The sequence below is a fragment of the Lindgomyces ingoldianus genome (genome assembly GCF_010093535.1).
Source record: "Lindgomyces ingoldianus strain ATCC 200398 unplaced genomic scaffold BDR25scaffold_51, whole genome shotgun sequence".
Lineage (NCBI taxonomy): Eukaryota > Fungi > Ascomycota > Dothideomycetes > Pleosporales > Lindgomycetaceae > Lindgomyces > Lindgomyces ingoldianus.
In genome coordinates this window covers 98152-169491 of record NW_022985212.1, presented here as the reverse complement: position 1 = coordinate 169491, position 71340 = coordinate 98152, and the positions used below count along the sequence as shown (strand labels likewise).

Sequence of the window (71340 nt, the reverse complement as noted above, 5' to 3'; positions counted from 1 at the left end):
ACAAGTCGCAAGGTCAGTCGCTTGAGATTGTTGGTGTTGACCTATGACATCCTGTCTTTACCCATAGCCAGTTATATGTAGCCCTTTTATGTGTTACCACTGTATCTGGCATCTCTATTCTGATTCTGCCTGGTTTGATGGGCAAGGTAGTTAATATTGTGTATCCTGAGGTTATTTTGTAGACTGCTCTGTACAGTGCATGTACATTTCTGCCCTGCTACTATATATTTGCCCTATTAGTAACGTCTGCTTTTATTACAATCGTATCGGTCCTGCGCTATCCTATTTTGGGCGGTGCCCCTGGAAATCCGGTTTTAGCTTCGTGTAATGACAGATCCGGCCTTGGCCCCCTTAAATCAGGTTCAATCCCCTTCGATCTGCTATGATACTTTCTCCTCGCTTCTTACCCACCACATTATACTTCCTGTTATTTTGCCTTCTATCTGCTTGCCATGTCACTCTTCATGTACACATCTGCTAGGGCCATTTCGCCTTCTGACCCTCCTGTACACAAAGAGCCCATTAGGCCTGTAGCTGTTATGCCAAGTATTAAGTGGCAAACGTTTGTTCAAGAGATGCTTGATTGGCATCACGTTGCAACTACCTACCTTGCCTGCATCAATTATGGTCTGACCGGACGAGAGGAGAGGAGTATTAGCTACACCCACCTTAACGTAAGCTGCTTTTGTGCTACTTTGTTATATGGGCTAATTTTCTCATAGGACTGGAACCTTTGTTATTCTTCTGCTATCCTGCCTAAGTACGATATTCCCTCTTTTGACTTCGACTACGACCTGGACTGGCCTTTTGTTGATGATGGGGGTGCAATAAATTGGCGTTGGTGGGGCTGTTACCGCGGCCTCTACCCGCCCTATCTAGGGCGGCTTTGGTCCCAGATGTGGTTCCCCTCTACTGTTGTCCAGGAGTGGCCGCTCCGGGATGGACCAGTTCATGGTCGGGTAGTAGGTGATCTACTAGATGCTACCCGATTCTATCCGCCTTATATGTGGAACCACAACATGAAGCTTCTGAGGCTTATGTTTCATAATACTGAGGTGGTTGAACTAGAAGACCCATATTCTAAGCCTGACTTCTATTTCCGGCATACTCTTCGGCCAAGGCATAGGCGTGCAAGGTCAGAAGAATGGTACACATCGGAGAACTCTCCCTGTTGGGTTCGGCCTAATGCTCATTAGGTATGTTATCTTGACCAGTCTTTAATTTTTTCTGATTATACTCTAGATTTGTCATGATCTTAAATGCTCTACGTGTTATCCATTAGCACAACGTCTTTGGTTATTGCTAGAAGATTATAAGCTGGAGTATAGGGATACCCCTTCACCTTCAACAGAGTCAATATCCAGTCCTGCTCCTCTTTCTCCTACAAGCTACTACAATAGTAGCATGTTACAGGATCTCTAATTAGTGTGGATCCGTCATTAGGCAATTGGGCGCATGGATTGGGCTCATCAGCACTGGTCTAGTCGGAAAAGGAAGGCAGATAATTAATATTGGAAGCGGAAAAGACATTTTACTGATTGGATTAACAAAGATACTACTCGCCCTGAGAAGTTAAGAAAGTTCGTAGGTGTTTGGGGTCTCGAGCTTTGGCATCATTTCTTTGAAGGTCTTGACAATGTATAGCTACTAATTCACTTCATATCTATTGCAGGAATAGTCATGTGCAGCCCATGATCCAATTATATTAGCTACCTATTGTGAGATCGTAAACGCTGTCCTTCATGCAGTGGGTATATTGTTACAAGGTCAATCCGTTAACTCCGGCAGGGAAAGCGTTAGTGGGTGTGGTGCTAGAGCAAACCGCTGCCACACTAACTCACATCTATCCAGAAAATGAACTAACCATCCAAACCCAGCAAACCAAAAGCAACCCCGCTGACTCTGCCTAATGCTTTTAGGGTCCACTCTGATTAGTCTAGAAGAGATACTGATGATTATTAGGCCTGTGCTTGCGCTCTTTGAAGAATTTCCTCTTCTTTGGCGTGCCTTTCGCGGGGACGGTTATATTAGTGCGGCCTAGATTGTTTGCTGCAGTCTTAACCTTTTTTTTCCTGATATTGCCTAACTCTGACTGGATCAAGTGTTTATCGCGGGATCGTTTCGTGGCTGATTGGGTCTTGACTTTTTCAACGAATGGAGGGTCGGAACTTGAAGAAGTGTTAGCAGAAACCTCTGCGTCATCAGCGGCTACGAACTCTCTGTCGTCGGTATCTTCCGGGTCCTCATCTTCTTTAGATTGACCCTCGGCCATGTTGGTGTTGTCCACGGGCCCTTCCGCCTCTTCCTCATCACCATCAGCCAGGCCCTCTTCAGCATTGAAAGCCATGCCAACGTCCACTACCATGTTGAACTGGGATGACAGGGACTGCATCACCTTGCTAAGTTCCATGCACTTATCTGTCGCGAGTTCCATCGTATCTTCAATCTGGTCCTGGACCTGACCAAACCAGGACCGCAGTGATTTATTGTCCATAGAGATTACTTCTTGGAATGACTTAATCACGATTGGTGGGGCTGTGTACATATTTTGCCGTATAGGCTGGGCCCTGGTCCTTGGAACTTGGTGACCGAACGAGTCAATCATGGAGGCCATGACCGGATTGCGAGGAACGGTGGGTTTGTTATGGATCAGAACTGAAGTGGCTTTTTGGGGGCTTGGATCCGCCTTGGTCGAAGCCGATCTAGGCCCTTTTGGTGTTGGGGTGGATGTTGGCACGGCCAGACCCTTCCACGGAGTGGGGATGCTCTTTGGGGAGGTGGTGATATCTTTAGGCATTGCCTTCTCCTTCTTTGGCTGATAGACTTCGTTCCATTTAATGAATTTAGTTTGATCTGCCGATATATGTTAGTATCTGGGTATATCCTATTTAGAAAGAGAATGACTTACTTTGGAGATCGCAACCTTTGCCTTCCGCACCGTAGTGACAATTCGCACAACTATGGCCGAAATGGTCGGGGACATATACACAGTAGACGAACTTGCCGTTTTTCTTCAGGCATTTCTGGCAGGGATCCCGTAAGATCCGACCCACCATGAAGGCCACCAGTGCCTCGGCTGCTTCGGGGCGTGTGACTTTGATTGGAACTGGGTTGAAGCCGTTCTGAAGAGGATCAACCTGTGTACGCACTATGACAATCCGATTCGTTTGCATCTTAACCAACCCTAAATAGGCTGTTGTGACCTTTATGTTTAGATCCTTTATGAACTTGGGGTCCATTAGGCGCCTAGAGAGTCCTATCATCTTCGCAGCAGTCTGGACCCCTTTGTATGGCGGCTTTAGATCAACGATTTCATATGAATCGGTGTCCTCCATAGAAGAGTCGGACTGCTCAGATTCGCTGCTTGAAGGTTCGGGCTGAGGTATGATCTTTCCCTTCTTTTTGCCTTTGGTCGGCTTCGACCCAGCTTCGGCCGGATCCATCTGATAGGGCGAAACGATTGGGGTTGGAGCGGGCAGGGCCTGACCCATGCCATATCCGTAATGTCCATACTGGGAATATGGTGGCATGAACTGCTGCTGGAAAGGGTACGGTCCGCCTGGAGCAAACGGAGGTGCTTCATGTTGAGGCCACTGGGTGTTCTGGTACGGACCCTGAGCCTGCGGATATTGACCCTGGGCCTGCGGATATAGACCTTGCGGTGGCGGATATGGTCCGCGACTTAGCTGACGGGCAAATTGCTGCTGATGTTCTCCATGGCCAGATACGGGTTGGATATGAGCGGGGGCAGGCTGCGAAAAGATATTGTTAGTCTAATTCCTTCCCAAGTTGTATTAATCTAGATTGATCTAGATTTACTTACGCTTCCACTATACTGTCGCCAGCTCTGATCTTGGCCGCCCTGCAAGCTGTCTGGTCTAGTCTGGCCAAAGGCGCGGGCGGGCACTGTCTGGTTTGGTCCTGCCTGCGATGCCATTGGACTCGGGCGAGACTGCGTGTCTTCTGGTCGGGACGTATTGGGCACGGAAGGCGAAGAGGTAGGTCCTGACGACGTGTTGTCTGATGGGGTGGGTTTGTTGTTGTCTAGCGCCTCTATTTTTCCTGATTAGCCCTAGATTATGACACGCGTAAGGTAAAACTTACTATCGCCATTAGCACCAGCCTCTTTGGCCAAGAGGTCCTGGCTTCCGGTCAGGCCTTTACCTTGGGAATTGATAATGACCTTGGTATTGATCTTTGGCGATGGAGGCTTATTATTAGGTTGCGACTGGTTGTTATCTGGCGTTGTCATGGCGTTATTGGACGCGATCCGCCGCGTCAGAAGTGAGCAGAGGGTGTTAGAGGCTGTTCTAATTAGATTTTAACCTGAAACGTGCGGATAGGGTAAGATGTGTACCTGTAGCGTCCTTGGCGGTTTGGGATTGGCTGGTAAGGTCGCACTGCCCTGGTTGGGTGGGTTGGTGGGCGTGGCAGGAGGAGATGTGAAGCTGGGTTGGTTAGATTGGTTATTGTGGCGGCCGTGCGCGTAAGCGAGCTGTTACGTAATCATTCCTAATTAGGACTAGCCCCCTTCTTCCTGGAAAGGAAGGCTAATCTGCTCGTATAGACTATTTAAGTACTTAGTAATGCCCTTTAGCTTAGCTAACACGCCTAGTACTTTTTAACATTTTATAAACAACTTGCTCTAACCCTACCTAGACGTGTTCTATACTGTATATATTAATAATATTTTAATTTATAGTAATAGCCTTTTAAAGCATAAACAGCATGTACGCCTAGTGCTAAAAGCTATAGAAGAAGCAGGTCTATAACTTAATGTAGATAAATGCAAGTTCTACTAATTAAAGGTTACATATTTAGAATATGTAATCTCTATAAATAGCATCTAAATAGACCCTATTAAAGTTTAAACTGTGCTAGATTAGTAATACCTAAAAAATATAAAAGATGTTTAAGCTTTTATAGAATTTGCTAACTTTTACTAATAATTTATTAACAACTTTTTACAGCTAGTAAGCTTTATAATTACACTTACTAAAAAAAAAGTTTAATTTAACTTTAACTTAAATTACTAATAGTTTTTTAACTAGCTAAAGAAAGCCTTTACTAAAGCCTTAATACTCTGCTACTTTAACTTTAAACTACTAATACTTGTAAAAGCTAATGCTTTAGACTACATAGTAGCAAAAGTTCTTTTCTAGACTAAGCTAGACAGAACTATTAGGCCTATTACATACTTCTTAAAAAGAATAAGTCCTGTAGAAGGTAATTATAAAATCTATAATAAAAAATTACTTGCTATAGTACACTACTTTAAACAATAGCAACCTAAACTAGAAGGTGCAGCGCATCTAATATAGGTTCTATCTAACTATAAGAACTTACAGTACTTTGCAACTATAAAATAACTTAGCTACTAATAAGCCTGTTAGTCTAAATACCTATCTTATTTTAATTTTAAAATTACTTATTATCTTAGTTAAGATAAAGGGAAACTAGATGCTTTTATAAGGCAATCTTAAAACATCTTTACTTAGAAAGAAGCATAAAAGGCTTAACACTAAACTCTACTTTAACTTAAGCTATTTTTAGACCTTAACTTAAATAAAATAGATTAAATAATTAATTAAATTATTACTAATAAGTATTTAAATAATAAATTTATTTAAAAAACTTTAGACCTACTTTAAAATAGCGCTAGTTAGTTAAAGAAGGTAACACTAGCTAACTATAAAAACTAAAATAGTAAGCTATATTACTGTAACTAACTTATAATCTTTAATTCTAATAAACTAAGAATTAAACTACTCTAAATTATACATAACTTACTTATTAAAGGACACTTAGGTAGAGGAAAGACTCATAACCTACTGTAGAGAGAGTACTACTAGCCCCGCATGTTCTATACTGTACGCTAATATGTATTATGTTGCTATACTTACTGTAAAGTAAAAGCCTCTTAAAAAAAGTATAATAGCCTACTTAAACTACTTCTAATTCTTAAATAAGCTTAAAAAGACATATTAATTAATTTTATTATAAACCTACTTCTATCTAAAGAGTATATAAATATTATAGTAGTTATTAATTACTTAACTAAGTATTAACACTTAATACTATGTTCCTTTATAACTGCCTCTAATATAGCCTAGTTATTCTACTAATACATATAAGTTTACTATAACCTGCCTAACATAATTATATTAAATAGAGGTACGCAGTTTGTCTTAGCCTTCTAGGACAAACTCTATAAATAGCTCTAAATTATCCTCTATCTATCTACAGCTTTTTACCTAGAAACTAATAGCTAGACTAAAAACATAAACACTGTAATAAAATAAGTCTTATAAGTGTACATAAACTACTAGTAAAATAACTAGGTAAAATAGTTAGCTATAGCATAGTTTAAAGCTAATAATATAATATTTAAATTAACATAAGTATCTTTGTTTTTAGTAAACTATAGATACTACCTCTAAATAAGATTTAAACTACTTATAAATACCCCCTAACTAACTTATTAATCTATATAAGTAATAGATGTAAATAAACTTATTAATAAAATTTAAAACATATCTAAATATGTTTATAAAAAGCTTACATAAGCTTAAGCTTTTTAATAAAAGTATGTAAACTAATTCTAAACCTCTACCTCTATGTATGCAGCTAGCAAGAAGGTCTAGCTAGACACTAGAAATATCTAAATAAACTAATAATTAAAAAAACTTAATTAAAAAAACCTTAGCCCCTTTACAGTAGCCTATATAGTCTTATTACACACTTACTAATTAATCTTACCTAATAGCATAAAGATACACCCTGTGTTCTACGTATTGTTGCTGCGCTAAGCAGCCTTTAAATCTAACTATCTACCTAGACAGCTAAACCTGCTACCTAAACTTATTATTATAAATAATAAACTAAAATATGTTATAAAAGACATTAAATAAATCTAGTTTAATAAAAAAAACATATCTATAAATACCTTATAAAATAGACTAGATACAACAAACTGTTGTAGAAACCTGCAGAAGCTCTGCAAGAAAACTCTGCAGTAACCTAATTCTACGCCTAATACTTATCTAAACTAAACCTGTACCCTAACAAAGACAACCTAATGCTAGAACTACTAATGTAAAGAATTCCCTTTCTAATAAGAGGGGGGGTACTGTCACAGTATCCTCCCTAGATCCTAGACATAACTGTATTAGACGTGTACTAGAGTATTATTAGTGCACGTCTAACATAAATATAACATAACATAGACATAAACTTAAGCATAAACTACTTTAACACTAACTAAACTTAGAATAGGCTTAATTTATACCTAAAGCGCTTAGACTTCTAAGATAAGTATTTAATTACTAATTTCCTTCTAAACCTTCCTGTTCCTCACACAACGTCTTGTACCTACCATAATACCTCACGTAGTAATTAAACTAGACCTCCGTGAAGCTCTATAACCTTACTCGTGCACAATCGTGACACACTAACATAATATAGGCACCTTGTGCACGCTGTTTAATGTACTTCTGCATAGCGTCTTCTACGTTTAGGTCTACTATATAGAGGTTCTTAGCTTATGTTTTCTAAGTTTATAAAATTATAGTTTTATTTTATATAAGCTAAATTTTTTTTAAATTTTACAAGCTATTTATGTAATAATATTATTTTAGGCTTTATATAGAACTTAGCTTTTTACAGCTTTTCTTTTTATGTTGCGTAAAATTAGTTGTAATAATACTAAAAGTGTTATCTATTTATAGCCCTGTAATTCTAAATGTTTTAATGCCTTTATACATAATTAATAAGCATAGATTATTGTTACAATTTCTACTTGCTAGTCACGTGCTAATCAGGACGTGTTGCAAGTACACGGGCCAAGGACGTAGTAGGGTGGTACAGGTGGAAGGTAGATCTTGTTCGGGGTGTACAGTCCTGTTCTAAATCTATGGGGCTTTAGAGAGAAGTAGGCTAATTATAGTTTATCCCTTAAACGCTGTATAAGAAGCAGGGAAACAATCTCTTTTAAGATAATAATTAGAGTGTATATGTGCGCAAGTATATAAAATAAGAATAATCTTTATAAATTACTCTAGTTACTTAGTCTTATAATAAAGATAAAACTAAACTTTAATTATAACCTTTTAAGCTTAGTTATAGTTAAAACTATATACTTAGAGTTTGCCCGCAGTGCCTGTAGTGCCTGCAGACCTCTTCCTACAGTTGTTGCAGTTGCTGCAGTTAACTATTCCTATCTAGGATATTATTGCCTAACTGCTAGTACTTGTTGTCTGTGCTTTCTTAGGAAGAATGATTAGGTAATAGCTACTAATCTTGTGTAAGCTTAACCTCTATTATCTAACACTTACTTATAATTTTACTTAAATTATAACATAGCCTTTTCTTTATAGCAGCGTCTTTACTGCTTTCTAAAGCTTGCTAAGAGTGTTAGAGGTTTTCCTTTATCTAGTAGGTTTTTGTACTAGAATACTTTCTTTATGTCTACCTTTTTTAGTCTTAACTATGCCTCTAGTTCTCTATTCTTACTATTAAATTTGTACTGCAGATTGTCTTAACCCTCTGTGTTATAGGAAGATGCGGCTATGTAGTTCTTATTGTAAGGCGTTAGTTTCTTACGTCTTATCACGCTTATTTAATAGTTGTGTAGAGTGTCTTTAAAAGAGCAGTTGCTGTAATGCTTTTATTTTAAACTAGGTGTAAGATTATCTTGCGTAGGATTATAAAAAAAATTAGCAAAGATAGAACTGTCAGATTTGCGCACCTACTGTCAAGACAGGAGGAACGCTTGACGAAAGCTGCTACATAGTACGAGCAATAAGCTCGAACAGTATGTTGCTGCAAATTGCAGCATTTTGCAGCATGTTGCAGCAAATTGCAGCATTTTGCAGCAGTTTGCAGCATGTTGCAGCAGTTTGCAGCAAATTGCAGCAAATTGCAGCAAATTGCAGAAAATTGCAGCATTTTGCAAGCTGGTCGCGCATAGGGCAAGTGCGCGAGGGACTCGGATCGGCAAAACAAAAAGCCGAGCAACACGAGTAGAGCAGAAAAAGGATCGATAAATGAACACAATCAATACAATTAATCAATCATCCCATACATCATATCCAAACCCATCATTCATCTCAGGAAGCCCAGAAACAGTGCTTCAATCTGACAAGAACAGGCTAAGAAGACTTATATAAAAGCTCTTAATAAATTATTAAAGGCCGCTAAAAAGTAGCTAAGATTATAGTAAGAAAGGTTTACTTTATAAAACAGCTTTACCTTCTTTAAGATTGTTAGAAAAAGTATATAAAGGGGGATCTTTTATCTCTTAATAAACTTAAGGCTATAGATGTAGAGGCTGTAAAGCTTCTAGCCTCTTAGGGTTTATTACTAGAGTCTTTTTAATCTACATTGCTGCTAGCTAGTAATAAGTTAGCTTTTATAAGCTTTAGCGCTTTATTACCTTTCTAGTTTACTTTATTTAGGTTTTCTAAAAGTAAGCTAGCAGTTTAGAGGTGTTCTTTAAATGTTTAAGAGGTTTCTAGGTATTCTTACTAGTAGGCTAATTCTTTTATTTTACTAGAAACTCCTTTCTATTATTTTAAAAGGCTATGATGTGCTTAACTTTATATTTATTTTCTATTTGTCTTTATTCTTATGTAGCTAATAAAACATTTAGATGTGCCTTTTCTATTTTTAACATGTAGAACTAGGGGTGGATTTTTATTATAGAAGGAAGAGCTAAGAAGACATTTACTTCTTCTATAGCTATAACCTGATTTAGTCTTATTCTCTTTTCTAAAAGTTTTCTTAAGGGTTATAGACACTTTAGATCTTTAGTAGAAAAGTACACGCTGTCTTCTAGTTAGATATTTAGTATACCTATTCTGTGTTAGTTAGCATTTTAAACTATTTTTCTTTCTACTTATTTAGCTTATGTGGCTAACTGCTTATATAGGTTTTTTAGTGTTCTTATTCTTTCTTATGCTTCTATAGGCGTAGGTTGTAGAAGGTCCTGTGTCTTAAACCTAGGTAGGTATCTAAAATTAGCTATAAATAGTGTTTCCTTAGTTATAGTAAACTTAGTAGTGTTAATAGCTAGCTGTGCTAACAAGAGCTAACTAGCCTAGTTATCTTAATCTAGTAAGACGTACTTTTAGAGATAATGTTCTAGGGTCTAGTTTGTCTACTCTATCTGCCTATCTATTTAGGGGTAGTAGGCTGTAGACAGCTTATGTTCTATAGCTATAGTCTTTATAACTGTTTGCTAGAATTAACTTATAAATAATTTATCTTTATCTATTACTATAATCTCTAGACAGCTATGTATAGCTAGGACATTTTTTTCTAGCTTATAAAGAAACTTTTTTGCAGTTATAGTTTTTTCTAAAGGCTATAAATGTAACGATCCTCATGAATCGTTCCATCTCGAGTCGCCCGGAACCTCCGGAAGGCCTTTGTATCGGCCACGACCTCGACCTGGCCCCGACCCCTGCTGTTACCCCTATTCCCTCATGTATTTAGTCGCACCTCGCCCCCGTAGCTAGCTCGGTAGTTTTCTGATATCCTTTCGTACAAGGCCTATAGGTGTCAATGGCATTCCCAGGTTCAGAGTCCCCACGCACTCCCATATGCCTCTGAGTGGATTCCCACCGCATTCAGACCCATTGTCTTGCCTGCGCCGTTACAATAAATGTATAAACTTTATAGTTTTACACTATGCTACTATAATTATGTTGCAATTTTGTTCTAATTTTAGTTCTCTAGACTAAGAGATCTTAGTAATAAAGTCTATAGTTATTATAGTCTATAGTTGTTCTAGAGCTTTTATAGGTTAAAGGAGCTTATATAGTTTATAGTGTGTTGCGTTGTTTCTATTATATATGTTGCATTTTTTTAGAACTTCTGTATAGATAGTCTTTAGTTAGTTAAGTGTTTAAAGATATATTTTTTTAATTCTTTTTACTAGGGAACTAATGCCTAGGTGTCTAAGTATAGGTAATTTATAGTGCTTCTTTATAAGGTGTTTCTATCCCTATTGTAGAATTATTAAAGTGGCAAGTAGTTCCTCTAGCAATAGTCTATTATATACTAGGCTATTGTTTTTTTTTAAATATAGCAAAGTTCTTTATAGGCTAGTAGTCTTTATCTATGTAGTCTAGTTGTTATCTTATAGCGTTAGCTTAATAACTTTTGTGCTCTAATATATATTTAATAACAAAGTTGTACTAGCTAAGTTCTATTGCCTATTTAACATGCTTTATTAGTAGGTCTTTTATAGTTATAAACATAGTTAAGTTTTTATAATCTAACTACACTTTAAACTTTTTTTATGCTTATTAACTATACTTGCTATGCTTTTAAAGCGTCTACTATTACTTTTAATTCTTTGTTAAGGATATTAGCTTTAGCTTCTTTAGCTAAGAATTTTTTAAAGTAGTAAGTAATAAAGTGCTATCTTCTATTTTCTTGCTTCTAATATAGGGTAGCTTCTTTTGCTCTATTACAGGCGTCTGTATTAACTTTAGTATTAAAGTTTAAGTTATACATCTTTATAACTATCTTACTAGTTACTGCCTTCTTTAGCTTTTAGAAGGCTTTTTTTATTTTAAGTGTCTATGTAAACTTTCTTTGTAATTTTTCTTTTATAGTTATGTTAGTTAACGGAAGGGCTATCTTAGAGTAGTCTTTTATTATCTGTTATACATATCTAGTTAGGCCTAGGAATTCTCTAATTTCTTTAACATTTATAGGTTCTAGCTATTATATTATAGCTTTATTTTCTTTAAGTTAATTTTTACTTCTTACTTATTTATAATAAATGTAAGGTATTTTGTTTCTTGTAGATTAAATTTGCATTTGCTTAATTATAAGTAAAGTCTGTATTTATAAAGTCTTTTAAGTACTACCTTTATTTTCTAAACGTAGTCTAGCTTATCTTTTTTTATATAAATTATTATATTATCTAGGTATACTAGTGCAAAGATTTCTAGGTATTTATTAAGCGCTATGTTTATAACTTGTTAGAATGTTGCTAAGGCGTTAGTTAATCTAAAGGGTATAACTATTATTTTATATAGTCTCTATAGTGTTCTAAAGGCTGTAAGTAGTTGTGCCCTGCTTTTATTTAGATCTTATTAAAGCTAACTTATACATTAAACTTAGTAAAGTGTTTAGTTCTTTAAAGTTAATCTATTATATTTTATATTATAGAAAAGAGATGTTAGTTTTAAATTATATTTTTGTTTAGGTTTTTAAAGTTTTAGTAGACTTTTAGTTTCTTATTTTTCTTTAGCGTAAATACTAGAGTAGTTGTGTAGTTAGCTTTACTAGGTTGTATGTGTCCTTTTAATAACATTATTTTAATGTAAAGTTTTAAGGCTTTCTTTTATATTCTTGTTAAAGCTCTTGCTTTATAAGTTTTTAAATGTGCTTCTAGTTTTAAGTTTATTATATAGTCCTAAGGTTAATGCAGGGGCAGTTCTTCTAGATCTTCTAGAGTTTTAAACATGTTCTTATCTTCTAGTATTTAGCTGGAAGTTCTCTAGTTTCTAGAGCAGGGTGGATTATACTTATCTATTAAGTGTGCTTGTCTTGCAGAATTTCTTTTAAAGTAGCTTTTTTTATACTTTTTTACATAACTTTTATAGCTGTTACTTTTTATATTTATAGTGCAGGTTTTTTTTCTTTCTTTTCCTAAGACAATCTTTCTTAAGAATAGGCATAAAATGCGCATTCTAGTTTGTTGCACTATGTCTATGTTTTTAGGTTTAATAGTCCTATAGTTATGTTATTCTAGTCTATAACAGAGTTATGTTACTGTAGCTAATTAAAGCCTATTGTTGCATTATACTTGTCTTTAAGAGGTAGTATGCTTATTAAGCGCTAGTCTGTAGCTATTCTTGTGCTAAAGTCTACTTTTTTAGTTTTAAGCTTAATCTATTCTTCTCTAAACTCTATAGAGGAGGCGTCTACTAAGGATACTTTAAACAGGTCTTTCTTAGCTTAGAAAGGTATATTATTTCTTTTAATTTAAGTAAAATTAGTAGTAGTAAATGTGCATCTACTATTTATTAGGGCTATTTTTTATTATTATAAAGTCTGTAGTTAGACTTTTTCCTAAGCCTTATCCTACTGCTATAAGAACTTGCATGTTATAATATATTTTGTTGTGTTCTAGCACGTCCTTCTTTACATATTCTATAAGATATATGTTTATTAAGTTAGTCTCTAATAGCTTGTTTTCCTATCTTAATCACCAATATTTTAGTATTACATAGTTATTATTAGTGCAGTCTTTATGTTCTATTCTTACATAAAATAGTAGTTAATTATTTTGTTAGTAGGCCTTTTATTAGAAGTAATAAAAGGCACATTTATGCCTATGTTTACACTCTGTCTAGGGTGTAAGTTTGTGCGTTAGAGCTTCTTTACAGTAAGTGCAGTCTAGGTTTTTATAGGTTGTTGCCTATTCTTCTATAACATCTGTTGTAATGCCCTAGAGAATGCTTCTAATAGGCTACTACTTACTTTAATGCTTTATAGTCTAATAACTCTAGCAGTATTTATTAGTACATAAGTACTACGTTGCTAGGCATTCTATAGTGTTAGTTCTTACTACTATTAGCTATTATTATGCCCACCTTAGATATTTACAGGTTTTTATTATTTATAAGAGGTATTTTTTATATTAGCAGTTACTTTGTAGGTGACGTTTACTTCTACATAGAATGCATTTTTTTGTTGTTTTATAGAACTAGCTGTTTTCTAGAAATTACTATAGCTAGTTAGTAGAGTATTACTTATTTCTAGCTTAGTTATAGAACTTTAAATTAGTTAGATACATATTTAAATCTTTATTTTTAGTGTAGTATGTTTTAGAAGAACTTCTATTATTCCTTCTCTATTACTAGACCCTAGCTATTATAGAGATAACTGTATATGTTTCTATGTTATTTTCTATTGTTGCCTAGTAATAAGAGATGCTGCGGTTTCTTAGATTATGTTCTTCTAAACATATCTAGTAGGTTCCTTGTAGAAATCTCTACGCTAATTCTTAACCCAGCGTTTTATATATTTAGTTATCTTTAAAGTTAAAATACATATTTTATTTTTTAAAAAGAGATATAAGACTAGTAAACATGCTAAAAATATAAGCTATATTATTTAAGATTACCTTAGTAAGTTCTCTAAAACTTTTAATAGTAAGCATAACAGTGCCTTGTGCTAGTATAAGAAGATGTCAGCTGCTAGCCCTAAGTTAGTCTAATGAAGATAAGCTCTAAGTCTGCTCTAGAATCTAAAATCTATAAGTGCTAAAAAAAAAAATTGTTATTTACCTTTAGAGCATATTTTTTATTTATAGAGTTTATTATAAAGTTTATTAAAGTAGCTGCTAATTACCTAGTGCTAGCTAAATGTTACGGTCTTAACTTCGGATAAATGGTGTCCGAAGAACTCTAGGCCTATGGGAGAGAATTAGGGGTGCAGAAGGGAGAGAACTTAACCTTAGCGGGTGTACAGTCTGTTAAGGCGTGGTTACTAGGACAAGGAGGGGCAGCTGACTGTAGTTTCTCCCTACAACAGCAGTATAAGGCGCTTAGGTAAAACAGTTCCTTAGGTAAAACAAGAAAGAAGGTATATATAGTGCAAGATATATAATTAGATTACTTTTTATTAAAAAGTAGTAATGCTACTTAGTCTATGTAAAGAATAAACTAACTGTTAATTACAGCTTCTAAATAAAGTTAGGATTCTAAACTATATACATAAGGCTGCATGCACTTGCATGCTGTTGTGAGTTGTTGCATGCATCATTCTACAGCACGCCCCGCGCGCGGTTGCTTGTATCAGCATGCAAACGTCTCCCTCTTATTAGACAACACACTCCACCGCGCATTAGTCTAGGAGCTTGGTCCATTCCTCGTCCGTTAAGTCTCGTGACCTGTCAGGCAGGGAATCGAGGACCTTCCATCCTTGATTGTTTAAACAGTGGGGCACAGCTGACTAGTCGCTTACAGTCTAATCGTAGGTCGTAACACTAAAGCATTAAGTAGATTCTAGTTATTAAAATTATATTTAGATTTAAGCTAAGTTAAGACTATAAGCTTTAGTTAGATAATTAAGTTATATAACTAAATACTTACGTTAGCTAATAATAGTTACTATTATTACTACCTCTTCTATGTTTTTTTTTATCTACTGTATTCTCTTTCTTAGTTTAGTTAGTTTTTTAATAGTAAAAAAAGTTTTTATTATTAAGCTACTTAGCTTCTACTTTAAGCTAAAAATTACTACTTATATGCTTATTATATTTATACTAAAAAAAAGTAGAAATATAAACGTTTTAAGTCTTAGTTAAGAATTATTAATTTTAATGTTTTAGATTTATAGTAACGCCTATAGAAGTTACATATAAACTACTGTTACTGCTGTTGTAGTGTAAATAAGTGTTCTTAGTATATAGCAAAATTACTATAAGTAATGCTAGGTTACTAAGTTAGCTGTAATTATTACTAATTTTTAAAAAACTCTAAATAGCTAGTAAGAAAATTAAGTAGATTTTTATTAGTCTATTTATATTAAACTAAAATAAATTAGATAACTGCTGCGCATCTAGAGTTTATATCTAAAATTGCTAATATAAAGTTATAGTGTAGTTAATATTCTGTTACATTTAGCAAGTAAACTAATTTAGTATTAATATATATATTTTTATACACTATAATCTATTAGTTTTATTTTATTTTTAATAACTACTTTCTAACGCAGTTATATGCAGTTTATGCACTTTGCTTAAGCTGCTTATTAAAAGGCTTTAGAATTACTCTTAAGACTTTTAGCTTTTTATAAATAGTTTTTTAATTCTTAATAATAAAGTAGTTTGTTGTGTTAATAGTGCTTTTAATTAGCATATAAAAGTTTAATAAAGCTTTATGTTATTTTTAAATAACTTTAAATTATTATAGTAGTTTTTATAAGCTATTATATAGCATTACTAATTATTAAGGTTTAGGTTAGAGACTATAGTGTTAGAACTAAGCTAGGTGCTGCCTATATAAAACTTTATAACCTTAGGCCTCTAGAGTATAGTGTTAACTAGAAGATTTTCTAGTAAAAGATCTAGGTTAATATACTTCTAAACATGTTTTCTTATTGCTTATATCTTAATATAACTAAACTAGGGCTACTAGTTACTCTTTTTAGTAAGCTATATAAAGGCATTAATATTTAAAGTTATTTTTTTATATGTTAATAGTAAAGAGTTGCTTATAACGTACTTCATGGGCGAGTCGCTCACACACCCGAGTCGCTCACTTTTGCCAAGACCCCACCCTAACAAACTCTATTATAGCCCATAACAACCTGCTCTAGCACTATATAGTACAGTACAGCCTAGAATATTATTTAGATACTACTTCTGCTTCTTGCTTACATGTTTGCGTGTTATGCCTAGTCTAATTGCACTATCTGCAGCACCTTTAGAATAGCTTACCTACTTTAGCTTACACCTGCTTCTTTGCCTTCTTTCTATTACTGCGCGCTTTAAACTCCTTTAGAGCTGTTAAGCGCAGGCTTTTTTAAATTATTAAGGTTTTTTTTACTTTAATTTGCTTTTTTTTATGTAATTTATGTTGCGTAGCAGCCTTATTAGCTGCTTAAAGCTTAGTAGTTTCCTGTTATGCTAACGCTAGCTTATGCGCAATTATTACTACCCCCTTTAAGACCTTTTTAAACGCCTTAACTATAAAAGTTAGTAAACTATTTATATACTTCTAAATTTTTATTTTTATAAGCATTAATTATAACTTAAGTTCTAGGGTATTGCTTAGAGTTTACAACTGCTAGGGCTTATTATATATAGGTAGTAGTAGTAATAGAGTGCGCAACTTTACATTAAGGCTTATTATAACTTATTATAGGTTAAAAAAAACTAATCTAGCGCTTTAAAACCTTTCTTAGATATTACTAAAAGTAATTATAGCATTATACGCTACTTTAAAGCATAGTAGGAACTTTATTTTTATAATATAAGTAATTTAGTTATGTATAAGGTTTTTAGCTTAGCGCTTATATACTTTCTTTAAAGAAGCAAAATAACCTACATTAAGTAGCTATAATAGGTGTAATAAGTAAAAAAGTATGTAAATAGTAATAATCTTATTATCTTTATAGTATTACTAGAAATAAAGTAAGTTATAGCTTTTATAGCTATTAATAACTAGTAGATAGTAGCTACTAATAGTACACTTTTTTATATACATATTAAAGTGCTTTAACTAGTCTAGACTAAGCTAATTAGTAGTCTAGCTATGCTTAAAGATTATAATAACTTAATTCTAAAGTAGATTTTTTTTTATACTAGTTTAAAAAGTAGTTGCTACTTTAGAAGATAATAAAAAGCAAATAGCCTACCTTTTAGCATTAATGCCCTAGATAGCTGTTGTCTACTTCTAGTTACCTAGCTAGACTGCTTTTAGCTGTCCTTATCTTTTTAAACCTGTAACAACTGCTCTAGTAAATATCTAGCCTATTATAAACTCTATTTTGTTAAAGTTGTACATGTTATTATTCTAAATACTATACTTAGCTTTAATATTCTTTATAAGGTTAAACTAGCTTTAAATTACTATAAAATCTTTATAAAAGGCTTTTTTATAGTTATACTTATACTTAAACTTTACTTTAAGCTCTAGGTAACACTTAATAAACATATTAAGCTAGTTTATACTAATATAGCCTATATTATGCTTAGCGTGTAAAGAATTAGCTATATTAGCTATAGCTACTAGCTAAGAGGGAAATCCTTACGCATCTAGCTTAAGTATGTGCTAAATAATTACCTGCTTTTTATTATTATCTAGCTTTTATAAGTTAGCTATATAATTAGCTTAAAAAAGTTGTTTAGCATGTTAGTTACTTATTATCTTTTAAAAAACTTTATAAATAGCTGCAGCATGTTAGTTAAAAAGTGTTACATTTTATTTAAAAGCCTAGAGTGTAAGCTGCATTTAATGTTTCTTTAACATGTTTAAGTAGTGTTGTTAGAAATGCATTAGTGTAGAAAAAGTAGTGTAGTAGGGTCTTAGCAAAAGTAAGTAACTTAGGTGTGTGAGCAACTTGCCTATAAAGTACGTTATAAATTAAGTAGGTTTTTTATTAATAAGCAGTTTTAGTTTAGTAAATAAAAAAGTTATTATTTAGTTAATTAAACTTAGCTAGTAAGTAATCTATAATTAATATGTTTTAAAATAGATTGAAAGTTATTGTCTAGTTAATTAAGCTTAGCTAGTAAGCAATTTATAATTAATATGTATAAAAAAAACAGAAAGTTGTTATCCTATTAATTAAGCTTAGGTAGTAAGTAATCTGTAATTAATATGTTTTAAAATAGACAGAAGGTTATTATCTAGTTAATTAAGCTTAGCTAGTAAGTAATCTGTAATTAATATGTGTTAAAGTTTACAGAGCCTTTTAAGGTAGATGCAAAAGCTAAATGTACAGTAGTAACTATAGTACTAGTTAGAAGCGTAACTCTAGGCTTATAACTCTTGCATGAGCTAAGAAGAGGTTATATAGTAAGCAAATTAACAAGGTACTAAGATCTAAACAAAGTAGACTGCACAAGTGTATTATAAGGTCTAAGGAGCTTAATAGAGCTCTAGGCTAACTATATACCGTACAAGAAAGGAGCTATGCCTAATAAGTGAATAGTGCAGTACATGGGTATGACATCGCGTGAGACACGTGCGACAAACACTAGTGGCGTTATTGTTGTCTGTGAAGCCTTTACAATATCTTTACAATCTGGTAGCTTAGGTGTTGCGGACCCTAGAATTCTGTTCCATATTTCGGTCGGGAGGTATTTGAAAGAGCGAGGGCCATCCATTGTAAAGCATGAGGGGAAGTTTTCATTGGAACATTCCAAGGTGCTAGATGGATTCCGAGATCCGAGATCCTCTACAACGGTGGGGGCGATTGCGAAACGCGACATTTGCCAAGGCCGCACTAACCTGAAAGAGTGAAGCCACATCTATGGCGCACAGCCACAGTAATCAAGCCACACGAGGCAAATTATACGCAAGGCTGTTCCGAACTAGCCCTATTAAGTAGTCTCAGGTACCAAACAGCGTAGCAATCATGCATGAATCTACGGGCGATAGAAGCTATAAGGCTGCTGGAGACTCTATAGCAATATCACGTGATCTATAAGTTTAGTTAAGCCTTTCTATAAGGGTTTAAGAGTAAGAAGCTAGATAGTAGTACTAAAGCAATAGGAGTTATTTTTGTAACAGCGCAGGCAAGTGTCAGATTGAAGCACTGTTTCTAGGCTTCCTGAGATGAAAGATGGGTTTGGATATGATGTATGGGATGATGATTGATTGTATTGATTTATCGATCCTTTTTCTGCTCTACTCGTGTTGCTCGGCTTTTGTTTTTCCGATCCGAGGCCCTCGCGCACTAGCCCTATGCGCGACCAGCTTGCAACATGCTGCAATTTGTTGCAGAATATTGCAAAATGCTGCAACATGCAGCAATTTGCAGCAACATACTGTTCGAGCTTATTGCTCGTACTATGTAGCAGCTTTCGTCAAGCGTTCCTCCTGTCTTGACAGTAGGTGCGCATATCTGACAGCAAGACAATAGGTCCGAATGCGGTGTGAATCCACTCAGAGGCATATACCTGTCGCAGGTAGGCGCCATCTCGGCCTTACATAGCCTGGGGGTCTTCTATTGCGTATAAGGCAAATCTGCCATAGCAGTACTATGTAGTTTAGATTAAGTAATAAAGGCTTATTTATAGGAGTGTGATGACAAGTACAGTCTCTACTACTGTAATAAGCTAGTGAAGCGAGGTAGAGTTAGTTGGCTCTATTTTAGCCATATTAGGATGAGAAGAGAAGGAGGTGAGTGTCAGGACGGAGCACTGCGCTAATACAACTAAAAAGGTGCGAATAATCAACTAACAGTTAATATCTGCGTACAGAATAGTATATATACCCGTCGCACGTAAGCGCCATCTCGGCCTTACAGTGAGGCTTTCGCGAGAGAAAAGCTTGCACCGCGCCAAGGATCTAGCGCGTTCGCTTAACTATTGGCGCGATCATGTGACTACCAGCGGAACATGACAAGCAGCACCGTCACAGAGAGTCAAATAAGCTAAAATACATTGCTCTCCCTCCTAACTAGTTAATTAACAGATCTTAGTCGCCGTCATAACGCCAAGCTGCTACACAGTTGTGGCACGGTGAGATATTATAAAGTCTCTCTTCTTCATCGCTGTTGTTTCATTTGGCGCTGAGATTCAGCTGCCACTCTGTGGTCCAAGTCGGTGGGTGGGGCGAGGCGGGTGGGGTGGACTTTAGCGAGCCTGAGTCTTGTGCTGGGGTTGGAAGACAAAATCGCAAGGTCATTGCATGAGGAGAATGTCGAATCAAATTGTAGCGCTGAAGAAATATGAACTTGTTGATAAAACGCTCGTGGAAATGGTCGTCAGGAAAATAGGTGGGGATTTCGCTTCGCATGGGTGGTGGTGGGAAGACGCATGAAGTCAGTTTATGATATGCTGCAGCATGCGCCCTCACGCCCCTAGTCTCTAATTTAAAACACTGAGGCCTCTTTCGTTGGCGCGAAACTCAAGTCCACCCTATGGAATAATGTACCACAAACGCAGCCGTGTGCCACGACACGTCGGTCGGCTCGAGTCCGCATCTTCGAATACCATCAACTTCACACTTCGTGAACACAGCCCCCTTGATAGGACTGCCATAGCACTTCTCCCACCCTCCAACCCGTCGTCCGCATAGATTTTCCTTGCTGCTGTCATACTCGGCAACTAATCCAGCATCTCCGCATACCCAAGTTCCGGCGCCTCCGCTATGACTTGTTTGAGCAACTTCTATCCTGCTCCCAACATGTCCGCGTGCGCTCCAGAGATTGGGTTTACCATCTTTCGCCCCTTAACAAGGTATTCTTCATGCTTCTCTGAAATCAAGTTGCAACGGATGCCTGTTTCATCTCGCCGAGAGCGGCTCGGACAAATGGCCCCCAATCCATTGCTGACTCCGCTCTGCATCCTGACAACCACGCCAAACATTCGTCTTCAGGCCTACAAAACATTTTATTTTTCCCCACACGACAGCATTGGCCTGATCCTCGATTGTACATACCTTCAGATCCAACGCGATGCAGTACTCCCAGGTCTCTGGCTCAGGCGAAGTCTACAGACAGCACGACACACCCATCGAGGTTCACGAAACCAAGCCCACCAGATTTTCGCGACTATGGACGGCCATTGTTCAAATGGCGGTGCTTCTAATCTTGGGCATCGCAGGGTCACTGGTGCATTTCTTCTACTACCGCTCTCTTGTCGGACACGTCGTCGATGATGGGTTCTCCATCTCCCAAGAATGGAACATCCGGATTGGCACTGGACTGGCGTTCGTTTCGAAGACGAGCTGGACTTTTGCAGTTGTCGTCGCGCACGCGCAGCTCGTATGGATGACCATGTCTCGGAAGAAACTGCGCCTCGAGACGATCGATGGCATCATCATGGCGCCGACCGACCTCACCAAGTTCTTCCAGTGGGGGAGCGTGCGGAATGCCAAGGTTGGAACTCTGCTCGCTCTGGTAGCTTGGTGCATCCCCATATCCGCAATCGTAACGCCGTCCACCCTGAGCGTCGTCTCGGTTGTCACTACGGACGCTGTCAGCTCGACCGTACCGATATTGGATTTAAACAATGTCGACAAGTTCGCCGACAGCACACCGTGCCCCAATGCCCTCCTCAGTTTTTGTCCCCGAGCGTTAAATCCGGAGAATCTCACCTCTGCCCTCATTTTCCGCTACGCGAGTCCCCAAACGGATATCCAGACTGTCGCCACGGCTTCTTCAGGCCAGATCCAGGCCATGACCCCGCTCAATGTCAACGAGAGTTACTCTCTCCAGATGTATGGCCCTGTCATGCGGTGTGTCAACGGATCTGATAGGTTTGACGAGTTTCACGAATTTGTTGAGAATACCCAACCATTCGGGAGATACCTGTCTACCAAACTCTTCAGCTACTGGGCCTTCGTACCATCGAAATTTGCGAATGGCACAAAAATGGCACTGGACTGGACGAAGCTTCCAAGTGGTACTCTTGATAATGGAGTAAACTATAAGGAATATAACGATACAATGATACCTTCTGCCCCAGAGCTCTGGATGACTACCTACTGGAGCATGGATATATGCTCCTTACATAACGCGTCCTTTCAGGTTGACTTCGCGTTTGAGAAGGGTGTCCAGCGTACGAAATCCAAAGTGGAGACTCTGGAGCCACTCAAATGGAAAACCGCCGTGTCTGGCGCCGATGCTGTTGGCAACCAGACGTTCACATACCAAGCCATCTATATGGCCCTCGTGAGGCAGCTCATCGGCCTGGTTGTTGACAATCCCATCGACTCGAACGTGATGCAGACATCCGTCTCGGGAAGCATCGAGTTTGAAGACTATTTCTACGGAACTTTGTTTGAGCAGCCATACCAGCAGAACAAGACTCTCCGGCAGACAGTCGAGGAACTGAGCGAAAATGTGACGCTGTCTATGCTAGCGTCAAAGGCTCATGTGCAAGTCTCATCAATATGCGATCTGATCCTTAACTGACAACTTCGAAGCAACCCCCGTGGCTACAACACCACACTCCGTATATCCAGTATTCAAAACGTATACTGGCTCAATCAACGCATACTACTCCTCTCCTACGGCATCGCGCTAGGAGTCACGCTTGCGGCTGTCATAGTCGGAATTTTCGCATACCATGCGAATGGCGGGTCGAGAAGTCTGGCTTACTCGGCGCTGGTGCATGCGGTGCGGGGTGGTTTGGTAGGGCAATCTGGGGATGAGAAAGTGGAGAGAATCACGATGGTAGAGTTTCAGAAGTTGAGGAGTCAGGGGATAGAGATGCGGTGATCAGAGGTTGTAAGGTTAGGGATTACTTTAAGTGCTTGGGTGAAGATGATGATGGATGTTTATAAGAGCCGTAGCGCGGCTCAGCTTAAGGGTCTTCAGTTCATGTACTCGCAACCGAAACTTTAGAGACTAAATACCAGTAATTCGGCCTCGGCGAACTCTACGACCTAGAAACCTGCCTGACAGCCTAAACTTCCTTTTTGACACCTACTACTAGTTATAATACTTTGATTAGATAGCAAAGAAGAGTACAAAAAGTGTTAACTTCTTTAGTTTAAAGAATGTTATAGGCTTCTCTAGGTTTAAAGAGGCACGAGCTATAAGAGAATTTATATATTGTAGACTAGGAGTCTAAGGAGCTATATGATTTTTACAGCATAATAGGACGCTAAGCCTAAGGCCGATTCGGCAGACTATTGTAAAGTTCTTAGATTTACATATTTATATATCCAAATTCATCCTTAATAATATCGCTGGCTCTTTCTGCGACAGCATAGACTAAGCTCCTTGTGTTCCTTTGCGGAACTAGTGGAAATACGCTTGCATCTACAACCCTTAAGTTTTTGGCCCCATAAACATGGAGATTCTCATCCACGACCCCTCCCTTGTCTCTAGGTGCCATGGCACAGGGGCCGGCAGAGTGCCACTTTGTGGTAGAGCCGACTTTAACTAACTCCTTCGCCTTGTCCAGATCAGCATTCAGGAATGCTGATTCGTGTTGTCGTCGCCCGTTAGGTTTAAGAAGTGAGGCCATTGGGGCACTAGCCGCGATCGTCCCAAGATAGCGCACGTGCCTGGAATGAAGTTCCATGTCAATCGGGTTAGAGAGATATTGGTGATCAATTGCGGGTTCCGCGGTTGCTTCTGCAGAGGATATGTGCACGCTCCCTGTGGAGAGCGGGTGCGAGAGGGTGACTAAGAGGGTGATAAAATTTCCAGACTAGAGGTTAGATCCGAGTCCAGAGACACTACCTTTACCAGCTACTGTCGATTGCGCTAGAAATATGAAATACTGCCCAGTGCCCTCGTCAGCGCCCTGGAGAAGTTTCTGGACGAATTGAATTCGAGTGGAATCGAGTGGATGGTTCGTGCTTGTTCTAGCTAATTCCGCCAAAATGATGTCCCTTTCAAGTGGTGCTTCGACGAGCTCAACAGTTGGAAGATAGGCAAATGAGGAAACGCCGCTGGAGCAAAAGGGGCCTGCTTTGTGAGCTTGGTATAGATTCATGGCGAGCTCGATTGCGGTTGGATCCTGACGGAGTAGATCATCCCCAGTGAACACTCCTTCTTTAGCCTCGAAGCTAATGCTAGTAAGGATATGGTCTTGGAGATTAGTGCCAATATAAGGGTTTGCGATCTTAACCTCAATTTGGTGAGACTGCAGAACTTCTGGATCTCCGATGCCCGACAGCGCAAGTAGCTTCGGAGAATTGAGTGCCCCAGCAGATAGAACAACCGCCAGATTCGTACGCAAAGCTCTCTCGGTGCCATTCTCGGAGAACTCCACTCCCGTTGCTATCCACTCTCCGGTGCTGGTGTCAGCTTGGTCGAGAAGAATTTTCGTTACAAGGCAATTATAGAAGTCTTTCAAGTTCGGTCTTCCAGATGCCAGCACGTAGTAGGCTGTGGTAGAGGAGCTCCTTTTTTTGGTGGCCGGGTCGACTGTAGAGGCGGCATTGTACGGCCCGATAGAGTGTCCTCCGAAGGGGCTGTTGCTTAGCGGATATCTCAGTGTGCAGATTGCCTCTACCCAGGCTTTGCCAATTAGATCCTCCTTGACTCTAGGAAATGAACCTTCAACCGGCCCAGTGGCACTTCTTGCAAAATCCTCTGCCCAAGGCGTTGAAAGATGCGATGCGGTTTCATCGCCCGGAAGACTAAGCGTGAATGCCTTCTGGAGGTATGGAAATGGTTTCCTAATTGCTCCCAGGCATCAAGGTCTGAAGCAGATGGAGGAATAATGGCCTGAGCGTTAATCGCACTGGATCCGCCCAATACTCTGCCTTTCGCATGACCAATGATTCTGTCGCCTAATTCCACCTGCGGGCTAGTAAGCAACTGATTGATTCATCCCGCGTAGAAGATTTTAGAACATATCACACACTTGGGGCAGCGTTTCCAACAGGAAGTAGTACAATTAATACTTTTGCTCCACCTACAATTACATAAGGTAAATAAATGTAACTACTTTTTTTAACTATTATAATTTAATTAATAAGGCTTAAAAGTAAGCAGTATATAATTAAGGTAGACTTTTTTAAGGTTGCAGTCTCTAACGCGCGTGAGGGCTAAGGAGCGTGTTTATGCCACTATTTACGTGTTAGTGTAGCCTTAAAGCTTACCCTATACTATAACAACTTTTTAAACGACCTTATTATAGCAAAAGATAACAGTCCCTTATATAGAGAACCTTTAGATTAGTAGCTCTAGGTTAGTTAGCGCAACTATCCTGTAATCTTTAAGATAGCACTTAATTTCCTATGTATACCCTCCACAAGCTGCGACTGCAAGAGAGCCTTTAGCAGGGGGGGAAAAATACTTACTTATAACTATAAATATCTCTTAGGCTTTATAATTAAAGCTTTATAACTCTAGAAAAACTAGCTACACTATAAAGTTATTTTTAGTAAATTAAATAGCTTTATGTGCTAACGTACTTCACAGGCGAGTTGCTCACACACCTAAGTCGCTTACTTTTGCTAAGACCCCACTAAACTACTCTTCCTACACTAATGCATTCCCTATAACACTACTTAGACGCGCTAAAAGAATGTTAGATACAGCTTACACTCTAAGCTTTTAAACAAAACATAAAACTTTTAAAAAAATGTGCTGTAGCTATGTACAGAGTTTTATAAAAAACAATAAATAACTATAGCACTAGATAACCTTTACAAGCTAATTCTATAGCTAAATTATAAAAGCTAGGTAATAAAAAGAAGCAGGTAATTATTAAGACTATACTTAAGCTATATACGCAAGGAATTTCCCCTTAGATAGTATTTATAGCTAATATAGCTAATTCTTTGCGCGCTAAGTGTAATCTAGGCTATATTTGCATAAACTAGCCTAGTACGTTTGTAAAGCGTTATTTAGAGCTTAAAGTAACATTTAAGTGTAAGTATAACTATAAAAAAGCTTTTTATAAGAGTCCTAGAGTAATTTAGAGCAGGTTTAGCCTTATAGAGAATATTAAAGCTAAGTATAGCATCTAAAATAATAACACATATAACTTAAGCAAAATAAGGTTTATAATTAGCTATATATATCTTAACTATACTTACGCTTAAAACTTTACTTTAAGCTTTAAATAACGCTTTATAAACATACTAGGCTATTTTATATAAACATAGCCTAGATTACGCTTAGCGCGCAAAGAATTAGCTATATTAGCTATAAATGCTATCTAAGGGGAAATTTCTTGCGCATATAGCTTAAGTATAGTCTTAATAATTACCTGCTTTTTTTTATTGCCTAGCCTTTATAATTTAGCTGTAGAATTAGCTTATAAAGGTTATCTAGCGCTATAGTTATTTATTATCTTTTATAAGACTCTACACATAGCTATAGCACATTTCTTTAAAAGTTTTATGTTTTATTTAAAAGCTTAGAGCGTAAGCTGTATCTAACATTCTTTTAGCGCGTCTAAGTAGTGTTATAGGGAATGCATTAGTGTAGGAAGAGTAGTTTAGTAGGGTCTTAGCAAAAGTAAGCAACTTAAGTGTGTGAGCAACTCGCCTGTGAACTACGTTATATTAAAAGTAAGAAAGACTTTACTACTTTAAAAGCTTTAATAGTTATGTTATAACATTTAGTAAAAAGTTAAGAAGTATAAGCAGCTTTAATTAAACTGTAACTTAATTATATTAACCCCTACTGTTAGGTAAAGCAATTAAAAGTATATAATAAGTGAGACGTAACTTGTCTAGAAAGCCTGAGTCGAATCGTACTACTTCCTGATGGAAACGCTGACTTAGGGTATTGTATTATAGGCCCATACTAACTCTGAATCGAGGGCCCTAGCCCACAAACCTGGAATAGCGATTCTTGGATCCCCGCTGGCATCTCCGCCTGCCTCGACAACAGCCACAGAGAGTCGAGGATCCTCGGAGAGGCGATTTGCCAGGACAAGTCCTGCTGTGCCTCCTCCGATAATAATGTAATCATAAGTGGAGACTTCGGCCATGCTAGTGAGAAAAGAGATATGTTTATGGAAAGGAATGAGAATTGGAAGTTATGATAGTGATACAATTTGGAAATTGAATGATCAGGTTGAAATGAGTGAGTGATATGTACCCCAAAAGCGGTGGAATGATGCGGTAAGAGAAGTGGGCTGGTTCACAGCTCTGCCTCATTTGCGCTTCTCGGCCAGTTGGGATATAACCCACCAGTCTGTGGCGTTGGCTTGTCGGGTAAATGATAGCTTTGATGGCCGATGAAGAACCGTTACATGAATCCCAACCGGGGAGGAATTGCGGCGTAGTTCAGATCGTCACAGTGCATATCGGTGTAGTATATCAGCGCCGTCTCCGTTCCTCTTAATTGAACGGAGTTCGTCAGATGCGAGTTAGTGATTCACTTGCAGCATGGATGACAACTATGGGCGGTTTTCATGTGCTAACCGATGGATGTTCCGGCAGGGAATCGGTGTAGCTGTGATATGCAACGCACGGCGGGCCCAAACTGCAAAATGTGGGTCAGAATTCAAATCAATGTATTCGGATTCAACCACATGCTCATGAAAGGAGATTTCAAGAATCCTATTAGAGAGATAAACACATGCGTATAGATTCCATCATAGTTAAGAGATTGCCCTTAACCTGATTTCAGATCAAGGCCTTGGGAAGAATGCACAACCCGCTCATATCAATCCTGGCGGAAATTATGGAAGGACCAAGTTGTGGTTACTCCGATGGCGCTCTGTCCAGGTTGGGGATGACTAGAATTTGTTTTATTGCTCCTTTCCGTCGTTAGTGGTGTCTGGCCTAATTTATTGTGTCAAGAGGGTATAGTCGATCTACGGGATCTCCTAGCTTGTGGAAGTTGCCCTGCAAAGGGCTATAACCAAGTTACCAACCTTGCCTCTGTTAGATAGATGGTTTAAGATGCTAAATTTGCTCCGGTTTGCTGATTCCTGCTTCATTCCTTAAGATTTCTCCTACTCTAAATCCTAATGCCGACCTCATTCTAATGCCCCAATTCTGCTTGTCCATACGATACGAAGATACCACTCTAATTCGTTAGCTACCATGAACTCTTTGAGAGTCCTGTACATCTGCCTCTCTAATATAGTCGCCAGCTCATATAGCGTCCACCGAGGTGTCGCTGCTTGGTCCCTTTCCAATTTCAGTTTCCTGCCCCATGCTTGCCCCTCTCATAACCAAGTCATCGACCGGCTCTTCCTGTCGCCACGCGTCATCCATATCCGTAAAAAATGATGCGTCTGCGGTTGTTGCGCGGCCTCTCTTTGGTCTGATTCGAGCAGAGCCAATGGTAGGTGTAGCACGTGTCTCACGCGATATCATACCCATGTACTGCACTATTCACTCATTAGGCATAGCTCCTCTCTCGTACAGTATATAGTCAGCCCAGAGCTCTATCGAGCTCCTCAGACCTTACAATACACTCGTTCAATCCACTTTGTTTGGATCTCACTACCTTGTCGACTCGCTTCCCATATGACCCCTCCTCAGCTCATGCAAGAGTAGGCGGAAGTCCTTGGGCTCGATGATCTCGGTTCGCCCACCTCGAGGTGTTGTCGTTTGAGAAGAAGAGGGGTCTGAATGTTGGAACGCAAGCGACGAGAATACCCCCAGCTATCTCAGCTATCACAAGTATTGAACTGTCCATAGCACAATACGAAAGATCCTGATGAGATGGGCACTTCAGAGTCTGGATCAAGCGATCAAGGTTTACGCCCGCAGTTCTGTTTGTGTTAGTGAATAGATACATAAACAGAAATAGCCAGGCAATGCTCACCTAAGACCTACAGCAAATGAAGCTGTGATGGCCCATTTCTTTTTTGGTGTCATTTTCAACTTCCAAATGACGGGAGGTGGTAAGAACACGACCCATATATCTACAACCATTTAAACCCTCCAGAAAATATTCCAATGGTGATGATAATGCCACACATGCCACTCAAGGTAAGGTCCCATTGTGCGCAATAGGTCGGCATAGGAGACAAGTAGTGAGGATGCAAGCGACCCAGTAAAGAAAGACGAGGACTGCTGTGGCCATTGCTGCCCGATAGAAGATTGTCTTGCATGAGCTGAAGAGGGGTCATATGGTAAGCGAATCAATAAGGTACTGAGATTCAAGCAAAGTGGATTGCACAAGTGTATTGTAAGGTCTAAGGAGCTCGATAGAGCTCTGGGCTGACTATATACTGTACGAGAAAGGAGCTATGCCTAATGAGTGAATAGTGCAGTACATGGGTATGATATCGCGTGAGACACGTGCGACAGATTGTTGTCCGGAAAATCTCCATGTACAGAAGTAGTATCGCAAGACGAAACGAAGCGACCGATGTTGCCCAAAACCATTCCGAAATCCAGAACGCCTACGAGATTAGTCAACATCCGCTCCTATAGGTGCAGGAAGAAATTTGTGGTTAATTTCTTACCCTGGTGTATTGTTTTGTATGCTTGATAGAAAAGGCCATACCTTCAATGTATATACTATCCGCTCCATGGACAGGTTCGTAACGTGAACACCATGGCCGCCAAAAGCGATGCCTTTCCCTAGTTAGTCACTGGTTGTTACTTGAGGAAGCCCATAAAGATCCATAAGACAAACCGGCAACGGATACATCTATAGTATGACGGATTAAGCAAATCTACCGTTAATATTCAGCATAAATCCAAATGGCAAAATTGGGCCTCTACGTACCAGGCAAATCACAGCGAGGCTATCGTGGATTTTCAGCGGCCTCTTTCGGATCTGTATGGACAAAAATCGCAGAAAAATCGCACACGCGCTCAGTGATAGCAAAATGGATGCCGCTATGATATATGCCACAGTTTTCGTGCTAACATGCCCCATTTCTTTGGCGGTTCTTTGTACGGACAATATAATCTATTGTAGAAAAGATAAGGGGATGCGTTCTAGAGAGCCTCTGGGCCTACAAATCAACAACGGGAGATGTGCCCATTCTCTGTGTGAGCTGTCGACGTATTGATGTTTATTAAACAATGTGCCTCAGCTGGCATCAAGTGCCACCCATTCTCTCCGGACATTGTAGATTGCGGCACAGCACTGCGTTGCATTTCCTGCACCAAACACCAGGAAGGTGCATGCGGTGCTACCCACTCACGGATTCAACGTACAATTAAGCCAGGAAAATAAATGTATTAAAGCCATACAGCCTTATCTTCCTAGCAGTCCGAATTAGAAAAAGCTATGAAAGAGCTCCTCTACAGCTACGCCGCAATATCAGCCCTAGAATTTTCAAAACCTCTTTAGAATAGCTAAAATTGTCTAGTTGGCTTATGTACCGGCGCTCTTTCAACGACTGCAAAAGTAGCACACTTTGAAGTCTTCTATCGAAGGCGCCCGACACAGTATCCGGAGCCCTTCCATCTTCGATCGTCCGGCAACTATCGTAGAAGGATGTCGGATTCATACGCCGAGAACATGGCCGAGATGGCAGCGAAGCAGACAGGTAAGGATAATGGGACCTACACCACATCATATCTTACATCCCGAGGCATGTTGAATGAACACTTCGATCTTCTGACAGTGTATGCTATTGCTGAACATGCTCTGTATTCAGGGTGAACTTACGATCACAGAAATATAGGCTATCTCCTTAAGCCATCCATAGAGGCTTGTCTTTCTTCAAATCTTCGTATTGCGGATATAGGAACAGGAACCGGCAAATTTCTTCAACGCCTCTCCGAATCATATCCCACCGCACTTTTGGGTGGCTTGGATATATCGCCTGCGCTTTACCCACCGTCCGGCACGTTACCTTCCAACATCAGTCTCAAGGTCTTGGACATAAAACAACCAATTCCTAACCATCTTGTGGGGATTTATGATGTCGTATACGCTCGGATGCTGGCCGCTGCAATACAGCCAAATGAGTGGGGGAACATAGTCCGAAATATCTCTTATCTGCTGAGACCAGGAGGCTACCTACAATGGGAGGAATACGATTTTGTCGGGGTGAAGCATCTACGTGGTGGTTATGATTCGCGGGTCGAAACAGCACGATTCATGGGCAGATTATTTCGCGATGCACTCAAGGAAAATTTTGCATATGGCTGGAACATTCTGGCCGAAAAAATGCAAGCGGCCGGATTTATTTCGATTGAGACTGACATTGTGAGCTCTGATAGGGTACCTCAGACAAGAGAAAGGTTATCGATGAATGGCATGCGAGCTATCTTTTCATGGGCACATTTGAGAACCGTCAAGGGAGCGCCGGGTTCTCATACAAGGGAGGAAATTGAACAATATGGAAGTGGAAGCATACTCAGACATCAAATCAGGATGCTATGTGAGGTTTGATGTATATATATTCAGTGCTTTCAAGCAATCTGAGTAGCAAAAAGCACATGATGGGAGCGAGCAACACATTGTCTTTCACAACTACAGATTATATGTCTCAGCCTATTCTAAATCCTGGAGGCATCAAAGCCAGACGTCATCTTCTTTCAAAGATCAAACACAGTGCTCCCGGATTTGCTGCTAGCTGATCCCTCATGGTCTTGTCGAACACTTGTCCCTCGGGCTCATTGGAGGCAAATCTGATGTTGTAGCCGCTGAGAAGTGTGGCTGCGACAAGCCTCAGTTGAGTCGTTGCTAGATGTCGACCCACGCAAGCTGTACGACCTAATAGTGAAGATATTAGTATACTTTTCTCTTAGAGACTTAGAGAAAAAAACGGAACTTACCCACTCCAAAGGGCGCAAATGCTCGTTTGTCTTTGATCAACTCAGGCTTGCTGTATCAGCGCTCTGGAATGAAAGTATGAGCATTTTGGTAAGCAGCTTCCACTACAATCAAGTAAGAGTCAAATCCTCCTATATTGTCTAAATTGTTACAGAAATACCCGCATCTACCTATGGAATAGCGAGGTGCGCAGATTTTTGTATTTCCTGGAATGTAAGTTCCGTCCACCTTAAGGCCTTCTAGGGGTGTAACTCTTGAACTGAAAGTCAATATCGCCGGCAAAAGGCGCATAGACTCGCTGATCACCCCATTGAGATGAGGCAGTGACGAAAGTGCCGTAATGTTTGTACTATCCAATCCATGCAGTTCCTGCTGTATTTTGCTGGCGTGCTTTGGGTAACGCGCAAGGAAGTACAGAAGAATGATGAGACTTGGTGCTGTAGTATCACTGACAAAATGTTTAGCATTCGGAGCATCAACAACGTTCGGTGGCGCGGGTCCTTAACAAACCTTCCGGCAACGACCGAGGTTGCAATATCTCCGCTGAGAAGCCGCTGACCAACTTCAGTTTCCCCGTTAGATTTGTATTCTTTTATGAACCAGGAAGCAATATTACGTGAGTCGTGGTCTTCCTATAGATGTATTAGAGTGGTATATCAGAGATTGTTGTGCCAATTCAACTTACCCTCAGCCGAGTGTTGACGCAGTTATCCGCGAACTCGAGCATATGAAACCATTGCTTGACTTTCCAAATCCCGGGTGTGAACCGAAATGCGACTCTAGGTATCCAAATCGCTGGGCTAAAAGGACCTAGTAAACCTATTGCTGAACGCATGTTCAGAGCAGCATCGATCCACTTTCTACTCTTCATCATTCCAAAGTCCACGCCAAATCCGAAGTCGCCCATGGAATCAAATGCAAACCAATACATCAGATCATTCACGACTACTGGATTTGGGCCAGTTTCCTCAATGATCGATGTTAGCACCTGAACTTGCCGAATGAGCTTCTGGTTGTAGTGGAGGAGAGCTTCAAAATTGTCAGCGTTGTGCATTTATCTATGATGAAAAGCTTACCCGTCGTGCTCAGCGAACGCTCCCATACGTTTCTTCTAGCATGGTGCGCTGTTTATCTCTCGTGAAAATGGAAGAAATTCGAGGATAGAGCAAGTCGTACCAATCAGACCTATTGTTCCGATTTTTGCACCGTCCATGCCTTCGAATGCCACAGGATGAAACATCGTTATCTCACATGGGCCTTATAGAGATGAGGGCTTGGTGTATATATCAATGGAGATCGAGTATCACATACCTGTCCGTACGAATGTTCCGTATTGACGGTGCCAGTCCTCGAGAACGAGGTGTCCTTGGGAGTCTCGACATCGCCACACATGCCATAATTTTGAGAGAGCGGCCAGTTTTGGTCCAGGGAATTTGCAGAGACGATGAAAACATAGGCGGTAGCATGCAATGCTGGAAAGTAAAGCGTTTAAATAGGCGGCTATTAGAAAACTCGCTTGTGTCATGCACTCAGATTGATTTCCCAGTGGCATAGTAAAGTATTCCATGGCAAAGGATAAAGGCCACGACGTGAGCTATAATAATTTCAGGAGCCTGTACATGCCACTCTCCATGAATGAAAAAGCTACAATGAGCGAGAACGCCAACAACAGTTGCAAAGACAACATCGATCTCCATGGCTATGGCTCGAGGAGGTTGAATGAATATGAAAGATGCGGACGATAAGAAATGAATTTTGGGGGATCTAGCTGGATTTCGTTGACCACTGCCCTCTGGTCTCGACATGGCGGACTTACTGTGCCTCAACCTAGGCAAGATTAGCAGACCAGGGGGTGGGTTTCTCCTGTTGTGTTTCGTTTGCATGATGAATACTACCTTGGGGTGAATGTGGCGATGTCCAATGAAAGGATTGCGATTTGGACCCAGGTCCCACTTTGCCGGAGATCCGAGCTGCAGTTTTATCCGAATGCATGTGCAAAGATCAATGTCTAAGCGCCTTGCAACATATCAGCCCCAAACGAGTACATAATTGGTATACCCAGCATAGCGCGTTTTCAATCCGAAATCTACTCAAATTTCTGCCTAAACTTCGTTCTTTCGTTCTCGCCATGGCTGCCGTCTCCAATCTTGCCGTTGTTATTTGTCATGGCTGCTATCACTCCCCAGAACCATACATGCCGTTAGTAAAGGCGTTAAACTCTCGAGGATTTGATGCGCATTGTCCCCAACTACCCACGGCTGACCTGACTAAATTGAATGTCGGGGACGTCCACCAGCCAGACTTCGATCGCGAGCCACCAGAAGCAGGTTATCCGCAAGGAGAGCAGGACAAGGAGATTGTTGTTGATGTACTCAAACATCTCATCAATGAGCAGGGGAAGAATGTCCTCCTAGTAGGTCACTCGGCCGGGGGCTGGGTCGCCACCGAAGCGGCTTTGCCGGAGTTTCAGTTGAAATCCCGGCAAGAAAAAGGCCTGTTTGGGGCGTGATTGGTATTTTCTACATGGGTGCATTCATAATTCCCATGAGAGAATCTGTTCATAGCTTCTTCTAGCCGAAAGAAGGTCCCCGTGGTACCACCATTCATGGAATTCCATCAGCGTGACCAACAGGAAGGACTACGATTCGTAGAATACGATACGTTACGATCACGTGCATTGTAGAGTTGTAGTAGGTCTCTAAGTTGTATTAAATTGCACTTAAGCCTAAAAAGTATATTGTATTACAACTTGTATAGACTTTTTTAGTAGTAAGGTTTAAGGTGAGGCCTAAGGTGAGGTTGTTGTTGTATGTACAGAGCACATAAGGGCTATAGGCAGTGATTGTATAAAAAAAACAGTAAGAAATTACCTATTTTTGCATTGTCTATCTTATAACCTGTTTAATGTATACAGATCTACTTAGTTAGTAGCTCTAGATTAGTCGTTCACAGTACCCTACTATTTTTAAGATAGCCCTTAATTTCCTCTCTATACTAGCTACTAGTTGCGACTGTGAGAGAGCTCTAGAGGCAGAAGAGCTGTTACTTTTAAGAGGAATCTCCTTAGTAGAGCAACAATTTAAGCAGTACAGCTGCAAAAGAATTAGCTTTATTATAGGCTAGTTGCTAGTAAGCTTAGTAAGTTAGTTAATTACATAAAATCTGCCCTATCTAATTGTACTATAAACTAATTCTTAGCAATTGTATTGTAAGTACAGTGAATTAGTTTGTACTAACTACAACTTGTAGTCCCCTCTGCTCCTCTAGTAATTGTATAATCGTACTAACAAACTGAGTCGTAGGGCGGTTGAAAACTCCCAGTCGAATCGTATTACTTCCGATTGGTTACGCTGAATTCCATGTAAGATCTGGCATATCGGTGTCTACAGTCTCCCCATAACAGCTAACAATTTTGCTAAGAAACACGGCGCGGCTGGACTTGGGACTATTGTGAAGGCTGAAACTTCCCTCTTCAATGATCTCGATCCGGAAACTGCCAAAAAAAATAGGCCTCCAGCCTTACCGCTTCGCCTATTCTAACGTCGAAGCTTACAAACAATGCATACTCTGAATATCCATGCGCCTATTTGGTGCTGGAAGCAGACTTGACCCTCCCAAAAGAGTATCAAGAATGAATGGTAGCCGCCCAGAGCCAGAAGTCTGGTTCGTTCACTATATATCGGTGTCCTGCGGGCCACTCGCCACACCTCAGCTGGACAGAAGGAGTCATAGACACAATTGGGGAGTTTGTGAAGACCATTGGTTTCCTGAACGATTTACCAATAAAGGCCATCTGACTATTTGATATCGGGGAGGAATCTACGTTATTAGTATTAGCGAAGGGTTTTTTTCCCGTATTCTCACCCGGTAGGGCATTAAGTATATATTTGTGGCTCCTTTTGACCACGAAATTTCGAATGTTGTATTCGTTAGGGTATAATCTGAATTCTATTTCAGAACTCCTGGAATGAATGAATGTTCATGAACTTGCTGATCCGGAGCCACGCCTTTCTTGCGACTCTTCCGGGTTGTGTGCCTGAGTGTTGGAAGGTTGTTAAAAGACTATATAGCGCCCTACAGAAAGGAAGATGTCTACAAGGACGTTGTACCTTACTAGTCTCAGAACGAATTTTTATCCAAATAATTGAAGTGTTTATTTCTAGGCAAAAGGGCCCTAGAAATGGAGTTACGGCTGGATATGCAACGTGTGACCTTGTTTTGCTCCTCTTCAGCTAAAAAAAAAAATTGCACAACGACTAGGGAGACAACACCAATGGTGTGAAGTTTCTAGGAGCCCTATCAGCATGAATAACAGGATTAATTACCAAAAGTGTATACCGAGAGTCTATATACATGCGAAGAAGTGGGCTAGGTAAAACGGGGGACATAACAGGTAGTGTAACAGGTAAATACCGTAACAGCAAGGCAAACAGTAGCGAAACCCATATTTCCAGATAAGAGGGGCCCTCTTACCTAGTGTTCTTAATTCTTAGTAACGGAGCGTTTTTAAGGATGTTACTGTATAGAGGAGAAGAGGCAGCTGTACAGATTGTATAAAGTTACACCTTGTTTTAATTTAATCTAACTGTCACGATCAGGCTTGGCCTTGGCCACATGCGGCCATATCGGACCAGAATAGACAAAGGATGATCGGCCGGATGCAGCGAGGCATTGAAGAATGCAGCAAGGCGTAGAAAAAAGAAGTAGCGTGTATATAAGCAGTAACAAATATTTGCCTTAGAGGGCAGCGATTCGTTTAAGTCTTCAGATCTAAGTATTTAAGCACCAAACTTGTTCAGGTCTTAAATCAACTACTTTAGATAAGAGCAGTTCATCTTGTCTTTAGTGTATTAGACACCTTTATTTTAACATTTGAGTGGTATCTGAGATTTTAGGGCTTGTGCACATTCGACACTGATACCTTCCAAGTTGTGAAACGAGGACTTCATATTCCTAATGCCGAGTGGTTCTACCTAGTTGTTTGAGACATTGCTATTTCGTGGATTGGGGTGAGGTTTGGCGTAGGTATGCCAGCATGAGCGAGGTCGTCCATTGCGTGAAAGTAGTGGCTGGAATTTGAATACCGAATATGCACTTTGCCTTGATTTAATGAAATAGAAATTTGTTATTAGCATTTGTGAGGGAGGAGTTGCTGCAGAGTTGAGGGCTAATTAAATGCGGCGCGGTTCCTTGGGGGCCAGCACGCTAAGTGGCCAAGCCCCCACAACACGCCTGAATGATTAGGGTTAGAGGTCTGAAATAAATATGTTTATTTCACTAAGATGTGCTGCAATATACATCATCCCGATATCTCAACGTTTTCGGGGCCCGATGTATGTACCTACAGGGATACCTCGCAAATAAGTAGTAGCCTTGGTTTCGCAGGGAGGCTAGGATCTAGGTGTTTCTGCGGCGTTCACAAGGCCCGAGGTGCAGGAAAAGGCGAGGGAGCAGTCTATCCGCGTTCAATCGGCGTGATAGTGGCCTGAGTTAACAATCAGACTGCATGATGAAAGTCTACAAGTTTGGCGGGATCGAGTAATGGCCAGCTGCGTGGGTGGTTCCGCTCTCCAAGCGCTTGCCTATCGGATTGTGATCGGAACATCTATGCATTGATCGGTTATAGGGTTGAACGCAACAACAGAAGGCTTTATGGCATGCCAGTGCGGCACGGACCGACCCCAGTACTATACCCGCGTGATTGTTCAGATCCTTATTCGGGGATCATCATATTTGCTAAAACTCCTATTAGTGGACTGAATTGGTTTTAATATTCTTCGGGAGTGTGAGTATGTCAAAGAGAGGCGTAGGATGTAACGGTGTCCCTTCATAGAGGGCGGTGTGTTTCATCAACTTGATCGTCCTCGTCGCAGCTGGGATGTCTTGTGCGTCTGTTCGCTAGAGAGTGCCAGCTCGAGTGAGGATATCAAGAGGATTGTAATGTTCGTTTCAGTCGTGAGCGTGGCTACTTTTCAAGGTCTGGTTAACAGCGAAATGACTTCTAACCTCTCCGTTCGTTGCCTTCTCATCGCTCTTCTGTTTACAACTATCCATGCAGCCCCGCAGCCCAACAATTCATATATAACCGATTCATGTCGGTGTTTTCCAGGATATCGCTGTTGGCCAGATCCTGATACTTGGGACAATTTTAACAAATCGCTCAATGGAAATCTTATTCAAACGGTTCCTATCGCCGCTACCTGTGACTACAAGCTCAATAATATCGGCCTTTGGGGTTTAGGACCATTTATGAAATCAGTAGGGGAGCGTCTGGGGATGGTGGCAGGGAAGGCAAAGGTCGAGTAATTCAATGTCTACCGTTGGATGGGTTTCCAGTTTTTTTCTGCTAACTTGATTGCATGTGAAAGTGTGGGCATTGCCAAGAATAATGGTTCGCTAACGAAACGCACACTCACCGCCCATTGGTTGGGCCCTAAAAATGCGAACTTCTGCACAGACGACCAGACACACTCAACGACGGGAAAAAAAAGCTCCGCGACATTCTTGCTAATGTGCGTCCCTATGTAGCGAGCCACCAAGCGTAGCGAGCCAAATCATGAATACTTTGATTTGAAATCAACCTAGACCTCGCGTGTGCACAGTATTTGACCTGAATATCTGTGGGCCTTGTGGGTGGGCCATCCTAAAGTCCCGAGACACTGCCAAACTGAAAATTTGCGTTGACGCCGCCGAATCACCGCCTGGTTCGAAGAGGGCCTCATTTTCCAGGCGCACACAGCCTAGCACAACCACAGCTCCACCACGCGCTCTCAGCACTCCCAATACACCAAAATGTGTGCTCTCCGATCTTCTAAACCTGTCCGCCTCCTGAGAGGCTACAGCTAGCGTGGGGTTGGCCCGTGGAGTTGATTCATGCATCGTCGCCACGCCCCTGACGGCTACCTTCCAATCAATGCGATATGATCCTAGTCATTCATAAGCGCCACTAGGCCGCACTCGCGTATTGCAAGCGCGCAAGCCACTTACGCGTCTGACCAGCATGTGGCTGTAGCCTCTTTCATCTCGTCCTTGTCGCGGCCTTTGAGGAGGCCAAAGACCCATGAACGCCTTGCCTGGGAACGCCGAGCCAGTGAGTATACATATCTGATGGAATCTGCCACTTCATACTGAGCTTCACAGCGAAGCCGCACGACCTGGCTAAGCACGCAGCATAGCGAGGTCGGCCACCAATCTCACCATCGTAGAGAATCTCCATCTAGCACCCTACTCTCCTCTATATGTCGTCCGATCGTGGAATCATTACGGCTTCGGTCTGCGTCGCTATCAAAGCCCAGGCTGCTTCTAAGGAGTGGCAAACATCGCTACTACACGAGGCATCACCGAGAGCGTGAAAAGTTTTAGGGGGGAAAGAGTGTAGAGCTCTTCACATTCTGTTTGTCCTACGGAAGTAACGGTAATGACCGTCCTGACTTCTCCTCTGTAAACTGAAAAGTCTACCAACTCGCTCGGCAACGAGAGCTCCAGGCCCTAGTTACTGACGCCGGCCTCTCGCAGCGCTTCGATGATCACCTCCTCGGCATCAAGGTCATCTTCTATGTCCGGCAATGCCTTTCCGTCGGTGAAGACCTGGTGAGTTCCCTTGGCTGTCTTCGCGTGGGACGACTCATTGCCCTTGAGGTCGGTGATTCCTTCTACCGCATTCCACCCTGTGGTTCGATATATCTCCGTGGGGTTGACGTTATCAGCAGGCAACATGACGGTGCCGTCCGTGTTAGAGAGGACGAAATCCTTCATGTTCTTACCGAGTGAGTCCTGGTCGAGGAGCTCGACACCGATGATGCCCGCCAGACCGTTGAGCTTAAGGTAGTTCTGCACAGCGACGATGAAGGCATTGTCGTTGGTGGTCATCGGCGGTGGTGGGCCTTGGCGGAATTCGTAGGGGTGGAACTCGCCGTCGGCATCCAGCACGAAAACATAGCCATGCAGGGCTTTGTGGTTAAGCTTGTTAGTCTTCATTGGGCGGGTCTAGAGGCCAGGGAGATTGTTCATGGACTTTCCGAACATGACCATGGCCTTGGCCATCTTTACGTGACCATGGACCAAATGCAAGCCAAACTTGTTTTGGACGTTGAACTCTTTGATGAGTGCCTTGAGTCCTGAAATAAACACCTCAGCCACTTGAGGTTGGTCGGCATCGTCGGGGAGAGTATTGTAGCTTTGCGAGGGAGCAGTTAGCTTAAACTTATATATGAGGAGAAAACCTACGCAGCTAAGGCTTACATGTCTCCAGACTTGGTCATATCATCCATTGTAGGCGGTTGGTGAAGACCAGGGATGGCCATGTTGCTGAGAACTGCTGCGGAAGCCATAATAGCTAAATGTACTTCTTGTCTTGCTTTGGACTTGAGGTTGATGGCTTGAGTATTGGTAAGAATGAATGGAAATTATCAGAATGCTTGAAGATGGGAATTGAGAGTAACATGAGACGAGACTCTCCAGGTTTATATAGACTGCGAGGTCGATAGACAAGAGATTTTACGAAAACCATTCTTATTGCAGCCTTCTGCGACAAATTATCCAGGAATGTGTCAATTAAACGCCAGGATTCAAAGCATCTTGCTGCTCAGTTGATGAATCTCATCCAGTCAGTTAAATGAGACCATTTCAGAGGGCTCAGATGAAGCTGTGCCGCATAGAAAAATGAACTGCGCCGCTCCAGCGTGCCAAGAATGCGCATGTGGCCATACCGTAGTAGGTTGGCACGGAGCTACGCGCTGGATATTGAACGTTCAGTAGCAGCGAGTAAGCAAATTTCTGGTCACTCTGCTCATATTGCTTGCAGATTCCATTGAGTAGGATTTGTTATTGGCTACTGCAGCCGAAGATTCGCCGCGTAGCCATCTATTGTGTGCGTTACCATGTTTTAGCGCGTAATGCACGGCCTCGCGTAATGCACGATTTTGGCAATCCGCGCCTTTTACTTTTAAAGCTCTAGAGACTCACATAAATTATAGATTATATAGATTTTTTATTATAATACTAATTAAATGCTATAGATTTTATTCCTAGCAATAATTTATATGCAATACCTTATAGGGAGGTTAATTTGCCTGCTATGTTAAGTTCTGCTTAATGCTAGCTCCCTCTTTTTATTTAATGCTGCATTATTATTAAAATCCTCTAGCGTACTAGCAATAGGCGTAGGAGCTTTCTGCTTGCCCTTTGTTGCCTACTAGAGGTTATTTTTAAGCTGTTAATTAACCTACTAGGTAAGCTCTGCCTTCTCTTATTAAGCTGCTTTTGTCTTAAGCTCCTATAAGTAAGCCTTCTTTACTATTACTACTCTATACCTCTTCTCTTTAACTGTGCGCGCCTTTTTAGCTTTCTTTACTTTTTTACACTTTACCTTTTTTTATTTTTAAAGCTGTAGAGCTTTCTTTTTAGCATCTTTTTATACCTAATAATTACATGCTTCTTAGACCTTGTTTAGGGACTAAAAGGTTGCACTACTATAATATTCTAGAGGTGCTTCTAGTAGGAGAGGCTTACTACGCTAGCAGCGCTTTTTTTATTAATTAGCGCATCTTTAACCTGCTTAAGCTTACGCTAGAAGAGGATGCAACATACTAAGAATAACTAAACAGTTTTTTTAAGCTTTTGTATATCTCTTTTATAAAGATTACTAACAACCTTATTTAAAAGGCCTTTAACTCTTTTCTAATTCTTTGCACTAAGCGCTAAGCTAGTGCTTTTACTAAAGAATAGTTGCTTTTTCTACTTATAGTAAAATTAATCTAAGACTACTTACAGCTTAAATAGTAATAAACTAGTTACTCTAAAAGCACTAAGAATAGTGTTATGCTTAAAAAATGTTTTCTAGGCTTTATTAAACATGCTATAGAAGTCTCTTTTTTTAATTAATAATAGTCCTTAGCATTTATCTATAAAGCTAGCTAGCTTAGCTAAGTAGGCTAATAAAAGAGGTTTAAACATGCAGACATTAAGAGGCTGCAGTGTATAGGTTACATGTAGCAGGTATACAGCTAGAAGGATTTTATTATTGTTGCAGTACTTAATAAACTCTATTAAAACATGTAATCTATAGCTATCTAGAAATAAAAGTTAGTACACTTATTACACCTTTACCTTAGTCTTATAATTAAACACATGTTTAAGCTATGCTAGGCCTAGTTTATTATTTATCTAACTTATAAGTAATAAGGTAAAGAAAGCTTAATGCTTAAAAAGGTTAAAATTTTATAGCTAAAAGTCTTATATATAGTTAAAAACAGCTTAGTAGATTAGTGTAGGCGTAAAAAAGCTACTATTAGTGTAGATGTAAGCTATTATTATAATTTACTTATAATTACTATCCTGTATAAGCTGCTACTTAATACCTTGCTTATACTGCTGTCTAGAGAAGATTTGCTTTATTTTTAACAGTACCCTAATTAGGAAGCCCTTTTTATCTATATTATAGGTATGCTGTGGTTCTATGCTATATTGCTTAATTTTTTTGCGTACAAGCTTAAAATATAGCAAGTACTTAAATGCTAAGTTAGCTTTATTACACGCAGCGTCTATGCTAGATGTCTATTAAGATAATAAGTTAATAGAGTGCCTTTTAATAAATTAATTAACCTAGCTTTTACTAGCTTACCTACTACTTATTTTTATTATAAAATTTTAAATTATCTGTCTTAAAAGGGATAGACCTCTTGTGTAAAGCCTATTAATGTACTTTACTAGCTTTTTCTCCTGCACTAGGCTAAGTAGTTGCTGATTTTTAAGTTTCTCTGCACGCAGGCGGGTAACGCGTTAGTGACGCCTTAAGAGCGTAGATTAATTAACGCTATACTGCCTAGCTACTGCAGCATAATTTAGTGATTCTCTAGGTTTTAGTAATTTTAGCAACTCTAAAGCGGCCTTAATACTGCCTATATTAGTTAAGAGAGAGGTGGTTGAAGTTTTGACAGCTTCGCGCAGAACCGTGCATTACGCGAGGCCGTGCATTACACGCTAAAACACAGTAATCCGTGCAATGTCTTGGCATTCGCGTCGCGTCTTTTCCGCCTTACTAAATCTATAAGAACTTTAACAAAGCGACAATTTGCCTCTATTTATGTCTAAATATCTGTTATTTTAGTTAGATCTTAAAGCTGTATGTACTCCCTAATTAAGAAATAATAAAGCTAAATTTTAAAAGTTTAAAATAGCCCTTAGTAAACAATTTTTAGCTAAAAAGCTATAGCTAGAGCAGCCACGCGTTTAAGTACTAGTGCTACCTGTTAACTGTTAGCTAGAGCCCTTGCTGCAGCAGCCTTTAAAGCACCTTTTAGAGGTTAAAAAGCTAGTAGATTAAATAAGCAGATAAAAAGAAAAGTTACTTTTATAAATAAGCAGCGCACTACTGCTTTAACAGCTACTATTAAGATACTATTATTACTACTATTAGTAGTAAAGCTAGAGTATTAACTATTACTTTAGCAGCAATTATCTCTACCTTCTAAAGAGCCTAACTATAAGATAAATATAAAGTATATTTTATAGATAAATAAAAACTAGGTAGTTAATAATAGTAATAACTACTAGCAGCTAGTCTTCTTTATGTTATTTATAAAAAATAAAGTAGACTTAGTGCTTACTAATGCAGCTTTTATAATTAATAAGTAAAAAGTTACTTAGCTTAGTTACTTAGTAAGCTATTAAGCTAAGCACTTTAAATTTACCTAGCAGCACATTACCTTAGCTAACTTTAGTTTTATAAAGGGCGCTTATTTACTTAAAGTAGTTAATTACTATATTAAGCGCTGTACTAAGAGAATTAATAAAGTAAATTTTAAAGTAGAGCTTTATGTTAAAGTTAAGGCTTTATAAAAGGCATTTTTATATAAGTAATTAGCTAATAAGCTATTATTAGATTTAAATACTACACTAATAATACTAAGCAGCTATTATACCTAGCAGCTACTATGTAAAGCTAGAGTAGTAAAGCAAGTAAAGAAGATATTTAAGGTAATAGACTACTACTTAGTAATTACATGTATGTAAGAGTGCTAGACAGAGCTTTATAATAACTATAAAAAGTAGTGCTATATCTACCTAGACTAATCTTACTATGCTATTAAACTAGTTAACTTTAAAGTGTAAAGAAAGTCTATAGTTATAGAAGAGTCTTTTATTATAGTACTTAGTTATAAGATTATTAAGGCGCTATAGTAAAAAAGTAATAAGCTCTAAGTAAACTTTTACATGTAAAAAAAAAAAAAAAAAGCTAAGCTTATTATTATTAAATAAGCTGTTATTTAAAAAGCTAGTAAAGTAAATAAGCTAGCAGCAGTTACTTAACTAAATAGTAAAAATAAGTAATAAAGAAGCTACTTAAGTAAAGTAATAAAAGTTTTAATAGCTTTATCTCTAACAGCTTTAAGCATAGGCTAGTATCTCTTCTATAAAAGCTGCTCTACTTTCTTACTACTAGCAGCTATATGCCCTACTAGTTATTACCTTAATAGTGCCTTAATTTTTAAGTTGTTCTTTAAGTCTTATAATAAGAAGTAGTAAATAGAATACTTAGAAAATAGTAAAAGACTTTTTTAAGTAGTTAGTTAAGTAATAGCTAAAGAATAAAAAAAATTTTTACTTTTACACATAAAAGGTAGTAACTAAGAAGCTATAAACTATAAAAGATCTCTATAAGATAAGTAAAGTTAAAGATAACCTATATACTATTACTATTACCTAGTTTAAGCTTAAAGATAGGCTTATTTACTATCTTTATAAAGATCTTTATTAGTTTAAGCTAATATATTATACAGCTAGTAGCCTGCTTAAGATAGGTAGTAGTAAGTAAAGCAGAACTAGTAGCAGAAATAATATAGCTAAATAATAAATTTAAATTTAAACTTTTCTACTTTTTTAAGCTTTCTTAGCTCTCTCTTTACACGCTCTAGCTTCTCCTACTTAATATATAGCCCTTCTGCTACATACTTAAAGTGCTTTTAAGTAAAGCAGTTACATTTACTTTTTTAAATAGCTGCCTTTAAAAAAGCACTAAAGTTACTACTAAAACGCCCTTAAATATATAGATAGTTTTTCTTAATTTACACTTTAAGCACTATAAAAGTAAGCTTTATTAGATTATAGTTAAGCAAGTATAAAAGTAGATACCTTACTAAATACCTGCTAGCCTTAATAATCTATGTTACCTTATTATTTATATAAATTAAGATGTTATTTAGAATAATTACTAGGTGCTTCTTACTATACACAACCTAAAGTGTAAGGATTAGACTCTCTTTAATCTACTTAAGAAACTGCTTTTAATTAAAGTAGCCTTCTTTTACAGCTATATAAGGGAGATAGCTGTTAATTGTATACATAGGGAGAATTAACTAAGTACTGCCTTAAGCAATATCCTAGGTATACTAAGAGACATAGCTAACTAGGCTGTACGCGTAGTGCTGCTAGCTAGTCTTCTTATTAAAGATTAACTTATTAAGAAACACTAGATCCTCTGCTGTAAAGCGTCTTATTAAGTTATAATATAAGTTACAAAGTTTTTTATTTTAATTAATAAAGAATGCTTAAAGTGTTTAGCAACTTTATTTATGTTAAGAAAGAAACTAGGATATGTTTAAGTAATTAATTTAAATGCCTTTTCTACCTATAACTAGAGTGTAATCTTGTCCTAGTACATCTACCTAGAGCAGATAAGCTTACTAAAAAGAGCATCTGCGTCTTCCTTACTAATCGCTGGTAGATGACTAAGCCTGCCTTAGATAGGTGCTCTTACGCTGCTGTGCGTCTTTAGATTATCTATCACATTGTATACCGCGCGGTTGCTGCACCCCTTTTAATTAGCAATTGCCTGCGGCCTCTATCTAAGCAGTAAAAAACAACATATATTAATACGCGTATGATCAGATAGGCCACGGGCGCTCACGGTGAGCGCTGGGGGTTGCTGAGTAGGTGGTGGGCGACGAGAGACTCCGTGAGCTTGAAACATGGCTAGAAAGCTATTTTAAACATTAAAACCTAGCCTTATTATTTCCTAAATAGGAAGTACGTACAGCGCCTAAATGTTCACTAAAATTAAGAGATGTTAGGTAGTTGTAGGGTTTCATAGGCAAAATTTCGAGTTCTCATACAAATTTGGTGGCGGAAAGCAAAGTTCGAGGTGTTGCCAAGACATTGCACGGATTAACGCACACAATAGATACGTCGGCGCACCCGCTCCAATACCGCTCGCCATCTGCTTCGACACAACTACTCCCGAATTTGTGACTGACTTGAAACGGGGCGAACCTGCAGACGACAGAGGAGAAAAGCGAAAAATCCATCAACTTTTGGCGAATTGAGGAAGACCGGAGCTGCGGCGACTGAGGGGGTTGCAAGATAAGTACCGGTACCTAACCCTAAACCCCCCCTCTCTCCTAGAGAACCGGGGATAAGTACTAGAGGACAAGACGACTGCGCGGGACCCAGTGGAGTTGTGAATTGATGGAATCAGAGGTGGAGGTGTCAGATATGCGCACCTACTGTCAAGACAGGAGGAACGTTTGACGAAAGCTGCTACATAGTACGAGCAATAAGCTCGAACAGTATATTGCTGCAAATTGCTGCATTTTGCAGGCTGGTCGCGCATAGGGCTAGTGCGCGAGGTGTAACGATTCTCATGAATCGTTCCATCTCGGGTCGCCCGGAACCTATCTGAAGGGTCTCCGTATCGGCTCCGACCCTGGTTCGACCCTGACTCGACTCTGCCCGGCCCCCTGCTGTTACCCCTATTCCCTCATGTATTTAGTCGCACCTCGCCCCGTAGCTAGCTTGGTAGTTTTCTGATATCCTACGTACAAGGCCTATAGGTGTCATTGGTATTCCCAGGTCTCTGAGTCCCCACGCACTCCCATATGCCTCTGAGTGGATTCATACCGCATTCGGACCCATTGTCTTGCCTGCGCCGTTACACGAGGGACTCAGATCAGAAAAACAAAAGCCGAGCAACACGAGTAGAGCAGAAAAAGGATCGATAAATCAATACAATCAATCACCATCCCAGACATCATATCCAAACCCATCATTCATCTCAGGAAGCCCAGAAACAGTGCTTCAATCTGACAGGAGGACACGCGTTAGGGGCGGCAATTAACCTAAACACGCGTTAGGACGCGTAAGGCGACTAAAGCAGAGAATATAAGAAGACAATAGGGAAACTTAAGTAATAGAAGCAGGATAGACAAGGTAATTAATGTTAACTAAGAGGCCCCTAGAGCCCTATAATTAACCTGCACTTAAGGCTAACTAAGAATAAGACATAATAAAGGAACAGGTATACCTAAAAGAAGCACAGAAGTAAGACAGAAGGAAGACCTATTAGCTGTAGTGCTTGCAGCACTTAAAGAGACCTAAGATAGGATAGTAGCTATAATAGAGCAGATAGAAAAAGAACATGCAACCTAGATTAAGAAAATAACAAAGGCACTTACCTAAGAGGTAGAGGCACTAAAGGCAGAGAACAAAGCAATAGTAGACAAATTTAAGACCCTTCTAGCCAGATCTTATACGCTGCCTAGTAGATCGCCATCTTACGCTGCTATAGCATAATTACTTTTAAGCAGCTAGCCTAATAACCTACAGACTCTTTCTACTAACACAGCACTCTTAATAATAATAGACACACTCTACTGCATAATTAACACATCTAGGATTAAAGAAGTAGACAGGGAGAAGGTAAAACTAGGCAAGATTAGACAAGCTATTAAGGAGGAGATGCGGACAAACTATAAGCGCGCAGAATAGTAATGTGCGGCAGTAGTTAGGGACCTAAGAAACACTAATTAAATTAGAGTTACATGTAGAGACAAAAGTAAGCTCTAGGCAGTTAAAAAGGCAGCATGTAAGACAGCAGCTAGGGGAGTTAGAATACTGCGCGACTAGCTCTTCTTAATTAGAGTAGATAACGCTAACTCGCTAGCAGTGCTATTAGAGGAAAGACAAATCTAACTAGAAGCTCTAAAGGCCCTTAGGGCTAAAAACAGGGTGCAGGTAGTAAAAATTAGCTAGCTAAGTAGAAAGGATTTAGAAAAGGCATATAGATTAATAGTAGTGTATGTTACTAAAGGCAGTAATGCAGCCTAGCTGCTACAAGAACAGTACTTCTACATTAACAGAGAATCTGCATACACAAGACTGTTTAAACCGCAAAATAGACTATTTCAGTGCTACTAATGCTAATAGCTAGGGCACAAGGCATTTACATGCACAAGGCAGCAGGTTTGTGCTAGGTGCGCTAGCAAAGGACACTACTACAGTAAATGCTAAGTAATAGTCCCTAAATGCATACTCTGTAAGGGCCTTTATAAATCTTTCTCTAGAAACTGTTAAGTGCTATACTCTAGTTAGAATGCCTAGGACGCTTAAAATATTCTAACTTAATGTAAGAAAAAGACATAAAGTACTGCACAGCGTAATAAATAACAAGCAACTATAAGACTTTACTGTATTAGCTATTTAAAAACCTTATGTGTAAAGGAATAAAGAAGAGAGGATTATTACAACACTAGCTAGACACGCCTACTAGGCTAAATTTACGCTAACCGCATGTAGGGACAGGAGGTGGCCCTTCTAGAGTATGCTCTAGATACAGAAAGACATTAAGGCTAAACAGCTGCTAGTACAGTTACTAAACCTTACAGCAGCAACACTACAACTACCTAGTTAAACAGTTCTAGCAGTGTTAGTCTATGTTAAGATAAAAGATAAGTAAGCACTAAAAAAGATAATAAATTACATCTAGACCCTAATCTAAACTACACACAACTAAACTAGAACGCGGGTGGACATAGTCCTAGTAGGTGATTTTAACTAACATAACTAATTATAGAGAGAGGATAATGTGTTAAACACTTACTAAGGTAAAGTAAACCCTATTATACACCTTATAGCAGACTATTTACTCTACAGCTTACTTCCTAGAGGCATAAAAACATAGCAGCAAGGAATAAGTAAGAGCACTATTAATTTAATGCTAACTTTAGACAACTTAGCAGCTACAGCACTATGCTGTAAAGTCTATAAGACAGAACATAGGTTAGATTACAAAGTAATTAAAATAACCTTTAATATAGACACGTTAGAACAGTAAGCAGAAGCAAGACTATTATTTAAAAAAGCACTATAATGTTACAATCCTTGCTTCAGGAAGCACTCGGGTCTTATGGTATTCCTAGGGAAGGTAGGACGGATAGTAGGGGCCAATCCGGTAGGGTGTACAGTCCTACGTACAGGCTAATAGGCTAATAGAGGGTTTCTTAGGGTGACTAGATTATGGTTTGCCCTATGTGCAGCAGTAGGGAGGCTGGCGTTAAACAGTCCTGTTAGACAGGGTTAGAGGTATATATAGTGTAAGATATATAAATAGTATTATAGCTCTTTAGAAAGCTAAATGCTACTTAGTCTATGTAAAGAATAAACTAAACATTAAACACACCTCCTAAAGGTTGTTTAATGTAGGAACTATATACATGTGCTAGAGACGCTAAGGGGAGTTAGTAGGAGCTTGTGGGAGCCTGCTAAGGGGGGCTTCTATAAGCTCCCCTTAACTCCCTAGATTCGCGGCCTGTCCCCTTATTAGACAACGCATTCTTCCGTGATGTCGGGCAGCTGCGCTGCCTCTGTGTCCTCTAATTGGTCTGTAAGCGAACCCTGTCTTAATCCAGCTAGATTGTGGAGCACTGCTGGTGGAGTTACGCTGGTCTAACTGTAGACTGTAACACGCAGCCTCTTCTCCCTAGCAGCGTCCTTGCTGCTCTGCTTACACAACTGTGTTAGTAAGAGTTTATTTATAAAGTAGGCGCTTACCTACTAAAAGGCATTCTTAACATCTATTTCTTCTATACTAAATAGCTTATTAGTCCTGTTTCTTTTATTGTCCTTACATTACCTTTTGTTTTAACCCTCTTTATTAGACAAAGATAAGGCCCTGCAGCGCTTACTAGTCTTTAAGGTTATCTTGTGTGTTAACTTTATCCTTAGATAAGTGCGTAGAGTGTGTAAAAAAGCATAGTAAGTGCAACACTTTTATTTCTAACACAGCGTAGGATTACTTAGAGAAAGAGAGAAAAACACTTTTTTAGAAAGCTAAGGCCTTACAGTCCTAAGATCACGCGTTGCTAAATAAGTAGTAGGCTTAAGACTAGAAACAACTCTGTTTACAGAAGAAGATGCTAGGGGTAATAAATAAGAAGCATTTTAGACAGGATTATATCTAAAAGTTATTAAATTTACTAGAGGCTTAGCGCATAAAGTACTTAAAAAGAGACCTTTTCTTCTTAAACAAGATAAAAGCTTTTAAAGCTAAAGCAAAGGGCTATTCTTCTTTATAACCCTTATTAGCTAGGACTTATCTCTAAAGGCTGCTACTATCTAGTAATAACATAGCTGTTCCTTTTAATATAGGTGCCTTATTGCCTAGCTAGTTTCTTTTAGACAAGCCTAAAGGTACTTTTGCACTAACAGCTGCGCGTTCCTTAAGTTCTTAGCTAGTTTCTATATGTTTTTACTAGTAAGCTACTTTTTCTATTTTACTAGAAATTTCTTTTAGTTTCTTTAATTACTTATAATGCGTTTAACTTTATATTCTGTTTCTTTATTCTTTTATTTTTACATAGATAAAAGAATTTCTTTAAGTGCTTTTTCTAGTTTAGAGACATAGAACTATAAGTAGATCTTTATGTGTAGGGGAAGCTTAAGCTTGCAGTTGTCTTACTAAGTTTATAGAACTTTATATAGTCTTATCTTTTTTTCTACTAGCTTTCTAGAGGGTCTAGGTATCTTAAGGTTTTTTATGTTAAGATACACATAATTGCCTAAGTAGATTTTTAGTCTTAGTTATTATAATTTATTTACATACTTCTCTATTATTTTTCTGCTAGACTTAGCTTTAATAGCTAACCTTTTATATATCTACTGCAGGTTTGTTAGCTAATCTACTAACTTCTGTAGGTCTGTAAGTTAGTTTCTATGTAATGTAAAATAAAAGTTGTATCTAAAATTAGCTTTATATAGTGTTTTTTTTATTATAGCTAATTCTATGTTGTTAATTACTAACTGCGCTATTAAAAGCTATGCTGCTTAGTTGTTCTGTGCGTAAGAAATGTACTTCCTTAAGTACTTTTCTACTTCTGCATTTGCCCTTTTAGTCTAACTGTTTGTCTGCAGGTAGTAGGCAGTTAATAGCTTATATGTTACACTAAGGTGCTGTATTGCTGCTTTTTAGAAACTACTAGTAAACAACTTATCTTAGTTAAAGATAATAATCTTAGGGCATCTATATACTAATATTATGTTTTATTTTAATTTATAAATAAATTCTTTAGCTATTATTGTTTTTTTTAATAGCTAAGTGTGCAGATACTTAGTAGTTTTATCTAAAGCTACTATAATTATATTACACATCTTTTCTATTCTTAGCTCTTTAGACAGGGGTAGTTCTATAATAAAGTTTATTATAATTATTATCTATAGTAGTTTTAGTGCTTTAATTAGTTATAAGTATCTATAGGTCTTATGCCTTTATAAGTTATTTTTGTTATAGGTATTACACTCTCTAAGCACTTCTATGCATAGTTACTTTACTTTTAGTATTTACTAAAAAATAGTAGCTCTTAGCTTTTTTTATAAAGTGCCTATTTCTAGGTGTCTAAACATTAGGGATTTATAATATTCCTAAATTAGATTCTTTTATTCTTACTTACTAGCTATAAGCATATAGAATTTTTTTATAAGTTAGAGCCTATTATAGATCTATTCTTTGTTAGTCTTCTTAAAAAGTGTAAACTTCTTAGTTCCTTCTTTTTTTTTATTAAAGTAATCTAGCCTTTAGCTAAGAGTGTTAGCCTACTAGTTCTGTGTTCCTAGAATGTGCTTAATAATGTAGTTAAACTAGGCAAGCTCTATTACTTATCTTATGTGCATTAGTAAGAGTTTCTTTACTATTAAAAATGTAACTAAATTTACATAGTTAGTTATAATATAAAATAGCTTTACTATTTTATATAGCTCTATAGCCTATGCTTTTACAGCGTTTAATATTACTTTTAGTTCTTTATTAGGTATGCTGTAACCTGCTTTAGGTCTAGAGAACTTAGCAGAATAGTACACAACTAGGTGCTATCTTCTATCTTCCTGCTTCTAATAAAACGCGGCTCTACAGGCTTCTAGAGATGCGTCTGTATAGATCTTAGTATCTAACTGTAGGTTGTACATTCTTAGCACTAGTTTAGCTATTATAGCTTGTTTTAACACTATAAATGCTTTATTTATTTATAAGGTCTAGACAAATTTTGCTATTACTTGTTTCTTAGTTATAGTGTTTGTTAATAGTATAGTAATTTTTAAGTAGTCTTTAATTATTTATCTAATATAGCCTAAAAGTTTTAGGAATTCTTTTACTTTTTTAACTATTATTAGTTTTAGCTACTTAAGTACCTTTTATATTTTAGCTAAGTTAATTTTTATTTCTTTACTATTAATTATAAACTCTAGATACTTTATTTTAGTAACATAGAATTTATATTTAAAGAGCTATAAGTAAAGTCTATACTTTCTAAGCTATTCTAAGACTTTTTATACCTTTTGTACATAATCTTCTAGAGTATCTTTTAAATAGATAAGAACGTTATCTAGATATACTAAAGTAAAGACATTAAAGTATAGATTAAGAGCTATATTAATAATTTATTAGAATATTACTAGGGCGTTTATTAAGCTAAACAGCATTACTAGTAATTTATAAAGTTCTTATAAAGTTCTAAATGCTATAAGCTATTTATTTTTTTTATCTTTATCTTATTAAATTTATCTTGTATATTAAACTTTATAAAGTACTAAGTTCCTTTTAATTAGTTTATAATATCTTATATAATTAGTAGAGAAAACTAATTTTAAATTATATTATTATTTAGAGTTTTATAGTCTTTATAGACTTAGATTTTTCTTTTTTTCTTTTTTATAAAAACTATAGCTAAAGCTACTAGGCTGTAGCTTTCTTAGATATAGCCTTATACTAGCATTTTATTAATATATTCTTATAAAGCTTTTTTTTGTATCTTTGTTAAGAGGTAAAGCTTATAGGTTTTTAAATTATAATCTGTCCGTACGCAGCAGCAGCGTCGCGGCCTGGATACGAACGATCGCGCACGAGCAGGATCACGTATCTATGTCACATAATGCTCGTGCGCGAACCTCTGTGCGCAAACATCTAGATATCCCCCTTTTCCTCTGTACAGAGGAAAGACAAGAGCAATAGAACTAGAAACATGTTGCCCTTACCTTACCTACCTTGTACACTGTGCACACTATACACCACTCTTACTCTTGCTACTTAAGTGCTTATACTATAAGCAGCTAGCTGTTAGAGCCTATTTAACACTAATTAGTAGTTAATCTAATTAACTGCAAATTAGCAAGAGTAACAACAGAGTACCTACGCTTTACAAGGTACTTTGTTTTGTTACCTATCTCTTAGGAAGAGTAACAGCAAAGCACCTACACCCTGCAAGGTACTTTATTTAGTTACTTATCCCTTAGGATAGCAGATTAATCCTTTGCATTATACAGCAAGCTCTGCTACTGTACAAAGTAAAAAGGAGATAGTGTGAGACGCACACTAAAGCCACTAAAGCTGCACAACCTAGCAGCTAGACAATAGCACATTAATTCTTTACATCACACAGCAAGCTCTGCTACTGTACAAAGTAAAGAGGAGATAGTGTAAGGCGCACACTAAAGCCATTAAAGCTGCACAACCTAGCAGCTAGACAACAGCAGTACCCGCGCAATCTACTAGAAAAGCAATTAACTATACTATTATAATAGAATCCCATTAGCAACTAACAACTCTACGCGATAATAGGAAGAATAAGGAACAATTCCTATTATACAAACAACTTGCAAAGGACATAGGGATATTAGAGGCAACACTACAGAACAAGACTAGCCTAGAGTACTAGAATAACAAGATTAACATGTTAGAGGCTCTAACAAGCTTACAGACTTAATTATACACAGGTTGCGTAATTGCTAATCTACGCATAACAACTTAGAAGGGCGCTACCCTTCTAAGTATGTACATAAAGGATTTTAAAAGATAGACACTACAAGACTTCTTAGCACTTAGCCGCGCGTTTAAAAGGGAGCTTATATAAGTGCTAGAGGACAAGGGAATCACACCACAGCTAGGCACTAAAAGTACCTAAGCCTAGAAGCTGTACAATATAGCACAAGAGAAGGCAATTGCACTAGAAAGGCTTTGTACGTAACCTCTATTGCTGTATAAGGCTCTGCACAGAAGCAGACTAAACACAATGCTGCTATTAACACTAAACATACTAGCATCACCTGCTCCTACACCTCAGCCAGCACTACACCAATCACCGTACGAACAATACATGCCACCCTACCCAACGCCTGCTCCACACCCTCAATCGTACACACCACCGCCTGCAGTAGTGTATGCACCACCGATACCACCTGCACAATCTATACCATATCACAGCCTGTACAAACTTCCACCCTAAAGGGAAACTGCTAAAGAAAAACTCCTAGCAGACAAAATTATACAATTCTAAAAAGCATAAAAGAAGGATAACAACTACATAGGTTAACTATATAACATCTTTATAGATAAAATAAGAATCTTTATTAATCTATGTTAACAGCTAGATATCTAGGAAACTTAGTACACAGACATCTTTCTAGATATCCTAGAAGGTCAGGCAAATATGTACTATATGCACAACATAGGCCCTAGACATAACTAGAAGCATTTGTACAACACCTTAAGCAGTTACTTTAACACTAATGTAAACTATAGCTAGTACTAGACAGACTAGATAATAATAACCTTTGCATAATACTAATAAGAGAACTCTAATAAGAGTTTGCATAAAGTTCTTAAAATAATAATTAACAAGCTTACGCTTATATAAAAGGCACTAAGAACAGAATTCTAAGAAGATGTTCTACTGCACACTGCTGTTATACAAGCCTGTTAAGGATAACTAGAACTAGAACATGCTATGTTTACTATTAAACCCTTATGCAAAGCCTTATTTAGCAACCTACAGGCATTACTCTAAGTTACTATAGACTAAAGGGCAAACTAATACCTCTAGAAACTGCCTAATGCATACTACACAGACTACTAATATAACTCTGCACAACAAGAGTCTGCACAACAAGAAGGAAGCTTCCCTTTGCATAGAAAAAGACAATGTAGAAGATCTCTATCTAGGTTTAGGCCACAATCTAGAGACAACTGCACGCAGACAAAGAAGTGCTTTGTCTACTACAAGGAAGGATGTTAGTTATTAAACCACCTTTACAATAACTGTATGTAAGCAAAGAACTAGTACGTCACCTTATACAAAAATTTCTATAATAAGACTCTATTATATAAAGCTATCACCTTGTACATCTAAAACTTTAAAGGTTACCCTAAGAAAGAGAATAATTTACATAATGCAAAGAAAATAGAATAGAAGGGTAAGGATGCTAAAGAAGCTGTTAACTACCTCACCTCTACTGCTTATTTACACTGTGCAACAGGAGAGGACATCTACAGCATTAAACCTAAGGAATATGCTAAGCAGTTTATCCTTAACAACTAATACTGTACAGTATACTAAGGCGAACTATAGGACACAGGCGCAGTAAAGATCTCTACTGTTAGCAAGTCCTAACTTAAGGCGTACGTACAAGAGAACCTACGTACAGAAATTAATTAGACACTTAGCTAAACAGATATTAGCTTTAAAGGCTAGACACTAAAAGGATTAATTAGTACTATATAAATCTAGAACCTAATTAGTCTAGTTACATACTACATCCTAGAGACTCTAACACTATTCCTGCTATTACTAGCAGATGCTAACTAACTTAGGGCATACTTTAATAACATTCTAAATGTTATTATACGCAAAGACAAAACTACTGTACCTATTGTATAAAAATAGGGACACCCTTTCTTTAACATTAGCAAGAAAGAATCTATGTCTTTCTTTACTAAATTAAAACTCTGCCGCCTCTACCACTAATTTAGACACCCCTGCACAGAGAGACTCTAGAAGATGCTAACTAGCGCCAGCCACAACATTAATGCCGCAGTGCTAGAAGAGATTAAGAAGTTCTGCTACTTCTGCTAATTATATAACTAGGCCCTACAAAGATTTAAGTTTATAATTAAAAATAACACCTACTTTAACTATAAAGTTGTTATTAACGTTATACAAATTAATAATAGGGATGTCTTATATGTTATTAATATAGACACATTATTTTAGGCTGCCACATTCCTAAAATCCATGTCTGCACAAGATACCTAGGATGCACTGTGCAAATGCTAGATTAACACCTATTAAGGACCCCTAGACTACATTGTGCATAACCCTAGTACAAACTTTGCTTTAAAGGATTTTTAAGCTTATGTAAAAATTATAGGAGCTACATGCAGGCAGATGCCTGTAGAAGCACATTAGGCAGTTAGAAAGGTTAAGCGCGCGCACACACCTCTCTAACAAGCGTTTAACATCCTAAAGACTAAGCTAGGTGACTGTACAGATAATAAGGCTATCCTGTAGATAGCAGTTAAGGCTCTAAACAACACAGCTGGCCCACACAGTCTAGTACCCACGCTGCTAGTCTTTAGGGCATACCTAAGAATTAACCTAGACTCTCTACTATTACTAGACATTATTACATAAGCAAGCGCTGTACAAAAGGCAATAAAGATACTTTAAAAGGACTGTATAAAAGTAAACATTAATTGTGCAATTAACACCTGCAATAGCCCTACAACACATAAAGTTCTTAACCTCCCCCTTAGCTTAAAGATTATAGCATGGAGAAAGAAGGAAGGCTAGACTAGCCTATACAAGATTAAGAGCATTAAAGGGAGAGACATTATTATTAAAAGAGAGAATAGCCTACTAAAGCTCTAATGTACGCAGGTTAAACTGTACTATAAAGAAAAAAAAAAAGACAACCTACCTGCAATAGATAACCTAGATAAACTAATCTCTATACAAAGGGATCCTCTAAAGAAGAGGAAGAGAGAACAGCCCTACAAGAATGTTGCAGAGGCAGAACTAGAGCCTACTACAGACTAAGCCCCTTAGAATAGCAATGCCGCACTAGTGCAAAGGGAAGATATAGATACTAGGAGAAGTAAAAGGCAAAGGAAACCTGCACAAAGTCTAGACTAGGTATTCCTAACCTAAAAGAAGAAGGATAATTAGGCCTTGTCTATTAAGCTCTGTACAGACAGTGTAATTACTACACCTAGAGAACTATTTAAGGAATTAGACTGCATAGAGATAGACACCCTAATTACTAACAGCACTTTTAAAGTTATAGCGTACAACCTAACAAGGCATAAAGGTTAGATTTTTAACCTCTGCCTTATACAAAAAGTAAAAGGCAAAACAACCTAACTATATAAGAAATCCTGCCTAGTGTTTGCTAGCCACTTAGACAAAAAGAAGAGAGAAATCCTTACCTAGTCACTAACTATTTAGAGGATAAGCTAGAGACTACTCCTAGCTATAGGAGCAAGCCTAAGAGCTATGTACAGAATGCATTTTAAACTGCGTGATATTACATAAGCATACATCTAATTAACAGATAAGCTTATGCGCACGCTGTACACAAAGCTACTAAAGAAGATGCGCCAGAGCTTTCTACTAAATACAATACTCTAGGTTGTACAACCCTTGTATAGAGCTGCTAAATTAGGACTGTATTAGTTTAAGACATACTATAACTACTATAAAGAAAAGCTGCGCATGCACATCTCTTTATACAACCCTTACCTTTTAATTACTAATAAAGAAGAGCACACTTTTAGTATTACTAGCCTACAGACAGATAACACCTTAAGCATTATAATAAAGGATTTTGCGCAAAGAGAAGAGAAAGAACTGCAGAAAGCAAAGTTCTGCGTAAAGGGCAAGACTATTCTAGCAAAGAAGCAGCCTATTAAGTCTAACAGCAGAAGGATTAAGCTTACGCACAACATAGTAGTTTTTACTTAGAAGGGACAAGTAAGCTACCTTTATATAATTAACCTAGAGGACAAGGATGCTGCATAACAATATGTTAAGCAACATGCAAGAGGGGCATACATTACATCTATGTGTTAACTAGAGGCAGCATTTAACCTCTTTATTACTGCACAAACTACAGACTCTTTGCATAATAACATTAACACACTTAACGCACAAATCTAATAGCAGATAGACAATAGTAAGCGTAGTCTTACCTTCCTACTATTACAGCTTAATTATGCAAAGCTGTTTATCTTTATAGATAGATTATTTACTAACAATAAAGACCTTAGCTTACAGCTAGGATTCTTAATTATATTAGGTAATAAGGACTATATAAAGTAAAGCAACTGCTTTAAAATACTAGGCAACATTATACACTAGAATTCTACTAAGTGTAAAAGAGTAACTAGGAGTGTCTTTGCTAGTAAACTATACAGAATAGTTAGAGGGTTTAACAATGCAATTGCTTTTAGTACAACTTTATAGTAAATTATATAAACGCTTAAACTGCTACTAATTCTAGTAGTGATCTGCACAGATTTAAGGTCTTTATATAATTGCCTTGTTAAGCTAGGCACTACTAGCAAAAAGCAACTTATAATTAACATTATGTCACTCTACAAATTGTACAAGAAGAGGGAAATTACTAAGATTAAGTAGATTAATAGTAAAGACAACCTAGCAGATGCATGTATAAAGAAAACACTAAACTAGGCTCTTTAATCACTAGTCCTAACTAACCGCCTCTCTGTCCAGATAGAAGCATCTGTGGACCAGCTAGATCCTGTGCGCAAAGATGCCTTAGACTAACTAGACTAACAACGCCTTTGTATAAGGCCTATTTCCCTTTATTTTATTTTGTTTTTTTTTTATATTATACGTAATTATCTTTCTTATTATAAAGATCTGTCACTGCTAGCACTGTACAAAAAAAAAAAGAGAAAAGAGCTAGAGGATTATACAGCAGGGCTTAGAAAGCAAAGGATAAAGAAAAGAAGAGCTATTTACATAGCGCAACTAGCCTATCCTAACGCATAGCATTACTAAGGCAAGTCCTAACAAATGGGGTGGAGTAAAGGCAGAACATAATTAGATAGACCTACACAGACAGAAGGGAGGTAACGCGTACAGAAGGCAACTTTTTAGACAAAAAGAAAAGTTGCTAGTGTCTGTACGCAGCAGCAGCGTCGCGGCCTAGATACAAACGATCGCGCACAAGCAGGATCACGTATCTATGTCACATAATGCTCGTGCGCGAACCTCTGTGCGCGAACATCTAGATATCCCCCTTTTCCTCTGTACAGAGGAAAGACAAGAGCAATAGAACTAGAAACATGTTGCCCTCACCTTACCTACCTTATACGCTGTGCACACTGTACACCACTCTTACTCTTGCTACTTAAGTGCTCATACTATAAGCAGCTAGCTGTCAGAGCCTATTCAACATAATCTTTTATTAAGTTAATAGTGTAATTTTAAGGCTAGTGTAGTAGTAGCTCTTCTAGGTTCTCTAGTGTCTTAAATATATTCTTATAATCTTTATACTTAGTTAGAATGCAGCCTTCTTTTTAAATTTAAATAACGCTAATTTATTTTACATTCTTATTAGCTTTAATTTTTTTATAAAAAACTTTTTTAAGTTTTTTTTTTATTATTTTTATTACTTAAGCTTTTAGCTTTTAGTAAGGGAATTTTTAGAGTTTTCTTTTTTTAAAGTAGTAACTACTACCCTGTTTTACTTATTTATAGACTAGGTAATAGTTATTATAGCATGCTAACTAGGTTATGTGTGCATAGTTGTTAGGGGTTTCTATAGTTATAGTTCTCTAGTTAATTGCAAAATTATAAGTTCTAAGCTAGTTATAGCCTAGAATTATGTTATACTTACCTTTTAGCTAGAGTATATTTATAGACCTCTAGTTCTTTATGTTAGGGGTTTTAAAGTCTTTTTTATAAGTTTTTAAGTTAATCTATCCTCTACTATATTTAATTAATAATGTGTTAGTAAGAGTTACCTTAAACAGGTTTTTTTTTATGTAGAATAGTATGCTTTATTTATCTACTTAATTCTTATTAATAGCAGTAAAGGTGCATCTACTGTCTATAAGAGCTAGTCTAGGCTATCCTTTGTACATAAAAGTAGTTATAAGACTGTGTCCTACCCCTTATTCTACTGTAATTATTGCTAATATATTATGTTTAACTTTTTTATTAAGAAAAAAATAAGAGTTAATGTTTTATAAGTTATTATTAAACTTATTTTTTTTTTTTATAAATTTAATATTCTTAATTATAGTAGTTAGCTACTTTATATTTATAATCTTTAACTAGATAATATAATGTTAGGTAGTCTTCTTTTCTTACTGCTTTCTACTAGAAATAGTAGAACCTATAGTTATCTTATTTTTTACACGCTGCCTATCCCTTCTGCTTGTGTAGGGGAGCTGTTTAGCAGGTGTAACAGTTTGTAGTTTTGCAGGCTAAGGCTGTCTCTTACTATAGGCATCTGTTGTGGTTCTTTTTCTATGTAGGCTACTAGCCTATTTTATGCTTATTGTTCTAGTGTTTAATGCAGTATTGTTGCGTGCACTAGTACTAGGGGTATAGACAATTATTAGGTCTATGTAACATATTAAGGGGGCTCTTCTAAGTCTACTGTAGGTATTTCTACGTTTATACTATCTAAACAGGGTGTTCTTTTTATTAGTAATTATTAGTGCTATAGTTTTTATTTTTATAGAGTGCGCACTAACTATAGCTTTCTTACATTACTAAAGCTTTTCTGCTAATTATAAGGCTTAAAAGCAGTGTCTTAGGCTTCCTAGGTACTAGCTTTAAGACTTTAAACCTAGCAGGTCTGCCTAGTCCTTCTAGTTTTTAATCTTTAATTTTAATAAAGAACTACTATTACTTTTTTTTATTTATAATATTATACTTAACTTTAGCTATTTATTATATAATGTTAAATGTAAGGTAGTTATTACTAATGTTTATTTAGTAAAGTAAGACTATGTAATAACTTAAGTAGTTATGTTATAGACTGCACTTTTAGCATTTACATTTCTAAAACTATTAGAAGAGTTCTTTTACTAAAGTGCTAGAGGTCTAGTCTTAAAAAAGAAACTATTTTTCTTTTTTTTTAAATATTTATAATATATTCTTAAATCTAAGTCTTTTCTTTATATTTTTTAAAAATTATAAGGTCTTATAACACTATATTAAAGCTACTAAAGTTTTAAATAACTACTTTTTAATATACTTTTAAGTAGTTGTTTAAAAAATAGTTTTTTTTATATTACTAGTAAAGTTTACTATTTAGTCTTTTTAATATTTCTTTATTTATAAGGCTGTATTTAGCAGTAATAGTTTTTATTATTATAGTAGTATTTTTATTCTCCTCTTTCTAAAAGTCTAGGTAATTTTAACAGAAATATCCTACTTTTTTATAGTTTAAGCAGGCCTTATTCTTTAGCTACTTTTATTATTCCTTTATTAAAGGCGGCTTATTATGTTCTAGAACTTAGCTCTTCTTAAAAAGGGGGCTTTATATATGCTTTATATAACTAAGGTCTATTAGTTTTTTATTATATTATAAAAGCTTTTTTTTTTAAGAATAAACTCTAGTTTTTAAAAAGTTTCTTTTTATTTCTTTTCTTTTTTACACTTTTTATAATAATTATTATAAGTTGTTACTTATGTAATAAAGTTTTTAAAAGTAGTTAGTTTTTTACTGTGTATAAATTTATCTTTTACTATTTTACTTAATCTATTATAGAACATGCAGCAGAGAGCCTTCTAGTCTGTCTATCTGCAGATAGCTAGCTGTTCTCTAAAGCGTGCTGTGTAGTTCTAGACTAGGCTAGTTTTTTATTTTATAGTGTTTAACTTATTAGCTATAATTTTTTTTTTATTAAGAGTTTTATAAATAGCTATTAAGGCTTCTTTAAAATTTTTAATACTACTAAATATTTTTTTTATTTTAAAAGTAAGTGCTTTACTATTTACTCTAAAGTTTATCTAATTGTCTGTATAAAGTTAGAACTAAATTATAGGGGGGCCTTCTAAGTGTAGTTTTATTTAGGATATTATTTCTGTGTTAGTCTAGAATACTTCTTTATTATATTACATATAAAGGTAACATTTTGTAAAAAATAGTTAAAGGTTCTTAAATAATTCTTTAAAAAGCTTTAAAAGAGCTAGTTTTAAAGTCTTTTTTACTATATTACTTACTTTTTTTATTAAGATGTTCTAAATCTTTACTAATTTTACTTATAGTTTATATATTTAATAGGCTTAGTTAGTTGCTTCTTAGAGAGTTAAAGGTTTAAAAAAGTTTTATAATTCTACTACTTTTTAGTAGAAGTTAGTAATTTTTTACTTAAGTTTTAATAATTTACTAACCTTATTACTAATTTACTAGAGTTCTTTAATGTTGTCCTAGATTGCGTTAATCTATTTTGCTAGAACAGCTTTACTTTAGGTAGGAATTTCTATAGATCCTAATAGCGCAGCATAGGCTATGTTAGAATTTAAGTTATGTTATAAAGTATTTATACTTTTTAAAGAGAGTAGTGTTTAATATTATAATTCTTACTTTAGAAAGCACTTAGGTCTTATAGTATTCCTAGAGAAAGTAGAACAGATAGTAGAGGCTAATCTAGTAGAGTGTACAGTCCTACGTACAGGCTAATGGGCTAATAGAGGGTTTCTTAGGGTGACTAGATTATAGTTTGCCCTATGTGCAGCAGTAGAGAGGCTAGGGTTAAACAGTCCTGTTAGACAGGGTTAGAAGTATATATAGTGCAAGATAGATAAATAGTATTGCAGCTCTTTAGAAAGCTAAATGCTACTTAGTCTATGTAAAAAATAAACTAAATGTTACACACACCTTTTAAAAGTTGTTTAATGTAGGAACTATATACATGTGCTAGGGACGCTAAGGGGAGTTGGCGGGAGCTTGTAGGAGCCCGCCAAGGGGGGCTCCCATGAGCTCCCCTTGACTCCCTGGATTCGCGGCCCGTCCCCTTATTGGACGACGCATTCTTCCGTGATGTCGGGCAGCTGCGCTGCCTCCGTGTCCTCCGATTAGTCTGTAAGCGAACCCTGTCCCAATCCAGCTAGATTGTGGAGCACTGCTGGTGGAGTTACGCTGGTCCAACCGTAGACCGTAACATATAAAAAGTAATATAAATAAGAGTTAAAAAAACTCTGAAAGCTAAACTAATAGAGGGCAGTATATAGTAACAGATAGATAGGCTAATAGAAGCAGCAATAAAGGCAGTCTACAAGCTAACCCTAAGAGCTAGGCCCTTGCTATATGTAAAAAGATAGTAGACTGTAAACCTTACACAGTTATAAAGAGTATATATGCACTAGAGAAACAAGGCAAAAGTAGAACAGTAGGTAAGAAGAACAAGTATAGAGACAGAACAATAGGTAAAGGCAGTAGTAAAGGAATTTTACAACGCAACGCAGCAATAGTGCAGAACCTACTAGAAGAACTTTTTAGTAAATAATGCTAACATTTAGAAAGCTATAAGATACTTTAAGCTAAATAGTATTGTAATGTTTAATAAAATAACCTTTTTAAAAAGAACTAATAAATTAAGCATAGAAGAAAATCTAAAGATAGCAGATAAGTTGCTGTAGTTGTTCTTTCTACTGCTTCTAAACACTATTAAGAATAAGAGCAAACACTAGCAACGTAGCCTAGTTAGCATGCCTAACCTAACTATAGACAAAATAGAATGCTGTCTATTTGCAGCTAAGCTGTAGAAGGCACTAGGCAATAATAGGCTTCTAGTTATAGTATAGAGGCAGCTATAGCTAGTTGCAAAAAAGAGGATCTTACTTTTATTTTAAACATTACTAGAGAAGGGAGTTATCCTAGCATAGTAGAGAAACGCTTAGATTGTCCTGCTTAAAAAGCTAAAAAAAGCAACTATAAAGTAGTAAAGTTATAAAGACTTATCTCTTTACTATTAACTCTTAGCAAGATCCTTAAAGCTGTTATAGTAAAAAAAATCTTATATATAACAAAAACATACAAGTTACTTTCTATAAACTACTTTAGTAAAAGAAAATAGTAATTAGTAAAAGAAGTGCTATTAATGTTATAAGAACACATCTACAACGCATAAAGATCTAGAAGAGTGCTAAGTCTAGTAAGCTTTAACATAAAAGGGGCATATAATAGAGTATGTAAAGACAGGCTAACCTAGAGGCTCTGTGCTAGAGGGATACTACTAGGCCTAGTATAATAGATAGACGCCTTTTGCTCTAATTATACAGCAACTATTACAGTTAATAGCTACACGTCTAAGGAGAAACTGCTGCCCTAGGCAGGGCTTTTACAGAGATTTCTTTTTTTTTAATCTTGTTTTTTTTTAACACTAATCTAGTCTAACACTAGATTAATGCTTATAGTAGTTTATTTACTTTTATAGATAACTACAACGCTTAGGTAATAAAACTTTTAGCTAAAAAAAAATTACATAAAATGTTAAAACATTATTAAAAAAGTAATAAAGTAAAAAAAGAAAAGTAAAGCAACTTTTAAAAAAGATAAAACTACTTTAATACACTTTATAAAAAATAAAGGTAAAATAAGTATAAGACTAGTAAGTGTTAAAGAATAGCTAGTTAAACTAACAACAGAAGCTAAAATTCTACGCATTATTATAGATGTAGAGCTAAGATATAAGCAGCACATAGCAAGGGCAGCAGCAAGGGGCCTAAGAGCAGCCCTAGCGCTAAGGCAGTTATAGATAGTCTTCTCTGCTATAGCCTAGTAGCTTTTTAAGTTAACAGTAGCTCTAGTAGTAGACTACGCATTAAGTGTATAGATGCACGTGTGCAGCATAATTTTAATAAAAGTAATAAATAGAATATAGAAAATAGAAGCTTAAGCTGTTATAGGCTGCTTTTAGATAGTTACTGCAGCTGTAGCAGAGGCAGAAGTAAGTCTACAGACAGTGCATAAACGCCACACAGTAAAGGCTATTAAGATGTAGATTAATGTCTACATGCTGCTAAAAATAAACTTTATATTAAAATTTAATATTATAAGCTTTTAACAGTTTTAATTACTGCTGTAGAAGATTATAGAATAGCTAGAGAAGCTTAATACTAACTAAATAAAAATAATTAATTTGCATAGTGTGTAGCTATAAAACTATTACATCTTAGCAATAATTAAACTAGACTAAGTAAAGGCTATAACACTAGCTAACTAGTGTAATAGTATTAGAATTGTAATAAGCGCATCTGTCTAGCTTAGTATAGTAGGGATAGAAGGCAATAGACAACACGCGGAGGGGAGCGCCTACTTAAGCTGCTACCTTGTCCTTCACCTTAGAGCCTAGGACAGAGTAAAACCCCTACACAGCAGAGCTGGCAGCAATAGCGGCAGCGCTAACCTCTCTTCTAACATGCTAGACAGTAGACTAGGTTATTATTCTTACTAGCAGCTAAGTAGCTATACAGGTAATACACTAACTGCAGGATTAGTCTAGCTAAGCTAGCATTAAACAGATCTACAACATAACTTAGGCACTAAGGGAAAGGCAGTGCTCTGTACATATAGTATAGTGCCTAGCAGGAAGTAATAATTTAGTAAAGAAGGCTAAGAAAGCAGTAAAAAAAGCTACAGCAGAGAGCAGTGTGCTAACTAGACCTTTTTACTAAGTAAGGTTAACAGTAACTAGGACTACAGTAAAAATCTAGAGATAAAGAAAAAACTTACTAACAAGAGTAAGAAAATACTTGCGTAAGATAGACATAGCTCTACTAAAAAAACACACTAAGAAGCTCTATAACACCTTAACCTAGCAAGAAGTAAAAATACTAGCATAATTATAAACTAGAATAACACAGCTAAACACATACCTATACTAAATAGAAGCTGCAGACTTAAACATGTGCATATGTAGTTAGGTAGAAAAAACTATTTAGCACTTTTTTTTTCTAATGCTGTAGATAGAACACACTCTAAATACAAATGCTTTAGTAAATAAAGACTAGAAAAAGAAACCTCCTCTTCTTTTTAAAGAGAAAGGCACTAGCAGACTTAGTAGAATAGTTGCTAGACATTAACATAGTAAAGATAATAGTTAGGTACGTAATAGCAACAGGCCGCCTAGAGCAAGAAAAAAGATAGGAACCTAGAACTATAAAGACAATAGTAGAAAAGAGACACTTAATACTAACTCTACATAATAGCAGGCTCTACTTTACTTGCTAATAAAAGGACTTTAAACACTTAAAGAAGAGACTTTAAGAACGCTTGCTATAAATTATAATTAGGGGGATATGTAACAACTACGCTAGATAGTAGAGCAGAAGGCATGTAAGAGCTACAAGGAGTTAAGCCATCACTAAGGAAGCGCTTAGGTAATAACGCACTAGTGCCCTCTAGGCTAGAGCCGGACGTAATTAAATAATACACTATCTCTACCGCTAAGCCCTCTCTTCTATTAGTCTGGATATAAGCTGGTTATTGATCTGATTGGTAGAAAATCAAATAACTAAAAAGCTTTTTTGTTCTACGTTTTTAAGCTTTAAGTAATTATTCTGCTCTGCTACATGCTTGATCTAGCCTTCTTTTTTCCCTATCGTGATTGAAGACAACGCGGTCAGGGGTGTTAAAATCACTTCTGCTGCGTGGTTTTTCCCTCTAAATATAATTGGCGCTGCTAAGACCTTCTAAGCAAAGCCCGTTATCCTTCCTAATCGGGACTAGCCACTTTCTTCCTAGAAAGGAAGGATAATCTGCTCGTAAAGACATCATCATCATCAGCTGCAATTTGTTGCAGAATATTGCAAAATGCTGCAACATGCTGCAATTTGCTGTAAAATGCTGCAATTTGCTGCAACATACTGTTCGAGCTTATTGCTTGTACTATGTAGCAGCTTTCGTCCAGCGTTCCTCCTGTCTTGACAGTAGGTGCGCATATCTGATAGCAGAGCTTTATAATCTGCTAAAGGTTCTTAATTAGATTTAAATTAAGACTTTATAGAGGCTAATCTATTTATATTATGCTATAGTTGTCTATACACTTTTAGGTAGCCTTTGCAGTATAAATAGAGGTTGTATCCTACATCTATATGCTAATACCGCGTTTCTCTGTAAGCTGCTTATAGAATAGGATGCTAACGTCGTGCAGAATTTAGTAGTATTTGCTAGCATTATTTTGCTTACCTTTTTAGGTAATAAACAACTCTAATTTAAAATTAAAAGAGATTACACTAAATACAAAGACTGTAGTCCTTCTAGACTTAAATATAGGCTTTAGGTACTAACTCTTGTACGCTTTTCTATGCTGCTAACGTATATATAGAGGTCTAGTGTCTAAGCTAACTTTAAATGTTGCTTTATTATAATAGGCTACGCAAGCTACATTATTGCTTTTATTATATTAATAGATTTAAGTAAAGCAGAGTTGTTTTTTTTTATGTATAGCTAAAAGCTAAGGCTTGCAACATAGATAGAAGGCGTAGTACTTATGTTTTATAAGGTATCTTCTTATAGTACTAGCATAGATACAGCAGTAGGTCTTAGACAGGGTTGCAATAGTCTAGAGCGTAGCAAAGGGATTATTTACTACATAGCAAATTAAATGCCTCTTAGCGCGTTTATTAAGCTTTAGAGGCTAGCTTGTACGCAGGGCTTTTGTATAGATAGGCTGGGGCTGCTTGCGTAGCCGGCGGATGTTATATGTAACTGTTAACTTAGAAATGCTAAGATAACTTAAAATTTTGCTAGCGCTGACGCTGTAAAGGTGGAATTACTATATTATATTAATAGTACACTTAGATAGCTCTTTGCGCAAGGTTTTATTTACTTTTATAACTATTAACAAAGGTGGTAATTTAATTAAGTTATAATTAATTAAAATTAAAGCATTGTAGGATAGCCTAGGCCTCTCGCTAAAGTGGCTAATCACTTTTAGTAGGCGACTGTACAAAGTCCCTTAAAAGACAATAAATAACTATAGTGCTAGATAACCTTTACAAGCTAATTCTATAGCTAACTTATAAAGGCTAGGCAATAATAAGAAGCGGGTGATTGTTAAGACTATACTTAAGCTATATGCGCAAGGATTTTCCTCTTAGATAGCATTTATAGCTAATATAGCTAATTCTTTGCGCGCTAAGCGTAATCTAGGCTATGTTAGCATAAACTAGCCTAGTACATTTGTAAAGTGTTATTTAGAGCTTAAAGTAAAGTTTTAAGCGCAAGTATAGTTAATAGATATTTAGCCTATAATAAAGCCTGTTTTGCTAAAGTTGTACATGTTATTATTCTAGGTGGATGGTGTTTGATTCCACTAAAAACCTAAATGCAGCTAGCGTCTAATGCCAGCTAAGTACCACAATGCTATTCTCGACTACCTATAAACTATACAGATGCATACAATATTACAGACTCTAGCTTGCAGAGCCTTTGCGAAACGTTTCTGTCTATTATCTATGTACTACTAACCGCTAGAGGTGGGTGCTGTTCGATTCCACTAAAAACCCGAATGCGGCTAGCACCTAATGCCAGCTAAGTACCATCCATAATGCTATTCTCGACTACCTACAAACTATATAGATGCAAATAATATTACAGAATCTAGCTTGCAGAGCCTTTGCAAAACGTTTCTGTCTATTATCTATGTACTACTAACAGCTAGAGGTGGATGGTGTTTGATTCTACTAAAAACCCAAATGCGGCTAGCGCTTAATGCTAGCCAAGTACCACAATGCTATTCCCGACTACCTATAAACTATATAGATGCATACAATATTACAGAATCTAGCTTGCAGAGCCTTTGCAAAACGTCTCTGTCTATTACATATGTACTACTAACAGCTAGAGGTGGATGGTGTTTAATTCCACTAAAAACCTAAATGCAGCTAGCGCTTAATGCTAGCCAAGTACCACAATGCTATTCCCGACTACCTGTAACGATTCTCACGAATCGTTCCATCTTGGGTCGCTCGGAACCTATCTGAAGGGTCCCTGTATCGGCCTCGACTATAACTTAATCCTGTCCCCTGCAGTTACCTCTATTCCTTTATGTATTTAGTTGCACCTCGCCTCTGTAGCTAGCTTAGTAGTTTTCTAATATCCTTTTTTATAAGGCCTATAGGTGTTAATAGCATTCCTAGGTTTAGGGTCCCCTGTTAGATTGAAGCACTGTTTCTAGGCTTCCTGAGATGAATGATGGGTTTGGATATGATGTATAGGATGATGATTGATTGTATTGATTTATTAATCCTTTTTTCTGCTCTACTCGTGTTGCTCGGCTTTTGTTTTTCCGATCTGAGTCCCTCGCGCACTTGCCCCATGCGCGACCAGCTGCAAAATGCTGCAAAATGCTGCAAAATGCTGCAAAATGCTGCAAAATGCTGTAAAATGCTGCAATTTGCAGCAACATACTGTTCGAGCTTATTGCTTGTACTATGTAGCAGCTTTCGTCAAGCGTTCCTCCTGTCTTGACAGTAGGTGCGCATATCTGACATCCCCACGCACTCCTATATGCCTTTAAGTAGATTCCTACTGCATTTAAACCTAATGTCTTGCCTGTGCTGTTACATTATATTAGAAAACTTACTTTTACTAGTAACAGCTTTATTAATAATATTATATTTAATTATTTATTTAACTATGTCTAACTCTAAAAAGTGTTTAATTTAGTTTAGGTTATAGTTTTTACACACTATTATATTAAATTATTTAGTTATTATAAATAAGATCTTAAAGACCTTCTCTTAACTAAAGCCTTTAAGTTTAGAATTTCCTATCCTCTATAATTAAGATTGCTTTTAAAAAAGTTATAAAAAGTGCGCTAAAGTAAAAACCTAAAAACTACTAATAACTTATTAGAATTAAAGATAACTACTAATGCCTAACTCTTAACTACTTTTAGACCTTAGTTTAAAATTAGAAACACGCTCTAGCTGTAGCTAAGGTAAAATGCCTACTACTAAGGCTAAATAACTACTAACTTTAATAGCTAAACCTTTTTTTATAAGACCTAAAGCTAAAAACTTACTAGATTTAAAGTTAAACCCTAGTAACATAGCTTTTAAAGACTAAGTTGTTTAATTAAAGGTATAAATTAAACAGCTAACTAGATTAAAAACTATTAGTCTTAATTAACCTCTACTAACTACTAAATTACTTTTAGTAATGCCTTAAATTACCTCTACTACACTAATAGTAAGAGACTTTTTAAGCTCTTTTACGCTCTTTTAAAGCTACTTTACTAAATGTACACTTAAGATTAAGAACCTTATAGATAGTAAAAAACCTATGTTTAAATAATAGTAAGCTTTTATTATAGATAGACTTAATATTAATTTAGATTACTATTAGAGTAAGCGTGCACGCATAGCATTAGTATAAGAACACACTGCTAGTATTATAAAGAAATACCTAGAGCCTAGATACCTAGCTAAATTAGATAACTTTGAGTTTAAAAACATAAACAAAATAATTAAGCTTTTATAAACTTACTTTATTACTAGTAATAAAGAGATAGAGGCGTAACAAGTGTTTTAAACTTTAAAAATAGGTAAAGAAGAAGCATTTTTTGCCTTTAAAGCTTTCTTTATTAGTGCTGCTATTAAAAAGTTTATATTAAAGTTAAAATAGTTCTTTTACTTATAAAAAAAGATACTACTTAGCTTAAAAGTACTAAAATTAGGTTTTAAACACACTTAAAAGAGTTTCTTTAAGATAATAGTAGCCTACCTAATAGCTTATAACATAGAAAGAAAAAACACTTTTACTATTTTAAAGTAAACTATTAACTACACCTAACACTTTAATATTAGACTTATTATAGATTAATCTTAAAAAGTTTTTAGTAATACCTCTAAGGCAGTATACTATTCTAGTGCACCCTGACCTACACCTATGTTAGTACTCTAATCCACCCTAGCTACCCACTGTTAACCTAGCTAGACACCTGCCCTTAAAAAACAGACAACTTTTAGTAACTATTACAACTATAGTAAACTAGAACATTTTACTAGTAATTATCTTATCTCTAGAGTATAAAAAATTAAGGTAGTGTTAGATATGCGCACCTACTGTCAAGACAGGAGGAACGCTTGACGAAAGCTGCTACATAGTACGAGCAATAAGCTCGAACAGTATGTTGCAGCAAATTGCAGCATTTTGCAGCATGTTGCAGCATTTTACAGCATGTTGCAGCAAATTGCAGCATTTTACAGCATGTTGCAGCATTTTGCAGCATTTTGCAGCAATTTGCAGCAAATTGCAGCATGTTGCAAGCTGGTCGCGCATAGGGCAAGTGCGCGAGGGACTCGGATCGGCAAAACAAAAAGCCGAGCAACACGAGTAGAGCAGAAAAAGGATCGATAAATAAACGCGATCAATACAATCAATCAATCATCCCATATACATCATATCCAAACCCATCATTCATCTCAGGAA

At 37.3% G+C, this 71340-nt stretch overlaps 9 protein-coding genes across 9 annotated transcripts; 4 read left to right on the top strand and 5 right to left on the bottom strand.

The window, feature by feature from the left end:
- Positions 1 to 539: 539 nt before the first annotated feature.
- Positions 540 to 2242, top strand: BDR25DRAFT_396915 (uncharacterized protein; the record flags this gene model as incomplete). Its single annotated transcript, XM_033698467.1, has 6 exons — positions 540 to 674; positions 723 to 1175; positions 1243 to 1406; positions 1444 to 1483; positions 1519 to 1638; positions 1749 to 2242. 6 exons carry the CDS (start codon positions 540 to 542, stop codon positions 1908 to 1910), a joined length of 1074 nt encoding a protein of 357 aa, XP_033540803.1. The 3' UTR covers positions 1911 to 2242.
- On the bottom strand, positions 1937 to 4252 carry BDR25DRAFT_319560 (uncharacterized protein; the record flags this gene model as incomplete). The annotated part of the gene is made up of 4 exons (XM_033691834.1): positions 1937 to 2853; positions 2909 to 3752; positions 3824 to 4062; positions 4105 to 4252. 4 exons carry the CDS (start codon positions 4250 to 4252, stop codon positions 1937 to 1939), a joined length of 2148 nt encoding a protein of 715 aa, XP_033540802.1.
- Positions 4253 to 20918: 16666 nt separating this feature from the next.
- On the top strand, positions 20919 to 23047 carry BDR25DRAFT_346929 (uncharacterized protein). The gene has a single exon (XM_033694207.1). The coding sequence runs from the start codon at positions 21157 to 21159 to the stop codon at positions 22615 to 22617; it is 1461 nt and encodes a 486-aa protein (XP_033540801.1). The 5' UTR covers positions 20919 to 21156; the 3' UTR covers positions 22618 to 23047.
- A 309-nt stretch (positions 23048 to 23356) lies between these two features.
- BDR25DRAFT_329416 (glucose-methanol-choline oxidoreductase-like protein) lies at positions 23357 to 27109 on the bottom strand (the record flags this gene model as incomplete). The annotated part of the gene is made up of 4 exons (XM_033692456.1): positions 23357 to 23863; positions 23909 to 24846; positions 24906 to 24981; positions 26924 to 27109. The coding sequence occupies 4 exons, from the start codon at positions 27107 to 27109 to the stop codon at positions 23357 to 23359; spliced, it is 1707 nt and encodes a 568-aa protein (XP_033540800.1).
- A 1536-nt stretch (positions 27110 to 28645) lies between these two features.
- On the bottom strand, positions 28646 to 29482 carry BDR25DRAFT_382817 (uncharacterized protein; the record flags this gene model as incomplete). The annotated part of the gene is made up of 3 exons (XM_033697794.1): positions 29380 to 29482; positions 28903 to 29165; positions 28646 to 28849 (listed from the first exon to the last, which is right to left on the bottom strand). Coding segments are annotated over exons 2-3 (314 nt in total), but the record flags the coding sequence as incomplete, so codon positions are not given.
- Positions 29483 to 30558: 1076 nt separating this feature from the next.
- Positions 30559 to 31437, top strand: BDR25DRAFT_319557 (uncharacterized protein; the record flags this gene model as incomplete). The annotated part of the gene is made up of 2 exons (XM_033691833.1): positions 30559 to 30586; positions 30725 to 31437. 2 exons carry the CDS (start codon positions 30559 to 30561, stop codon positions 31435 to 31437), a joined length of 741 nt encoding a protein of 246 aa, XP_033540798.1.
- Positions 31438 to 31573: 136 nt separating this feature from the next.
- On the bottom strand, positions 31574 to 33061 carry BDR25DRAFT_329415 (cytochrome P450; the record flags this gene model as incomplete). Its single annotated transcript, XM_033692455.1, has 6 exons — positions 31574 to 31761; positions 31824 to 31873; positions 31982 to 32170; positions 32332 to 32453; positions 32507 to 32850; positions 32998 to 33061. 6 exons carry the CDS (start codon positions 33059 to 33061, stop codon positions 31574 to 31576), a joined length of 957 nt encoding a protein of 318 aa, XP_033540797.1.
- An 888-nt stretch (positions 33062 to 33949) lies between these two features.
- On the top strand, positions 33950 to 35618 carry BDR25DRAFT_329414 (uncharacterized protein; the record flags this gene model as incomplete). Its single annotated transcript, XM_033692454.1, has 5 exons — positions 33950 to 34326; positions 34396 to 34442; positions 35225 to 35271; positions 35331 to 35443; positions 35474 to 35618. The coding sequence occupies 5 exons, from the start codon at positions 33950 to 33952 to the stop codon at positions 35616 to 35618; spliced, it is 729 nt and encodes a 242-aa protein (XP_033540796.1).
- A 3113-nt stretch (positions 35619 to 38731) lies between these two features.
- BDR25DRAFT_319554 (uncharacterized protein) lies at positions 38732 to 40151 on the bottom strand (the record flags this gene model as incomplete). Its single annotated transcript, XM_033691832.1, has 5 exons — positions 38732 to 38747; positions 38809 to 38894; positions 39322 to 39807; positions 39871 to 39997; positions 40063 to 40151. 5 exons carry the CDS (start codon positions 40149 to 40151, stop codon positions 38732 to 38734), a joined length of 804 nt encoding a protein of 267 aa, XP_033540795.1.
- Between the last annotated feature and the right edge of the window lie 31189 nt (positions 40152 to 71340).

Excerpts from the sequence above, each read along its gene's own strand:
- BDR25DRAFT_346929 (XM_033694207.1), top strand. The coding sequence starts at position 21,157 with ATGCAGTACTCCCAGGTCTCTGGCTCAGGCGAAGTCTACAGACAGCAC.